The sequence below is a fragment of the Carassius auratus genome, chromosome 32, assembly GCF_003368295.1.
Source record: "Carassius auratus strain Wakin chromosome 32, ASM336829v1, whole genome shotgun sequence".
Lineage (NCBI taxonomy): Eukaryota > Metazoa > Chordata > Actinopteri > Cypriniformes > Cyprinidae > Carassius > Carassius auratus.
The window spans coordinates 22,457,528-22,529,616 of record NC_039274.1 but is presented as its reverse complement, the minus strand read 5'-3'; the positions used below and the strand labels follow the sequence as shown (position 1 = coordinate 22,529,616).

The following is a 72,089-nucleotide window of genomic DNA, read 5'->3' as shown; positions in this document are numbered from 1 at the left end:
TATTACAAAAAAAATTCATCAGCTCAATGAGCGCTTCAGTACTCCTGACCTGATATTTAGATTTCTTCAATAAATATATTTGTTTGACAGGGAAGCTGTGCGCAAACAGGAATATATATTATTTAAAAAAAAAAACACCCCAGAAAAAAGGGCACTTTCTCTCCAGGAATAAAAAGGGCAGGTGCTCAAGCCCCCTTTGATGTCTATGTGTGCACGTGCCTGGTACTTATAATAAAAAAAAAACTACATGTAATTACATCTGTATTTCATTTCTGTAATTACATTTATATTATAATTACACTGTTGACCCATACTTTACACCTTAACCCACCCTTAAACTTACCCATACCTCCAACCCTATCCCACCTCAATAGCAGCAAAAGTGTTTTACAATACAATATGAACACAATAAGTACATTGTACTTATTTTTTTATGTAAGTACATAGTAGTTAAGGCCACCTAATATAAAGTGGGACCCAACCAACTCTTTATTACCTTTGTTACAATATTCAGTGTATGGAAAATAACCATCATGACAGAAATTCACACATTTATTAACTGTAAGAAGTAAAAAGCTACAATTTGAGAGCAGAAAAGCAGTAACTGTTAGAGTAAATAATAATTAGACTTATGATGATAGGATAATAATAATGACTATGCACCCATTTGTAAAGAAACTTGTAAATTAATTTCTCTGTCCTATGCTGTCATGTGACAAAAGAACGAACGACAGGTTAAAGCCTTTTATACAGTCTTTTTAATTATTATTAAGGCAGTACACTTCAAATCATAAAGACACACAAACACACACAAAAATAATATACACATTGATTTTTTACCAGGGTAACTCCAGTCTATGGTCAAAGCTAATGGCTCTGTCACGTGATGAAGGAGCGACTCAAACCTGAAGAATCATGAGATGAACTAATCAATTCTCTTTCTGGCTCAGACTGCATAGGTTAACTCAACCCGAAGACTTGTCAGATAAGAGGTGAAGTGAGCTAGTCATAGACTGAAGACCAGGTAAACAATGAATTCATCTTTTTTGTTGATTATACTATTATAGTTTTGTATTGTTTGTAGTGTGATCAATGTTTGTGTAAGTACAGGTATCTCAATAAATTAGAATGTCATGGAAAAGTTCATTTCAACTCAAATTGTGAAACTTGTGTATTAAATACATTTAATGCACACAGACTGAAGTAGTTTAAGCCTTTGGTTCTTTTAATTGTGATGATTTTGGATAACTTTTAACAAAAACCCGCCAATTCACTATCTCAACAAATTAGAATACTTCATAAGACCAATAAAAAAATAAAAAAAACACTGAATTGTTGGCCTTCGGGAAAGTATGTTAATTTACTGTACATGTACTCAATACTTGGTAAGGGCTCCTTTTGCTTTAATTACTGCCTCAATTTGGCGTGGCATGGAGGTGATCAGTTTGTGGCTCTGCTGAGGTGGTATGGAAGCCCAGGTTTCTTTGACAGTGGCATTCAACTCGTATGCATTTTTTGGTTTCTGGTTTCTCATTTGCCTCTTCACAATACCCCATAGATTCTCTATGGGGTTCAGGTCTGGTGAGTTTGCTGGCCAGTCAAGCACACCAACACCATGATTCTTTTGGACCAACTTTTTGTGTTTTTGGCAGTGTGGGCAGGTGCCAAATCCTGCTAGAAAATGAAATCAGCAACTTCAAAAAGCTGGTCAGCAGAAGGAAGCATGAAGTGCTCCAAAATTTCTTGGTAAACGGGTGCAGTGACACTATGAACCAACACCAGCAGATGACATTGGACCCCAAATCATCACAGACGAACCGAGAGACCATTTTGAAGGCTCAGGAAACCTTTGCAAGTGTTTTGAGTTGATTAGCTGATTGGCATATCAGCATATTCTAAATGTGTAAGAGATGTTGAGATAGTGAATTGGTGGGGTTTTGTTAAATGAGAGCCAAATTCATCACAAATAAAAGAACCAAAGACTTAAACTACTTCAGTTTGTGTGCACTGAATTTATTTAATACACAAGTTTTACACTTTTTAAGCTGAATTACTGAAATAACTGAACTTTTCTACAACATTCAAATTTATTGAGATGCACCCATACTAGTAGACATGTTAGGGAAGTAACAGATAAGATTTTAATTATATTTGATAAAATGAACTAAATGACTCAAAAAAAAAATAAATAAATAAATAAAAAAAAATAAATAAATAAATAAATACATTTCTGAATGAGACTCAAAGGTCTGAGTCAGTAAAATTATCCGAACTTCCCATCACTATTAAGCACCTTTTTGAAAAAATATGTGGGTAGTATTGTCAAGACAGTTGATGTCTTGGTTGATGATTTAAAGTGCGTTACTATCTCTTCCAGAATTTTGCTATCAATTTGTAACAAACAAATCTCCATATTCATCGGGAAGAAGGAGGCGGGAACCGGCGCACAATCAAAAAGCACTTTAATATCCAAAATAAATACAAAACGGCGCACCAGCCCCTCACGGCCGACTGGTGCGCATAAATAAAAAGCACACACATTAAAATAATGTCCCAGGCCTGGTCCTCTCTCGTCCTTCACGGTCGTCACTCCAGTTTTATATCCTTCCATCTCCTACGTGGGACTCGATACTAGCGGTGGGGCTCAGGTGTAGCTCATCTCCAATCACTACACCTGGCCTCACTCCTCGTTCCCACGCCTCTCGGCCCCGCCCCACTCGCCACACAATTGCTTCAAAAACAGACATAGTAACTTCCTTTTAAAAAGGAAGTTTTTAAAATCTGTCTGACCTCTGCATAACTATAGAACAAGATATTATTGAAAAGGAAAAGAAGGAATCAAATGCAATGCATTTGCTATCAGAGAGCATTTAAGTGGGAATCTGACTTGGGGGATCTGTTAGTCTCTCAACAGTAGCAAAAAGCGTGCAAGAATCCACTTGGATGCGACGGCAGCCATAGTGTGCCAGAACACACACCAGCCTATTGGGGAAGAGGGGACAGAGTAATGAAGCCAGTCAGTAGATATGGGGATTGTTAGGAGGACATGATGGTAAGCGCCCAATGATCAAATTTGGCCAGGATGCCGAGGTCACACCTCTGCTATTTTGAACAATACAAAGTTACATGTAAATTCAACCCTTACTAAACACACCTGATCGAACTAATAACTACATGGTATGTGTGTTGAAACAGCGTTGGAACAAAACTCTACAGGGCTCCGGCCATCACAATACAATTAAATGTATTGTGATTAAATGCATTTCCTAAGCCAATCAATCTGTCCCCAGTTTCTCCATCGGCTGCTTATTACACACTATTGCATGCTTTGTTTGCAGTTTCAGTATTATTGCTGTGTGCCATTGAGACTCTCATTCATTTTTAATTAACAATGTTCTCAATAGAAGAGATTGGCAAGAACCGCAACTATGCTAGTTAATACCAGAGACAATCTATTAACGAGATGCAAATGGCTGTTATTATCTGATTAGTGACAAAATAATTTCACCAAATAAGCATACTAGTATGGCGTTTGAATTTCCGTTCATCCAAATGTTTAATTTTGATGAGTAAATTGTTTTATTTGTGGACAAAAGGTTGTAACATTAAGCAAATAGACAGGTTATTCCTTTTCCTGAGTCATTAGGTTATGTCTTCCAGCGACTGAATGAGGATAGCAGAGCTTGTAGAAAATAGCCAGAGATAGGTCTACAGTCTCTTAAATATGTTTTACAGTGAGCTAGAGGAGCCACAGTGATTCTTCACAGCCAGAAGCAGCTAACAGAGCGTCATTATAGATCCCCACAGCATGTTTGGATTCAGAGATAAGAGGATGTGGCTGTTTCTTTTTTAATGTTTTACTGCTTCACATTTCAATCTTTAAATAGAGAAAAAGCTCCTGGCTATGATATCTGGCATGGCAGGAGTGAAAGCAGGTGTGTGTGTGTGTGGATGTATGTTGGTGTGATTAAATGATTAGATGAATTGTGTCCAGTATAGTTGCACTAAATGCCAGTGATTTTCACAATTACATTATTGCAAATGTGATGAAAACGCAGATACAGTATTAAGTTCCAATCTCAGGGAATTACACGGTCAATCTGCCATATACAACATCTTTATTATTGACCCCTGAAAGCACAAAATGGCTCAGTTGAGCAAACTGGATGATGATTGAAATGGCAACATAATATTCAACTTATTTTGCAATGCAGAATTCATTAGCCACTAATGCAAAAGAAACTAGAAGAATATCAAGTGAGGTAAATGGTAAAACTGTTGCGCTACAAACTAGTGTATTTATGACATGCTAATAAATCACAATAATACAAAAAACAAATACCAGTTTGAAACATTAAGCAGCAACTGATTGTCAGCTAAAATAGATGACACTGGAAGCCTTATGTTACAAATGGCTGCACCCACTCTTAAGTAAAAAAAAAAAAGGTATACAATTTAAGTTATGTTTTGTTTTAATGTTAACTTCTTTATTTTCTATAGTACATACTTAGCCCATAGTATAAAATTGGTGCGTATCTTATTGAACATCATTTGTGTAAAATCATGCAGGCCAGTGTATAGAGATCTAATGACTTTTCTAGTTACCAAAATCAAGTTATTGATTAAAATGTTATGTAGTGGTGGGCACATTTGCAAACATGTATTGAGGATCCATTAAATTCGAACTTCATTTTCACTGTTATACTGAACTCTTCCTTCTGCTTCATTGATCAGATAAACATAAGCAGGCATCACAGCAGTTATACTGCTGCCACGTGCACACATAAAGCATTTAAATGGCTAAAGGTCCTTTAAGCTAGCTGTCTTTCAGATAACATCGAAATCGGTTTATGGAGAACTTGAGCTTCTGTGACAGCCTTAGGCAAAAAAAAAAAAAAAAAAATATATATATATATATATATATATATATATATATATATAAAAATCATAGAAAATGGATATGTCTTTGTGGGTGGGGTTTTGGATAGAGGTCATGTGGTTGAAATGAACAAAACAGCTAAACTTATCAAAGAAGCTACATTTTATTTACAGCAACTTTGATGTTAACAGAGCTGAATTGTTTAAACTTTTCAAATGTAGGGTTTTAGACCTCGAATCAGACAATTTAAGATTCAATCAAAAACATGTTTGAAACACGAGGAGCCGAATTCCAAAGGAGGCCCAAGACATTTGATATTCATAAATCAGATCCTGGCGCGAACCTAACAAACTAGCAGCTTTCAAAATTAAAGAGCCAGTAAGATAATAGAGCCAGTAAAATTCTAAGCTTCCTATCACTGTTTATAAGTCCTGTACATTAGGTTTAAATCCATCCAAGGTTAAAAAACATTGTCATTTTGTCAAAATATCATTTTAAAATTACCTCAATTCTCAGAGATCCCCAAACGGTTCGCGCGAAGCTGTTCAAAAGATTCGGTTTCCTAAAAACCCCACCTTTCGGTAGCATACTGTGTTCTGATTGGTCAACTAACACTGTCAGGTTTGATTGGTTGTTCCGCACACAACTTCATGGTAAACAATGCGTTAGCATCTTTTTGGGGTGAATTATGTCTTATTCCTCTCATCGCGAAGCAAACAGTAAAATAAAAAACTTGAATAGTCTGGCTGCTTTTTCTTCTGTGTGGTGTATTCAAGCTGCGCGCTTCAGTTTGAATCTGAATAGCGTGTTCAGCGCGGGGGCGTGGTCACATTAGATATAATGAAGGGAGACGTGAGACATCGCGTTGTTTTCATATAAATTACTTTATCACAGAATATCTGTTTTCGGCAGCACTTGTTTAGGCTTAAAGTAGACATGTCAAGCTTTCTATAGATATCTCTCTCATGTCTCTTCGTTGAGTATTCACGGAGTTACACTTCATTTTAATGACGTGTTTGTAAATGAAGATCAGCGCTGACAGGCTGCAGACAGCACACATACTGATAAGACGCTCGGGAGAAAACAAACACATAACTTCATAATCATACTTTGCGTTGTGATTCAGAGATGCTCGTTGGTCTAAATAAAGTTGGTAATGAACCCTCTTTTATGGCCAAATGCTTTGAAAATCCCGCCTTGTACTCACCGAGATTAGAAAAGCAGTCATCAGTGAAATGTTGTGGACACAACAAAAAGGATTTGTTGTACTGCTCTGGTATTGTGGTGAAAATGAATTTTAGCCATTGGTTCTTCTGATCTTCATTCTTTGGCAGTGAAAATAAAACAAACTTGCCTTTACAATTAAAAACACACTGTCTCCTCGACATGACCCCTGTTTCACACCGCAAGCGTGAGCGGCGCGTGAGCAGCCTGTATTTTTTTCGGCTTCCATGTTAATCAATGAGTGCATTCCCACCGGGACCAGGAGCAGCGCGTGAGCGTCAAGCAGGAGCGTCGCGTGAACAGCAGTGAATCGGGGGTTTCGGCGTCCGGTCTATTTTTGCTGTGCTGCTCACGCTCAATTAAAGTGGAAGCATACTTTTGATGGAAAAATAAATATGATTTTACACAAAACTTGTTCAAAATGCACAGAATAAGCATGTCAAGAGTTTTAACAACAACGACAATGTCTAGTGTTTTAACAATTATGCCAGAAAAGAAAATTAAGTATAACAAATATGTATTTACCCATTTAAACTTTCCAATTAATCGTTTTGGGTGAAAGTATGGTGTATTGTTATAAAAACAAATGTTGAAAGAATTATACCCATTGTTTGAAATGGTTATATTTTCTGCCGAACACGATTTGCAGCCGCTGCTGTGATGCTGTACTTATACGCTTCCAGTGTGAATATTGTAAGAGTCTGCTGCTGGAGTGACGGTGTAGTTGCGCGGATGCACTGCTCGCGCACCGCTCACGCTTGCGGTGTGAAACAGGGGTGACGCTATCACACCAACCAGAGCGTCTGTGTGGGGGGGTGGGGAATGTCAGAGTTCCGTTTCTCTCAAGACGGTAGGCTGAAATTATTATGCAAAGTGTTCCTAGTGACGTACATGGAGATGGGCAAAAGATTTGAAATCTATAATGACTCGTTTCAGATGACCTGAGCCTACCTGCAGTTTTTCGACACCTAGTGGTCAGGAGATATGAAAAATGCATATTTTTGCTTATAACTTCAGAATGGTTTGGCCAAAAATCACACAACTGGTCTCTTTAGATTCGGTGGGTCAAGTCGAGTCGAATGATATCCAATTATCCCGTGTCAGCCATTTTAGGCGTTGGGCATTTTGAATTATGTTTTAAAATGCTGTATTTTTTGAACGCATTACCGTATCATTATGAAAATAATTACAAAAATATTCAGCTCCATGCCCTGAAGGTACTCAAAAAGTTTGGTGGCAAGGCCACCTTGTGGTCAAGAGTTATAATGAAATATTTAAAAATGCTAATAACTTTTGAATAAATTAAACTATTGAAATGAAAATGATATCCCTATATTCTTTGTGTCCTGCCGAGAACATAGAATCTAATTATTCCAAAATTGGCCATACTTCCTGTCCACCATTTTGAATAATGTTGAATATATAATTTTTCGAACTCCTCCTAGACCGTTAGTCCGATTTTCACCAAATTTGACATGGATCATCTTCAGACCATGCTGGCAAAAAGTTATGGATTTCGTGTCGATATACGAAACGGTTCTCATTTAGCGCATCAACGAATTTGCTGTATGGGTGCCAAAATGCATTTGAGGCTGTATCTCTGCAAAAAATATTTGCACCAAACTTTTTATGTGGCATCGCCACCTCACACTGACCATGCCACATACATTTGGTAACAGCGCCACCTATTGGTCAAGAGTAATTAACCATTCAATAACCATGAATAATTACACTTTTTTTTTAAAATGCTAATAACTTTTTATTGCATAAGCCTATTTGAATGAAACTGGGCTCAAAATATTCCCTGGCTTATGCCGATAACATAGATACCAGAGTAAGAGTAATATGCCAGAGTAAGCTGAACTTCAGTAAGCCATTTTGATTTATGTTGAAAACCTATTTTTTCAAACTCCTCATCAACAGATCAGATTTTCACCAAATTCGAATCAGATGATCTTCAGATGCTGACACAAAGTTATGGATTTTGTGTCGATAGACAAAACCGTTTTCGCATACCACAGCGACGAATTTGAAGCACAATGACAAAATGACACTTGAGGCTGTATCTCTGGAATGCTTTGGCATATTAACACCAAACTTTGTGTGTGTTATTGAAAAGTCACACAGAGTACACCAAATTCATTTTTTAAACAGTGCCACTTATTGGTCAAACTTGATAGGCCAAGTAATCATGCTACTAGAGGTGGTATTTATGATTTTTTTAGCCATTTTAATTACAATAATCCTAAAATTGCTGTTATTGCTCATTAATGCATTTGGTGTGATGCTCCATGCCATGCTTAGCTCCTACATTTGCCGTTGGAGTTCTTGGCCCCGTAATTGCTGCTTGCAGCTATATTTTCCTTTCGTATCTCTCTTATTCAGTCCCTGGGCCTGGGCATGATTACTCATTCTTGTCTACATTGGTGCTAGAGCCAATGAAGTATTGCCATATTCTATAATTGTCTCAAAGGAAAGTTTGCAAATTATTCTGCTGCATCCACAGTAGCTCTGCCAGAGGCATAACATGATAACGCTATTTAATTTATCCACTCAAGTGAAGACAAGCAGAATAAATCAAAGCGAGGCGTCTCATAATCTGTTATCTTTCTGATGATCATCAAGTCTGCGTGAAAACATTCTTGATCATCCTAAATCTATACCCACCACTGGAGCACTGCCATGTCTGATGGGACTATCAAACTCTGAATATCTGATAATAGTAATGGCTGCAGGTTTGTGGCTCCGTATCTGATTCTCCCATTCTGTACTTGATGATTTTCTTTTGAGCAAACGGAAAACAATCAAAGGAACTTTGAAACTGAATGCATGGAAATTTACTGGCACAACTATCTCATATATTTGGAAAAGTTTACATGATGCATTATTAACTCTTTACATACTTTGTAGATTGTTTCCACTCTCTCTCTCATGGAAAGGAGGTGGTGAAATACAAAAGAGGACATTTTGAAGAATGCATCTGTATGAAAGTCGGTGGTGTCCAATGCAACATTGGATCACACTCACTTTCTTGTTGGAAACACTGAGACCTTTTCTGGGTAAATAATGACAGAACTATCCCTTTAACCCTGTTAAAAAATAATCTTGTCTTTTTTAACAGTATACTGAACCTTTAGACAAAATCTTTTATGGTAGTATGATGTAGGAGAATATAGCATGGAACCCCGGTTTTCACCACAGATTGAAAGAAAAAAGGTAATTGTGTTTTTTTAAATATTATTATTATTATTTTTATTTCACAATAATGATTTATTTTTTTTTATTTTATTTTTTATTTTTTTATCTCACAATTCTGACTTTTTCCCCAACAATTCAGAGTTTATATTTCACAATTCAGACTTTGTTTCTCACAACTCGCAATAAAAAAAATAAAAAAAAAATAAAATAAAAAAAATCTTAAAAATTGCATGACAAAGAACTGGAAGACATTTTTACAATTATACTATGAGGCCTTTTTACTTATGACTATCAATCAGACAACAGAAGACATGTAGTAGATTGTAATCAACAGGTTTAAAATTTTCTTGTAAAGTGCCTATTTATGACTTTTAAAAATATATTTTTGCTTCCAGAATGATCTAGTTCACCCTGACCCAGTGCCAGCATCACCCGCTGACTGCATATGCCAGCGGACAGCTTCCTTTTGTCTCTGGAAAGGTTAAGACATTGGAAGTCTGCCTAACCACCCTTCATCAGCCACCACACAGGGTCTTTCTGCAGTGTTTTCAGAATCAGTTTATGGAACCAGAGTAAAGTAAGGGTTAGGGGATCAAATCGATGCTTCAAAGCTGACAAACAAGAGTGAGAGAGCGTTTGATGAAAGTCAATAGCATCGACCCGTTTCTGCAGATGTTATAGACAAGCTGTGGTTACACAACACATAAGTGTTTTTTTTTTTTTTTTACTCACTGAGAAAAATATATTCTTTTATTTCTACGATTTAAGTGGTGGGAGGTTAAGAATCAGGGCATATTCACTATTTAAAATGCCTAGAGTTTTACTGTAACTAAATTCCATTGTGAATAAGCTTTTATTTTATTATTTCTCTATTTGTAAATATTCAGGCTTTTTGGTAATATCACTCCACCTCCTCTTACATTTTCTGGCTTTCATCCCTCTTCAGGTTAAAACTTATATTCGTTGTTGTCTCTTCATTTGTTTATTCATGCATCTGAGTTCTTTGGGACACAACCACCTACTGCTACAGCATTATTATATAATATGCATATATTATACAAGAGATATTTACATCATTATTGTTATTATTATGATTTTATATTGACATTATAACTGATTATGTAACAGAAAATGACAACAATTTATCATAAACAACAATTTAAAGTGGCTTCTGAGGCTTATCATAAACGTAGTTTAAAAATATCCAGTAGGTCACAGGTGTCTATTTGCAGAGAGCTGAAAATGGAGGAGCAGCTGGGATCAGATCATTCCCTCGGAGTTAAAACAAGCTATTTAAAGGATCTGCCTTAACCACAGCACAGACACAAACAGCATCACAAATATGAGCACATATGCGTTCAGATTCACTCATACACATGCATGGAATATTATGGAATGCATAGTTTCTTGTGGTTTTTTTTTTTATGATATAGAATATATTGTTTGCAAACATGGCTTTATTGACCAAACACTTTATTTACTTTACTATTCACTATACCTTTATGTTTGCATTTTCACAAATAGACATAAGCAGTGGCTTTTAATATTGAGTGAAAATAAAAACTAAAGAAACTGTCTGCAGCATATATAAATAGCACACAACAAAATTCTAATCATGGTATGCACTATTAACATAAAGTCTAAATATAGGCTATATGATATTTGAAAACGGCAAAAAACAAACAAACAAAAAAAAAAGTCAGTTGTTAAATTAATGTTTACTGCATTATTTTAGTGCCATGTGTTTTACTAGCATGGCTGCAGTCCCCTTTCTGTTAAGAGACTAAGTGTGTCTTTCTTGTGATAACACAGCTTTTCATTATCAACCCCCATCCCCCTCCACCACCCCTTTGCAAAAAATCTCTTTATAGCATCTTCCCTGTGTCACAAGTTACAGGTGAGACATACACAAAAAAGCAAGACGATACATTTTGGTCCCTATCTCACCAGCACAGCATGTGCACACAGACACAGTTATTTCCTTGTTGTGTTTTAAGCTTGTTTTGTTTTTGTCTTTTTATGATAATAATAACAATTATTATTATTATTATTATTATAAGTAGTAGTAGAAGTAGAAGTTGTATGTCTATTTACATTTTCTATAAAATATAATAACAATAATTCTTCTTATTACTACTATTGTTAGTAGTAGTAGTATAATAAGTAAATGTCTACATACATTTTCTATTTACATTTTTTATTTTGGTTTCAGTAATTGTTTTTAAATGTTTTTTGTTGTTTTTGTTGTTTGTTTGTTTTGTTTTTCAGTTGCACTGAAGTTTTTTTAATTGTATGTTTGTTTCTTTTAAATAATTTTCATTCAGAAATTGGTAGTACATTTTACAAAAAATTACAAGAAACGTCATGTACACATTTAAAACAGACAGGTAAAAAAAAAAAAAAAAACAGACATGTAAAAAAATATTTTAGGTAATTCTATCCAATAATTTTACAAACATTTCCATGAACCCTAACACATAACGCAATGCAGTGCAGAATTCAAAATACAGGTGAGACACCTTTAAAAAATCAACACAGAAATTGTATTCTTATTAATACACCACACTGTGTCACCTTCTTAATTAGGAATCTTCATCATAAACTGGCCTGATCTGCAAGTAGGCCAAAGCTGTAATGCATCTGGAGTTAAAGTGAGACATCAAACCGTCACCTTGATCAAGCACCAAACTGTTGTTCCAGCTTCATTTTCCCTTGTATCATCAATAGAATGTCAGATGAGCAAACGTCTGATGTGACGACTTTAATCTTGAATCAAATTCCCCTTTCACTTCCCACTCTCTCAATTTTCTTTAAGACAGCTTCAATGAAAGCTTCATGCTCACTTGTGTCAGTTGTCATCTGGTGGTACTAACTACTGCAGTCATGCTGCAAATGACAGCTGCGAGGTTTTGTGATGTTATTAAAGAGAATAAAAACAAGATGGTGAAGTCATAGACTTCTCTGACAAATCAAGAGCCTCTTTTCTGAATCAAAAGATGATTGAAATGTTCACAAGCGCCTCTTGCACATGTTTGGGTTGTATGCAACAAATCAAATTACCATGTATTAGTTCCTTCCTATTCACTCGTTGTTTGTCATTTGTTTGAGTAGATGTTTCCACAATGTTACACCTTATCGCCTGCTAGTGAATTAAACCTTGTTAGTATTTTTGAACCTGCCTTCATCTGTCTTCATCTTCATCATCTGGTGTCAGCTACATGATCATATCATGCTTCAGTTGAAAGTAATTGACATTAGCTGCATGATTTGGATACTTGAGTTTTTTTACAGTGACTGATATTTAAAGCAGAACAGTAGCTGCAGCACAACTAAACTCTAACTTAAATAACACTTCTTTACTTCAAATAATTAACTTGCTGAATGTTTTGCTGTCAAGTCACATAGTAATTCTGCTCATCAGTCTAAAATAAATGGAAACTGTATGCTATCTATGCATTTGTCCATGTTTAACATGTTTGCCTAGAGTGCGTTCCCTAACATTCACCAGAGTTGAACGGGGTATCAAGAGGTCTAAGAGAGGATGCTTGGGGATGGTTTAGCCGTAGCGAGATCTGGCCCGATCCTTCTCCTGTCTCGCAAATCAGGGGTACCGGGTGCTTAGGAAGAGGGTAGCATTTGGCTGAGCGAGAGCCCCAAATGCGCCCCGCGTCTGCTGCGTCTTTGTGGGCTGAACGGCAGGGGCAGCAGGTGCTGACATTTCTGGCTTCTGAGTTGACGCAGACTTTGGGCAAGCAGGAGAGTGCTTAGACAGGAAATGTCGCATAGCCTGGGACAATTTCTGAGTCTCCGTGAAGCGTTTGGTGAATCCTTCAACCACCAGACCAAAGAGACTTTTGGGAGAGACAAGCATCAAGAAAAGGGACATTGTCTGCGTCCTTGATCTCCGTTAATGTTATCCACAAATGGTGCTCCAGCACCACGAGGCTGGCCACAGATCTCCCAATCACCTGAGCGGTGGTCTTGGTGGTACAGAGCCAGGTCAGTTGCTCTCCTCAGCTCCCTAAGGGTTGCAGGGTCCAGGTCAGTTTCATCAGCAGAAGCGAGAATTTTGGCCTGGAAGACCTGGAGGACCACCATTGAGTGAAGTGCCGAAGCCGCCTGTCCAGTTAAGGTGTAAGCTTGTCCAGAGAAAGCTGAATTGGTCCCACACAGCTTAGACAGGTAAATGGCCTTTGTTCTCGAACCGATAGCTGTGGGCAGACAGAGGTGCACAGACATTGACTCATCCAGGGAGGAAGCTTATAGTACCCCTTCTCTTCACCAGGATCAATGGAAGAGAGGGCGGATGAGAAGAGGCATGAAGGCCGGTGGAGTAGGGAGCGTGCCATGATCTGGTCAGCTTGTCGTGGATCTCTGTGAAGAATGGAGAGGAATGCTGATGAGGGGCTTGGCGACACCCTGGCAGGAACTACAGAAGGGCTCCTTTGGTGGAGACCACTCTAAGTCCAGCTCTTCTACCACTTTTGAGAGGATACAGAGAAGCTCTGCATTCATCCTGTTTTTGGTGCTGCTGGGTGCAGACAATGGCGAGGGGGTGGGGTCAGTTACAGAGCCCAACAGCTCTTATGCATCCGATGCTGTTAATGGCAAGCTGTCATCAAGCAGCTCGTCCTAACTTCCCCAAATGAAATCAGGTCACTCTCCAGCAGAGGAACGCTGAATAGAATGAGATGGGAGAAGAAGATGGGAGATCACTCTCTCTGTGGTGAGGGTAAGGCATGCGGGATCTGAGCTCCCTGAGAATAAAGTGATCTGCGAGCGAAGAGAGGCGAGACGAAGTTCTCACAGTGAGAACAATAAGTTCCTGTGAGTGAAGCTTCTGCATGGGAGTTCCCCAAGTAGGAAACACACTGTGTGTGGCCGTCATCAGCAGGGGAGACCCGCACGAACCGCAGTAATGATATGGTATTTGCAAAAATGCCAAGCTCTTTTAGTAGCTCTTCTAGTATTCGCTGGATAGTGGCAGGAGAAACGAACCAGAACTGCTGCATTGCTGTAGCAATGTATTCTCAGAAATCTGAGAATCCTGTGGTGAAAACCTACTTATATTGCACGCTTGGTGGGCTTCGTCACCATAGGCTTGTGAAGCTCTGCTGCCTAGTTATTCCTTCATGTTAAATACACTTAAAAAGGCTTCAGTTCAAGAGAAAAGAGGCTTTTTCCCATATGCATCTAGCAAGACGCAGTACAAGTTTAGTATTGAAAGGGAACTGATATCTCCTAGTGACACACTAAAGCAAAAGATAAAATCAACTGACTTTTTCTTTTTCTTTTTTTTTCTTCTTTTTTTTGTGAAATAACTAGACTTCTACACAGTAGTGTAAAAATTTGCTAAAATATTTAAAAAATATTTACTTAAATATGTGTTCTACTAAAGTGTTTTTGTTGTTGATATTTTTTAAAATGTATTTTAAATAATATAACTATCCCATGTATCATCAAGTCAAGAAAATTAAAAAATTAGTTATTTCTTGTTCCTGAAATACAATTTGAAATATATTTTAGTATAAGAAGGTATAAAATGTATATTTTATATTTAAAAATATATATTTAATTGAGAAAAACATTTACATTGTATTTTGGACTTTGTTTGTCTGTGTGTGTGTGTGTGTTGAGGAACTTTCTGATTTCCATTATTTTAAAGTTTTGACGGCCCCAATATGTGTAGAGTATTGCTGTTGAATGTTTTAAATATTTATTCATTTTTATTTTTTTATTTATTCATTTATTTGTTAATAAAATGCAACTGTTTATTATATTTAATGTTAGCTCAGGTGCATTAAATAGCAAATACAGATCATTTAAATTAAATAACAGATATTATATAGAAAATATTAAAATTAACCCTTGTGTGCTCCTCATTTGGGAGTCACATTCATGGCCTTCACGGTCAAAAGACACCTGACATTTAACCTCACACCCCCCAGCCAAGCAAAATCAATGTAATATATTCTTATTCTGTAATATTTATTTTTTTAATTTGCACTTTTAATATAATTGAATGGTACTAGTTAATATTTTTTAAATTATGAAATTATAATTATATTTTTTCCCCCGTTGACAATAGTACAACATTTATTTATTTTTTTATTTTTTTTCAAATTTTTCAAATTATTTTTCAATTAATGCAGTAGTTCATATTAAACCAGAGAAAAGGCCTTTCAAATAGAATTTTGTAAATGCAGATTAGCGCCACCTGGTGAGAGCAAAGAAAGAAAAACTTGCAATTTCATTGTGGGACCACTAAATGCCTGTATGGCGTTCTATAGAAAGGCTTGTGTATTCCCTAGTTGTTCTTAGACATAATTGCTTGCTTATATTAAGTTGTGGACTTAAAAGTATGTATAGACATTTTCAAAGACTACTTTTTGTTAAGGTTGATATTTGTCAAGGTTGATTTGTTGATTGTGCACACAACAATTCTCTGAATTGTTGTGTTTTTGTCCATTTCTCATTCATTTACTATGGTCAGTCATTTTTGACCGAATACCAAGAGTGAGTTTTTTTTTTTACAACCACTTACCCTATTCAAATCATGGCCTCAATTTGTTTTTTCTGTGTTCACATTCCAAGTGTCATAAAATGCACAGTCCAGTACTGTTCTGATAAAAAATGTTTAAAATAACCAAAGACTGCAGAGGGTAATACATGCTTTAGATTTATTTTTCAGTGTTAGTTTACAATAACTATAGTTAACAAGGAAAACCTTATTGAAAAGTGTAACCATTTCTCTTTTATTACTTTGTTTGTAAATTCACTGGACTGTGTATGCTTCATGTGCATGTCTGTTAAACCTAAATGTATAGCAGTAGTCTGTGGCTATGGTGCCTATAGGCCTATATGGCCAATCTGTCACTGTCTAAAAAGGGAGGTATAAAACTTTAATGTTAAACTGAATGCAATGACCTCAGATAGCTTACTGCAGCTGCTGTTTTCAGCAAACATGAAGAGATAATCACAGATTTTTAGGGGAGCTGAGATGAAAGACAAGACAAGGAGACTGAAGCCCTCCTACATGGCGTTTAAATTGCCCACTTTTATTGCACTTGTTTGACAGTCGTTGTTTACATCTACTTTGGTTGTGTGGGAAAGAGCAGTTTGAGCATTTTTCGAAATAACTTCAGGAGTGTAAAACAGATGCATAGATATTGTATTGAGCAAGTATTGGAAAGTATTGGGAAGTCGTGGCCTAATGGTTAGAGGATTGGACTCCCAATCGAAGGGTTGTAGGTTCTAGTCTCGGGCCGGATGGAATTGTGGGTGGGGGGAGTGCACGAACAGTTCTCTCTCCACCTTCAATACCACGACTTAGGTGCCCTTGAGCAAGGCATCGAACCCCCAACTGCTCCCCGGGTGCCGCAGCATAAATGGCTGCCCACTGCTCTGTGTGTGTGCATTTCGGATGGGTTAAATGCAGAGCACAAATTCTGAGTATGGGTCACCATACTTGGCTGAATGTCACTTCACTTTCACTTTCAACATATTACTGTATGCAGAGTCAGTTTTACTGTTAAAAGTCAGTTTAGCCAAAAACATCCTAAACCTTCCATATTTTTTATTGGATTGAAGTATTTTAAAAATGCTCTGTGTTCTGACACAGCCTGAAAAGGTTAAACATTTAAATTCAGCAGCTGATTTTACAGTTGATTGACATTTGAATAATTTTTATGGATCTGCCATGTTTATACTTTTCATACGTTTTCATTTATTTATTTTTTGAGGATGTTTGTGAAGTTGTAATTTAACCTTTTAATAGAAATGTAATTAACTATATATATATATATACAGGTCAAGGGAACTAAAACTCTTTGGTTAACATAACTTTTTTTGTTGTTGTTGTTGAACTATCCCTTTAATGTTTCGAGAAGTATGGTGTATGTCACCATGCATGGATGAATTGTTCTCAATCATTAAGATGCAAAACCATTTAGAAAAAAAAACGGTTGAATTTCCATTTCGTGCCAACTTTACCTATAGTAAGGATGTACAATTACACCCCTGTAGGTTTGAAATGACATGGGATTGGGTAAATGATGAAACTGTCCACTTTAACCTTGAAGACAATTATTTTTGTACATGGGTTGTCTGGAATGAAGGGAAATGGAAAGGTAATGAGCAGTTCTCAAGCATGTCGTCCACATGCACTCTGCTGACGCTCATGCCACTTCAGACCAATATGCGTGAACCAGAGCCGATTTGAGATTCCTTTTATTCGCATGATCTGATGACGTTTTAAAGCTCTGGTGAAGCTGAGACGTCATGAGTGCTGCTGACATCACGTTATTAACCTGCTCGGACAGAGGTTATCCAGCTTAATGTCTTATTAATCGCAAATTAGCATTAAGGAACACTTATATTTCCTTCATACTCTTTTAGTTGCTATTTAATTTATATATAGATTATTAGCTATTTTTGCCTTTTTACTTCTTGATGTCCCCTTGTCATATTCACTAGACCTGGTTTCTTAGCGTAATTGAAGTCTGAAATGGTTTTGCATTGTTTATTGGCATTTCAAGTTAAACACACGAGAGCCTTAAAAAAAACATTTGCAAACATTTCCTTATCTATTCATAAACCCAATATCAAGCAGCTGTGGAAGTTTAACCTTTAAATCTCAGTAATGCGTTTTATGCAGAAGGGGAATTAATTAGCAAGGTACGTAATGTAAAGGTCAGATCAAATGTACCTTTTGGCTTTAACCTTTTCCGTTTCATGACATTTCCATTGCATCTTTGAAGCAACCATTAATTTTTATGTTCAACTAAGTAGGCTTTTTGGTCACTGTCGGACATGAACATTGTATGACCATCATTATCAAATTGTAAATAAACCATATGGTTGGGCTACGACGGACTGGTGCAAATGTTGGACTGATGTTGTCATGCTCCAAGGGTGAAGCTTTGAGCATCTTTTTGGCTGTGTTGTAAAAGCATTACTATAAATTTGTTAAGTTTTAGCTTACTCTGACATTACAAAACTTGTAAATTTCAGTAGGTTGAAAATAAATGCCCTGTGGTGGAGGGTGCATATAAGGCAAGCAAATAAAAAGCTGTTAGTGTTATACAGACATGCATTAAGATTGATTACGAAAGTTTCTGATGTGTAAATAATAACATTTTTGTATTTGGTTTATATTTGGTTTAAATGAAATGTTAAAAACTTCAATTTGTTGTAAAATTAAGCATCAAAGCCTATTTAAAGCATCACTGTTTGATTGGCTTAAAAAGATTCAAGACTTGCTGAAGTCGTAAATCATTGTTCGGCAGACATAGTTCATCTTTGGATGAACTATCCTTTTCATGTATATGATAGTGCTTTCAAATTTTTCATTCTTTCTAAATATGGAAAAAGTAAAATTGTAATTATTTTATTGACAGCAATGTTTTATTGTGTGTTTTATGTATATGCTTGTTCTCTTGTATCTAGAGATTCTTGAGTCATCTTTAGACGGCTAACTGTAATGGGTAGAATAATAATAATAATACAAATTATTGCGTGGCAATATAAAAACTGTTTATTTTTCCAAGTAACTTCACTTTATAAAATCGAAAATCTAAATAAATTCTCGAACATTATTAATGGACCTCATGCATGGAGAGACGAAGAGAGAGAGAGAGAGAGAGAGAGAGAGAGAGAGAGAGAGAGAGAGAATATTTTTAACGGTCCTTTGCATCATCATTTTGAAATGCCCTGGTCTTTATCATCTTTGACCATATAAGCTCCATCTCTCCTCCCATAAATTGCATACATGCCCCCAAGGGCTATGGTAAACAGCCCACATTAAGGCTGAGGTATTTACAATAAACTCTTATTTGTGATATGGGAACATCTGCTGTGAACCTCGGTGCTACCTCAGCAACTTCTTTAGAGCTGCAGGAGATCCAATAATTTCAGCTCGTTTCTTTCACTTTGTAATGGAGAAAAATGAAGAAGACAAAATCTCACCTAAATACTATCGTGGTGGTCATATCAAACCAGCTTCCAGCATCCTTGAAGGTTAAAATAGCTTTGCTAGGCTTGTTTAAGAGATAAATCTGTATAGGTCAATAAAGCCTGTTTTGCACCTTTCATCTTTTGATCTGTTCAGCTGCATATATGGGCAGTGACTCTGTAGCTGTTTGTTGTCATGGTGATGGAATTAGGATGAGTGTAAGAGAACATTTTAGATCACATGGAGGCCCTTATGTCATTTAGAGCTGCTGCAGAGCACCAAACAGACACTCGAAGGCTGTCACCTTCTAATCAGCAAGAACAATGAAGGAGATGCTTGCTCATTTAATGTTCGAACATATAAGATGGAACGACATGAAAGTGAATTTTCCGGTGTGGCTATTATTTATAAAAATGTGCCTTTGACAACATTTCTGCAAAATGATTGCTTCTTGCACAGTTTGCATCACTTTCAAAGTGAGATGTCCAGTAAGTGGTGCTTGGGCTGGGCGATATGGAGCAAAAAATATATCTCGATATATTTTGCTATATCTCGATATGCGATATATATCTCGATATCTTTACAGGAAAAATAACCCCCCTAAAACTACTGCAAAAACAAATATGCCAAATATTACATGTTTAGGGGCCTATGAAACGTCTTATTTTTTTCTTCACCATATGCTTTATTGTTAAAGATTAAAAAAAAATCTTAAAATAGCCTTATGTGAAATTTTTTCCCTTCAGAAATTCTGTGTATTTACATTTTTCTGGTTGTCAAATGAAGGCATAAAACATTTATTTAATTTATCTTTTAATTATTTAAAATTAAGCAAACTTTATTTTTTGGTAAACAAAGGGGATTTACTATTAAAAATAAAACATGGAAGAAATGTTGTGTGATTATTCCTTAAAAAAATATGTTCATTTCATTTTAATAATAGTAGTAGTGGGCTATGTACATTCTGCTGAACAATAGTAAAATATTTCTGCCAAATACTTTTATTTTGACGGGTTTACCTTTACAGTTCTGTGTATGTGATACTACAGTCTATGATGTGATATGAGCTAGTTTTACTCAAATCAAATGGTCAGATGCTCATGAAGTGACTCTCGGTGCAGTTCTGGAGATGTTCCTCATGTGTTCACATCTTTATCAGTGATAGGAAAGGCGCTGAAATCAGCGCGAGCATCACGCGCTTCCGTGTGTTTAATGAATGAAGACGCGCTTCTGCTCCATTCGTTAACACACGCAGAACATGCAGGATTCATATTTAAATAGACTTTTCCGGGTTAATATTTGCAGATATTAGTCTATATCGCGATTTGATTTAAGTGCATGACCTACTTTTGATAATTCATTCAAAATTTAACCAATTCCGTGACATTCCGCGTTAAACTGTAAATACCGTTTTTATGACTGGATTCCGTCCGCGAGCACAGCACAGAGAAGGCAAAGAAGCAAAGTGGCGGAATCAGAATTAAATATAAACAACATATCGATATATACGATATGTCAAAATCCATATCGTGTTTAAAAAATATCTCGATATATTTTAAATATCGAGATATCGCCACCCCTAAGTGGTGCTATAAGTGTGTTCAGTTTTCTCTGAAACAGATGAGCATTAATCTGGCAATGTTTTTTTTTTTTTTTTTATATATATATACTGGTTGTTGTTGTATGTATCTTCTGAGTTTGGAAATGAAAGGTTTGTTGAGGGCTGCTGAAAAGTTAATGCTCTATTGTGTTTTAAAGCAACATACCACCTACCCTAAAACTAACCAATAATATCAACAAAAGCAAACTTGAGATCTTTTACTGTCTATGGATAAAACACATTTTCTGACAGAACCATGTCATTTTAGCTTGCCTGTACAAGTCTTTGAGCTTTTATCACACTTTTTTTTTTTCTTACAGTACCTGAGTGCTTCATATTACAAGTACAATAAGGTGGGCTACCAAGCAAGTTTACTATTTCAGAAAAACTAAATGTGGAATTTTTTTTTTTTTTTTTTTTGAGGTCATAACATGGTATTGTGCAAGGAATTGAGTGAAAGTAAATCTATTAATTTAGAAACTGCCTTTGTGACCATAATTAATGTGAAAGGAATAAAAGTCATTGGTGATTTACTCTCACTAGTGTTCAGTTCACCCAGAAACTGCAGTGAACTGTAGGCCTATGTATAGTTATGTTTTTGGGGTTTTGCAAAAATGTAGGTCAGGGGCTTTGCAAAAATAGAGAGTCACTGAACAGTCAAATAACACTTCATAACATAATCGCCGTGAGAGCTCATCAAAAGTGAGGATTATTTGAGATTTAGCCATGTGTAGTGACATCTGATAGCTTCATCTGCGCCAGCTGGACCTGCCCAAGTAGGATTCTAATTATACTGATTGTAATGATAGTGATTCAGAGCCCCTTTTTACATTCTCACTATTACATATCTCTTTCAAACATGGCCATTGCGAGACCATATTTAGGGGGACTTCAGCTGACCCTCGTCTTTTTTCTCAGCTCTCCTAAAAATCTGTGATTCTATGAATATTATTTCTTATTACCAAATACAGTGGTTGCGGCAATCATGCTTTTAGAACATTTCACAATAAATACTCCCTTTTCCAGCCACAGACTAACTTTTTTTTTTTGGCAGATGCAACACACTGCTTAGAGCAGCAACTCTTTCCTGTCTCTCTAGTCTAGTGAGATCACAAAAAGTGCAACCAAATCCATACTTTTTTTTTTTTTTTTTTTTATAGATACGTAACATTCTCGCAACCACTTGAAATGTTAATATATTTATTTTATATAAAAAAGTATAATAATTGGACATAAATTGTACATAAAGCAACATCACATTGTATATATTAGAATCACCAATGCTTAAAAATGTGCAAAGCATAACCAACGTTTAAAGGTGTACTAATTTTAAATTAATATTAAATTAAATCTTTGTTTGATCATATGTGATACAAGAGTCATAGTGACATCTAGTGGTGTGAATGTAATATCACAAAACGATTTTGAGTTATTAATGCCATTGTAGCATTTCGCTGTTGACAAAGAGACAAGATTTATTTATTCCATGAATGAACCTGTCTTAAAACAGGAAGGTTATTGAGATAATGTGAGAAAATTTGCCTGGTCATAAGGGGACTTGCACCATGTAGAATAAATCAGATTTTATTATGTGACTGTAGTGTTAATGAGCATAAATAATTGTAAACATATTTTAAGTATAAGTGCCATACTATGGACATCAATGGGTACCAGCAGCTGTTTGGTAACCCACGTTCTTCAAACTATCTCTTTTTTATGTTCAACAGAAGAAAGAAATTAATGCAGGTTTGTAACAACTTCAGTAAATGATGACAGAATTTCTTTTTCTGCGTGAGTTATATCTTTAAAGAATGAAAAGATTTTAGGCTCTTAGCAACAACATTTAGTGTTGTTTTAACTTTTTGTGTCACCTATAGTTCGGCGTGTTTTTTTATTCTTGTAACTTCATCATTAAGCTATTCAGGTTTGTCAGATTCAATAGCACTATTTCATCACAGCAGAACTAACAAAACCTCGATAGTGTAGAAAAGCGATGCGTCTAACCACACGCAGCTCGCTGCTACTAAAGATGTTTTAAGCTCTGGTGTATTAAAGAGCGTGGGTGGATTTAATAATCAATGCTGTCACGCCTCTGCAGTGAGCTTCGACCTTGGGTGTTTTTGTCAGGCCTGTGTTCGTGTGATGTTCTCTGACCCGTCAGGCTGTGTGGACGGTGATCTGTTGCTGTAATGACTTATCGAGTCTCCTGAAGTGTCATGCCACATTTCAGGATGAGATTTCCCAGTTTGTACAGCGTTCAATAAAACCTATAAACCTCTCACATCTTATCTTTGCACACAAATTGACATTAAGGCACAGATGGCGGTATAAAGAGAGAGGACAAAGCAGGAAAGACCGGATCCGATCTGCAATGGATTGTTATGCATGAGTGTCACAATAAAATTCATAGAGGCATTGAATTGTGATTCATCCTCAGAATTATCATAATGCATCACTCCATATGGCACAGAGCGGACAGAAAGTGAAAATCACCATCTAATTTCCTGTGTTAACATCCCCATCTGTTTAGTTGTGCTAATCTGAGAACACAATTGCACATTTCCATGCCTGGATAGAAATAAACAGTCATTGATAGGTCCACCTTTTGTCTGCTCTCCAGCTTGTCTCCATCATAGCTGTTTTTGTCTAGATGACATGACGTACTTTTAGGTTTCACTGTCAATTAAGCACAAGGGAAATCTGTGTGTTGTGAAAAAGGATGAAATGACAAAGCACATCGAGGCAGACACATTTGTGCTCACAATGTGTTTTTATTCTTAAAAAAAACTCTAAAGTTTAGATAGCTGAATCAAACTTGGAAGAGAAAAGTGGGGTCTAAATGTCTGAAACTTCCATTAAAAATTAAACAGAAACAAACAAACAAAAAAAAATTGTATTTATGACAAAATGTTCTCTAATTCAGGAAGTCAGTGGTTCTCAATCAAGAAGCAGGGAAGGGGCCTCAGCACATTTCCAACAGGGCCACAAAATGAAACAAGATACAATAAGATTTAAAATATGTCTAAAAGTTGGCTAAAAATCAAGATGTAAGCTGAAATCATGTGCATTTCTTTAACAACTGCCATTTGAAATAATGGAAATGATTTAGAAGTTTAGAAGTTTGGGGTTTTATTGTTTTTGTATGAAGATCCGAAATACAGAAAAAAGTAATATTGCTAATTTTATTGTTGGAATATATGTTGGAAACAGTTGTGCTGCTTATTTCTTTGGAACCTTTGATTCTTTTTTTATTCTTTTTTATGAAAAATATAAATCTTCTGTAACAAACACTATACCGTTCAAATGTTAGCAAGGATGTGTTAAATTGATAAAAAAAAAGTAGTAAAGACATATATTGTTATAAAATATTACGATTTTGAATAAATCCTGTTCTTTGTAACGTTTATTCATGAAAGAATCCTGAGAAAAAGTATCACAGGTTCCAAAAAAAAATAAATAAAATAAATATATATATATATATAAGCAACAAAACTTTTTTCAATGTTGATAATAAATCTGAATATTTCTGAAGGGAATGTGATGCTAAAGACTGCAATAATAGTTTGACAAATTTGGCTTTGCATCACAGAAATACATTATTTTTTAAAGAATATTGAAATAGAAAGCCATTATTTTAAATTGTGATATTTTACAATCGGTAAATTCAGTCAATGTTTACACTCAAATTGTTATTCTGGTAATTAACAATGCATCATGTAAAAATGTATAATCTATCTGTAAATACCCCATCTAAATACATTTACTGCCACCTTGTGGCGAGATTTAAAACTTTCAAAAGTGTAGACGTTGAGCCAATAAGAACACCACAAGAAAGGCATCCTATACTACAAACCCCATTCCATCTGTTCTCCTTTTATTAATGTACAAATAGACAAAGCCTAAGGAGGTTCAATGTCAAGTCTGTTCACTAGTAAAAAAAAAAGTCACTGCCAGTCAGAATATATTTGATATTTAACATTTATCCATAGTGAGCAAGAACTAGCCAGTATTACAAAGCAACCAAAACATCCCGTCCTTATTAGTTATTTAGGAAATTAGAAACAGAATTTAATTTTTTTAAGCAAAATTTAACATCACAAAAAAAAACATATATATATATATATATATATATATATATATATATATATATATATATATATATATATATATATATATATATAATTTTAACTACTCACTGGAAAAGGTTACTTGGGAAATGCAAAATGGTTCTTTTATGGCATTGTGGAGGGAAAAGGAAAAACTGTATATTTTACTGTACTGTATGTTTTTATAAAACCTTGAACAGTAAAAAACACACCTGATTCAACTCATAAGCTCATTAGTAGAGACTGCAAGTGAGACAGGATTGAAGACCCCTGGTCTAACTGACAATTTATTATTTATTAACAGGAAGTAAGTTTACCTAAACTGAAAGATCAAAACATTTTCTCTTTCCAATATGGCACCAATTCTGTTATACATAAAAAAATTATAAAATGAACAACATGGTATAAGTCTTTGGAGAATACTTGGAAAAACAAACAAACAGAAAGAAAGTCTCTTAAATATACTTGTGTCTCTATTAAATGTTAAACAATATATTTCTGATAACAATGTTAGCTGACTTTTCTATTAATGTAGCATCCTCCTACAATCTGCAGCTTTCAGTTTGTAAAAACTGGAAAGTGCACAGGCTCAGTGTTAATGAGCCATTTCACAGGTGAGTCCCCTGTTTTCCCTAAACAGATATCAGTTGAGCATACATGGCACTCCTCACTAGCTGATTAGATATGCAAATGAAGAAGCGTTGCTAACACAAAATGAAAACTCTGCAAAGTCATTAGCAAATTCAATCAGGGAAGGTTTTTTTAGTTTTGGTTTCAGGGAAGAGACCAATGACACAGCTGCAAGTAATGCGACAGCTGAAATCCATGTCTTGCATATGTCTGTGTGAAGTGGTTCTTGAAGCACTGACTTCAGCTGCAGTCCACTCTTTGTGAATCTCCCCCACATTTTTGAATGGGTTTTGTTTCACAATTCTCTCCAGGGTGCGGTTATCCCTGTTGCTTGTACACTTTTTTTTTCTACCACATCTTTTCCTTCCCTTTGCTTCTCTATTAATGTACTTGGAGACAGAGCTCTGTGAACAGCCAGCCTCTTTCGCAATGACCTTTTGTGTCTTGCCCTCCTTGTGCAAGGTGTCAATGGTTGTCTTTTGGACAACTGATAAGTCAGCAGTCTTCCCCATGATTGTGTAGCCTACGGAACTAGACTGAGAGACCATTTAAAGGCTTTGCAGATGTTTTGAGTTAATTAGCTGATTAGAGTGTGGCACCAGGTCTTCAATATTGAATCTTTTCATAATATTCTAATTTTCTCAGGTACTGAATTTGGGATTTTCCTTAGTTGTCAGTTATAATCATCAGAATTAAAAAAAAAAATAAACATTTTAAATATATCAGTCTGTGTGTAGTGAATAAATATAATATACAAGTTTCACTTTTTGAATGGAATTAGTGAAATAAATCAACTTTTTGATGATACTCAATTATATGACCAGCACTCTATGTATGTATGTATATATATATATATATATATATATATATATATATATATATATATATATACACGTCTTAGTCAGCGGTTATATGGTTTTACCATTTTTTTTTTTTTTTACATATATCTATTGTTGTGTCCTGATATTTTATAATAAAGATAATGGATAATAAGACGGCTGCATGTTTTTTTTTAAACCTACTTAAAATTTTGCCTTAAAAAATTGTATGTATTTGAAAAGTTTATTTGATTTTTGATATAGTAGACGATTTCTTTGCTTTTACGCCTTTAAAATAAACAGTTCTAACGCATTTGATGATAACCATCTTAATCCAATCACAAAATAATACACACAGAGAAACAAAAAGGTATTTAGGACTTTTCGGTATTAAGGACATTTGGGGTTGTATACGTAGACAGTAAAAGAAAGGTTGTATAACGTGAAACCAATGTGCGTTTTTTTTTTTTTTTTTTATTTTTTTTTTTTTTTTTTTTTTTTTTTTTTTTTTTTTTTTTTTTTTTTTTTTATTGCAAGAATAACAATTACAGAAAATGAATACACATACAAAAAAAGAATAAAAATAGAAAATAAAAATAGAAAATAAAATAAAATGCCAGGGTTAAAGATACACAAATGTAAAATACAAAAATTGAATAGAAATAAAACTCAATAGACCAAACAAAAATTAAAGGCTTTGATATTTCACAAAATCTTAAAATTATTCAACAAATACATGGTTTTAACAGCTTTTTTGTTTGTACTGTCCTTAATGGAAACCATATAATTTTCTAAATCTTTCAATACCACAGAAAATAAAGGATTCTGATTAGTAAATTTGCACCTATGAATATGAAACTTAACTAAAATAATCAAAAGATTAATAATATACGCTTCCTTTTCCATACTCTTTTCATATTGTAAAAAACCAAATATTACATGTTCGTATAACAAAAGAAAATTACAATCTAATTTGTTATTTATAAATTTAGAAACTTCCCACCACAGCCTTTTGGTATACCGACAGTGCCAGAAAATATGAGGTACAGTTTCTGGCTGCAAAAAACAAAATGAGCAATTTACATCAATGTCTTTATTAAATTTGGATAAAAAATGTTTAGCAGGGTAAAATTTATGCAGTATCTTGAACGAAATTTCCTTGACCTTATTTGTAAGAATATATTTATTAGGTAACAACCAGACCTTATTCCAATTAATAGTTCCAATAAACTTTGACCAATAGAAAATAACATGTGGTTTACTTACAAGTTCTTTTTGAAAAAGGGAACGTATAGCCTTATTATTTTTGCTTGTCGAAAAACAAACTTTACCACAAATCGTATCAGTAAGATGCAATAAAGACACACGTTTAGAATATGAAATACCTCTACATAGAGAGACAACACCCAAAGAGATAGCACCAATTACAGAGGCAAATTCTTTAGGGGAAACAGGGAGGTTGAAGTATGAAAGAAACTCATCATAAGTCATTAAATACCCCTGATAATTCAACAACTGACCAACCACAAGAATGCCCTCATCAAACCAAGTTTTCAAAAATATACTCTTATGTTTGTATAAAATATTACAATTATTCCAGATGTAATAATGATGTGGAGAAAAATTATGCTTGTAAATTAACTTCCAAGCCAAAAGTGCTTGCCTGTGAAAAGCTGACAGTTTAACTGGAAGTTTCTCGATTTTATAATCACACATAAGCAAAAATGAAAGTCCACCAAGTTTGTCAAAAACCAATTTAGATATCATATTCCAAACAGAATCAGTGTTTTTTAGAAAATATTTCAACCAGTTAATTTTGAAAGTGTTATTTAAAATAGAAAAATCTAAATAATCAAGCCCTCCATTTTTATATGAATTAACAATAACAGATTTTCTAATATAGTGTATACGGTTTTTCCACAAAAAATTCAGCATAATTTGATCAATTATCTTATTTGTTTTATTATCTGAGTGTATTGAGGAAGCTATATAAGTAAGCCTTGAAATACCTTCCGCTTTAGCCAGCAGAACACGACCTTTGAGAGACAAGTCTCTCTGCAACCAAATATTAAATCTGTTCTTTACTTTTTTAATCACTGGGTCAAAATTTTGTGAGATTCTCTCCTGCTCATTTTTAGTAATAACCATACCCAAATAAGTAGGAGAATCCTTTACAGGGATATTACATATATTTCTGTAATGGCAACTTTTTAAAGCAAATAGTTCACATTTTTGTAAATTAAGACAAAGCCCTGAGGCACTGGAAAAAACTTCAATGATCTTGACCGCTGACTGAATTTGATCAACATTTTTCAGGAAAAGAGCCGTGTCATCAGCCAACTGACTTATCAGAACACTTCTCTCTTCAACTTGAATTCCTTTTAAATTGGATGATTTAATAAAGTGACAAAACACCTGAGCAACAATAAGAAAGAGGTAAACTGAGACTGGGCAGCCTTGCCTAACTCCTCTTTCCAAATTAAATCTTTGAGTAGTGCCATTCTTTAATTTCACAGAACTATTTCCCCCCGCATAAAGAGTTTTCATAGCATTACAGAAATAAGCCCCAAACCCAAAGTGTTCTAAACAGTAGAAAATAAAAGGATGCTCAACCGAATCAAAGGCTTTGAAAAAGTCTAAAAAAAGTATAAAGCTATCATCATTTATAAGGTCAGAATAATCAATAAGATCAAAAATAAGTCTAATGTTGTTACATATATGACGGTTTCTCATAAACCCAGATTGATTTTCATCAATAATGGAATCTAATACTAATTTGAATCTTTGGGCAAATACCTGAGCAAATATTTTATAATCATTATTTAACAAACTAATGGGTCTCCAATTATCAATAAGCAACAAATCTTTCTTGGGCTTAGGAATCAAACTAATTATACCTTGCGTCATAGTTGTAGGAAGCTGTGAGTACTGTAAGCTTTCAGAGTATACTTCAAAAAGAAACGGGGAAAGAATCTCAGAAAACTGCTTATAGAACTCTGAAGTAATTCCATCATTACCGGGTGATTTATTACATTTTAAATGTTCAATAGCTTGCTTAATTTCCGTAATAGTAATTGGTAAATCACATAACTTTTGGTCCGCCTCAGTAATTGTTTTAACATTTTTAAGCTGGTTACAAAAAGAAGTCATATTTTGCTCACTAAATTTAGAAGTATATAATTTAGAGTAATAGTCATAGCAAAAACTAGAAATTGCGTCAAAATTATCTGTAATAGATCCATTAATATTCATTTTAGAAACAGAGTTAAGTTTAGCTCTCGACTTTTCAAGATTAAAAAAATAAGCAGACATCTGTTCTCCATGCTCTAACCATTTTTGCCTTGATCGAATAAAAGCACCTTGTGCTCGCATTTTGTACATATTATCAAGCTCATTTTGCAGCTCTGTTAGACGCAATCTCTGTCCTTCTACCAGGTCCACCATAGAAATGTTAGAAATGGCTAAGATTTCACTAACAACCTTCTCTTCCATAAGACGTTGTGATTTAACTAATGTGCTACCAAACTTCCTCAAATATTTTCCAATTTCAAATTTTAATAATTCCCAATTATGACGAAACAATCCTTCCTTTTTAGCTTTAATCCAATAATAATTAATGAGTTTTCCCAATTCCTGTTTAACTGCACTTAATTTAAGCAAAGAACTATTCATTTTCCAGTATGAATTATACTTGTTACAATTCGTGTTTGGTGAAATATTAATTGTAATTAATATGGCCTTATGGTCAGTTAATGGTGTTGGCAAAACATTAACCAAAATATTGTTCCCATCAAAATGGTTAGAGACGAGCCAAAAATCAATCCTAGAACGTCTACTGCCATCCTTGTTACTCCAAGTATACACAACATCATCTACATTTTTCTCTCTCCATATATCAATCAGATGAAATTGGTCCATAAACAGTTTCAAATTAGTATTTAAATTTGAAGGTCGTCTTGGAGGCCACCTATCTACTGACTCGTTTAACACAACATTGAAATCCCCCCCTATAATTAAAAAAGAATCAGGAAATTTGGATAACCAAAGTGTAAGTCTTTCCTCCAACAAACATAATAACTGGTCATTTTCAGATTTGCTATTATATCCATAGATATTAACTACTATAAAAATTACACTAAAACATTTTAGAATTAAGCAAATAAAGTGGCCATTTTCATCACTATCCGCATGTAAAACCTCACCTCTATAATTATTTTTCAGGCAAGAAACCCCTGCTGAGTGTTCGGTTCCATGAGACAGCCAAATATCACTGCCCCATTGTGATCTCCAAAAATTAACATCAGAAGCAATAGAATGAGATTCTTGAAAAAATACAAAGTCATTATTAAACCTTTTAGTGAACAAAAACAAAGCCTTACGCTTAACGTTTTCTCTTAAACCCCTGGCATTCAAAGATATAATGGAAAATGACATAAACAACAAAAAGTTAACTGTGAACAACAAAAAACTTGTAACCTCTTATAACAATCAATATATTAAGATAAAGTTGGCAAAAAGGTCAACCACAAAATATAGCACCATAAAGACTTGAATTTTGTGCAAATAAGCAATCTCTTCAATAAGAAATAAAATAAAATCTTGCTTCATTTGAAACAATAACTGTCCCAAAGTGCAGATATGCATATAAGATCACGCAAACACGCATCTTATGTCTTCAACTCTTCATCAGAAATCAACATGACTTCAACAGCATTAGTTCCCAACTCAGTCGACCGTGAGGATAATTTCACCTTGACCTTGTACAAAGGCTCTGCCTCCAACAAAGTAAGCAGTTTTCCCAGCCGCTCGAGCTTTTTGAACTTCCGGCCACAACTTCATCCTTCTCTCGCGATCTCCCTTGGAAAAGTCCTCTCTGAACTGAAAACCTTTGTCCCGCAAATACGAGGAGCTTTTGGCAGCCTTCCAAACTGCATCTCTGTAGGAGCGCGTGGAAAACTGTATTATGGTTGCTCTAGGCCTACCGCTGCTCTGTTGAGTACTTCCGAGACGGTGAACAACATCAATGGCACCTGGAAGCTTATCATTTTCGCTGGGAAGAACAGCTCGACAGATCTTGATAACCTCTAGACGAATATTTTCATCAGCTGCCTCTGGGATACCTATGATCTTCAGATTGCGTCGTCTCATGTAGGTTTCTAGATCATCCATTCTTCTCTCCATTTTGTTGACCGGCTTTTCAATTTGATCCACGCGCCGCTCTAAGCACGCCACCTTTGCTGTGACAGTCTTTAAATCAGACGACACAGCATCCACTTTTTCTCTCAGGTCGGTGATCTTTCGCTCTATCGCGTCAGAGCGGCAGTTAATCAGCTGCGTTATGTTCGCCAGCTGAGAAGAAATATCAGCACTCGTATTATCACTAGCCTTTTTTTTAGCAGCTGGTGACTTGCTTGGAGTAGCAGGCAGAGCTGGGAACTCCTCTTCAGCCAGGCTAAATGAATCCTCTTCGTTCATGCTGACAACATAATCATGCCCGCTGCTAACCACTGAGAGTGTGCTTGTGCTAGCAGCACTAGCATTGCCCTTTTCCTTTTCAGAAAACGCTGAGAGCCCTCTTTTACGAACCATGGTGAAGCAAAAAGAATCGGCCAATATGCAACAGGCTGTTGAAAAACTAGAACATCTAATTACTGCTTATAAGCAATATTTATAGGACAACTTGGTGCAAGCACTCAAAAATGCGACCGTTCAGGCAGCCATCTTGGTCACGCCCCCAAACCAATGTGCGTGCTTGTAACATGCATGTAACGTTTGACGGTCTCGTGATGATCTGCTCCTGATTCTGATTGGCTGCCACCATATCCGTCACTGGCCGTGTGCCGAGTGAACTGAGCGCCAATTGGATGGTGATTTCTCATGACTAGTAGCATTGTTGCCACGTCCATCGTTTTCCCGCGGAATTGGGCTACTTTAAAACTGTTTTGATTTTCATGCTCGTTGGTTGAAGGGACCCCAATAACGTGATATTTAGCCACTGGAGTCAAAATTTTACCTGGTAAACACCTCCACAAAACGTGTATTTTACACCGCGCATACACCATATTTAACGGGGGATTCCTTAAAACGCGATTGTGCGGGTTTTATTGTGAAAACCTGGCAACCCTAACTGGTGATGAATGGTGTGCCGGCTGGGCGAGCCGAGAACTGAACTAGACAGGTTAGGTCTTCAAAAAAAACCGCTTCAAGCTAAAATATTACAGTTAAAACCTGCACTCTGGTTTCCGCCGAATCTGCGTGAAATATGGGGGAAGAAACTGAGATCTCGGTGAAAAGAGCGAATCAGGACGGGAAGGATGAAAACATGGACAGCGGTGTGAAATATTACACACGCGAGGAGGTTCAAGCCCATAACATGAGCAAAGACACATGGCTCATCATCCACGATAAAGTTTACGATATCACAAGCTTCATGGAGGAGGTAAGAGAGGGCTGGAGTCTCTCGTGTCCTCCACAGATCACACCTGACACAAACATACAGCACTAAATCCTGCACGACGTTACCCTTTCCGTTGTTTACATATCTTAAACACGGATTATTTTATTTTTATTTTTAGTTGGATAGTCTTTAGACTCGAAAAAAGAAGCTGCTGATAATATGTTTATCTAACATACTAAATTCAGTGCAGTAGTTAAACAACACTCTGTCTAGAGGATTAAACTGTCTCTCTGCGGAAATATTTAGTATCGAAACATGTAGGAAGGGCTGAATATTAAACCTTGCCCTTCAACTCCGGTCTCATGTTGTTACGTTTCATACAACCTAACGTTACATTTATGTGTTTTCATTTTTGTAACACGTAACTCCTGATTCGCGTGTGAAACCGAGCAAGTAGGGAATCGAATCTTTCTGGTGAATCGAGTTCCAGGATTCTGATTCAGTAAATAACAATATTTATTTTGGGGGCTGACATTTTTTTTTTTGTTGTTCAGCAGAAACTCTTTCGCCTTTATTTGATGACCCCCCCCCCCCCCCCCCCCAATTTACTGAAATGAATAATTTAGTAACACATTAGCATGTTCACATTTCTGTGACATTGATCACATGGCATGCAGGTAAACAAATAATAATAATAATTTTTTTTAGTCAGCATTTTATTTTGAAAAAAAATAAAAAAAATAATTTAATATTATAATGATTTAATTAATTATTAGCTTATCATTAAACTTACAAATTCCCTGCACTTCCTTTACAAATCACAGTTTAGGAAATCTTACCTAATGTGATGTTAAATGCACTTAATTATATTGTTAAAAACAAATGTAATATATTTTCTTTTTCTCTGCATTTTTCTATCAAAATGGTACAAGATTAGCCTATTTAAATCAATGTGAAAAATGAGTTAGGGCAAAAGTAATCAAAAAGGAGTTTGATTATATTACCTAAAGTGTAATGGATTACGTAATTTACCCAGCTCGGTTCATTGTATAACTAAACTATATTGTTATATGAACCACCAGTTACAAGCTTAAAGTACAATACAACAGTAACACATATTTCGAGTTGGACTAGGTAATAATTTGTGACTCGGTAAGTGAATCTGACATTTCAATAAGAAATTTTTAATTCAGGAAAAAGGAGTCACCAAAAGAGTATTTCCATACAATGTTCTGTTTGAACTGTTTATTGAACCAAAGATGGAATTGGTTAAAGTTAAATCCATTCATATTCCCCATCAGAAAACAATAGGTACAATCATTTATATCCCTTGTTTGTTAATTGATATAAAATCTTTTTCTGAAGCCATCGGATCTCTTTATTTCAACTTATGTTTTAAAATATTCATGTTTGACTGTGGAGTTCATGGGGCCTGTACCATGATGGTGGCTGAACCATTACAGGATTAGTTTTGAGTTGACAAAATCAAACAAATCCAGTCGCGCTTTGTTGGTGCCATGACCCTGATCATTAACTTTCTCTGCCAACAAATACTTTGCGTTTATGGAGCATGTGCACATGACATCTGTAAAGAAAAGCCAATCACATGCCTTGAAATTGTGATTCACTTCTCGCCAGAGAGCAATTCACTGCCAAAGATGAAAGGATTAAAACAAAAACTTTGGAGAATTTAAACACACAGCAAGTTGAAACGAGTTGTCCAGGAAAGAGTATGAGTTGAATATTTTTACAGAGACTAAATAAATCTATATTCATATATAGTCATGTTTAAAGCTTTATCTATTCTAAAGCTTATGTATATTGCTGTCTGTCTGTCTATCTATCTATCTATCTATCTATCTATCTATCTATCTATCTATCTATCTATTTTTATTTATTTATTTAAAATAAAGTTTAATAATAACTACTGCTATGGAGCAGGTTAGCCATGGAGCGTAAGTTTATATGGTGGTGATGAACGCCGCCAAAAACCAAACCACATTCATGGTGTTTAAAACCCAGTGTTGGTGGAAGCTAACCTGAAGCTTACCTGGCAGCATCATGGTAGGCCTCTGGTTTAAAACTACATTACCCATGATTCTGCAAACCAATCTCCACCATCAAAGAATCCCAACAAGCAAATTACACCACTTTGCCCGCTTCTGTGAAGCACTGGGAATGACACGAGAATCTGCTTTCATACACTATTTAAATATTTGTTAATATATTCTATGCATATTTTGCAGAAAACTAAAATATATTCTATCTATATGTATAATCAACTTCTTTAAATTACCATATTCCTCCATCACGGTTAAGGTCATTGTCATACACAATACTCTTAAGCTGTAAAGTACCTTATTTCAATTTTTTTATTGATTTTTCTTTTCTCTAATCAATGGCTGTGAAGTTCTGAAACACTTCCTAGCTTGTTGATCCATAATGTAAGTTTTTAACCTTGTTAGCATTCTACTGTACCAAAGGTACACAGCGGTACACAGTGTGTTTTTAAGGGTTAACCTTGTGACATACAAAATAAAAAAAAGATACAAGCAGCAAAGCAGGTACAATAAGTGTCTTTGTCAGACTGCCAATGATACTTCATGTTGTGATCCCATTGTGTATTTACAAGAACAACAAGAAAATGTAGGTGGAATGTTTTCAGTGTGTTCAAAGGTCTATTACTCAATACCAGTAAGACTTAGAGTGTCACCTTTCAAAAGAGACCAAAACCATGCTTATACTCCAAATTTGTTCAACAACAACTTTGGGTATGGCTTTTTTTAGGCATTGTAAATTTTACAGGAATCCTAAAGGGTAAATGAAGATATTTTAAAATCCCTATGGAAAAAAATTAATGGAAAAAAAACAAACCAAAAAAACCTCCAGGCACCAAAAGTGCATGGGCACTAATACACTATAAGAACCGGTTCTCAATGTTGTGCAACAGATGTCATCAGATGTATTATTAAAGAGTGCCGGTGACAAAAAAGGATATAAACATTTGTCATTTGTCTGGACAGCATCCAGGAGGTGAAGAGGTTCTGCTGGAGCAAGCGGGTGCAGATGCTACAGAAAGCTTCGAGGATGTGGGTCATTCCACAGATGCCAGAGAGATGCTCCAGCAGTATTACATCGGCGAATTACATATGGTAGTATAAGTTTATTCATTTACAGATGAGCCAAGAAAAGGCAGAGTGTTTTGTTCCAACTTGTACGTGACATTTCTGGGAAAATAATCATCTAATATAGGACTGCAACTGATGATTATTTTAATCGATTATATCTTATTAACATGATTTAAAAATCCACATTTTTATTTTTGGTATCTTATTAAAAGAAGTTATTTTACATCTTGCCCAGTGTTGTCTCCAGTCCAAAGAGTGTGCGACTTGAAAATGGTCATATTTAAAAATTTTGAGTTTGAGACTGGAAAAACTGGAATGAATTACTAATGTCGAATTTAAGTTATGTGCGGAGGAAAACATTTCTCAAATATATGAAATGCTTATGAGTATTTCTCAATGTTAATATGAAGCTTTCTCATGTTTAGGATTACTTGGACAATGTACTTTTCCCACAGTAGTTCACTCTGTGTCCTTTTTAAATGTGTATCGTCCATAGTTATTCTCTGAATTAAAAGAATGTAACCTGTGGATGTTTTCCATGCACGCAGATGTCATTGATTGTAAAATTAGTATTTTTATTATTATTGGTTATTAGTGATTTTATTGATTAGTTGTCCCTAATCTAGTCTGTGTCAAGCATGTGTAAAGTCATGAATTTTAATAATGCCTATTTATCCGTTTCAGGATGATCGAAAGAAAGAATCAAAGAAGGTAAAGAAAAAGAAAAAACACAGTTCCTTGACCTTTGTGACTGATGCGTGAACATATTTTCATGTAAAAGTTGTTGCAGTTTTGATAATGTTTGCTCACTTTATTACATTTCCATTCTAGGAAGTTTACATCACAACTTCCAAAGACTCCAGGTGAGAATTCAGACTATGTTCTGCATAAACTACAGTACTCATGCATTTTTATTTATTTTTTAACAACTGTTTGTTATTTGCTCAGGTCATGGAGCTCCTGGTTAATTCCCAGTGTAGCTGCTGTACTCGTTGGCGTCATGTATCGTTACTACATGCTGGATCACAAAGCCTCCTGAACTCCTGTAAACATTGCCACCGATATATATTTCTCTTGTCTGGATGCCTTGGCCTGTTTGAGTGAGTGAGTCTACAAGATCACTCTCTCAACTCCTGCTCATCTTCTCTTCTTTAGTTTCCACTCAACTAGCTATTTACAAAAGGTCCAAAACATTGGCTCATATCAACAGTTTTTATTTTTCTACCAGAATTCACAGTTCTGTCTAACCTGCAGGACTTAACCTGCAGCATTATCTTGGTCACGCTTTCTGTCATCGGATTGTCACGCTTTTTTAGAAATGTACTTGGAAATGACTTCATCTCCTTTAAATAAATCTAGACTGCAGCTGAAAAGATAAGGCCCTTCCGGACAGGTATAGTCTGACTTCTGCTAATGGATTCAAATTCTCTGATCATTTTGACAAATCACACGTCCACAGCTTTCACATAGCTGCTAGTCGATGTTTGTCAATGCATGTTAGTTATCACCTAAGGACTTTGACCAAAATTATTCAAGTGGAGTTGAAATATACATCTCCAAAGGAAGAGCATGGAGTCCTGCTTTTATAAAGAAGTTGCTGTTTTAAATACAACATGGGGTAAAGGGATAGTTCACCCAAAAATGAAAAATCTGTATGAAAAAATAAAATTCTCAAAATAAAAATGTGATTTTCCACTGAAGAATGAAAGTCAAACAGACATGAGGGTAAGTAAATGATGGCAAGATTGTCATTTTTGGGTGAACTATCCCTGTAAGTTAAACTCGAAAATATTGTCTTTGTTTCAAATTTTTGTCATTTCACTTTTGCATGAATGCAATGGCTGAAATGTCACCGAGTTACAGTCATACAGTGCTTTAATGTTACATGTACGCTTTTATTCTTACAATGAAGATTTCTATAGTGTGGTACCTGTATCTGCAAATTTGAAATCTACTCCATTATTCAGCGTTTTTGTAATGCATTTGAGAGATGTTTAAAGTTTTTTTATATATATATATATATATATATATATATATATATATACATATACATATATATATATATATATATATATATATATATATATATATATATATATATATATATATATATATATATATAACATTTTTGGCAATGGCGGTAAGAACATTAGTTTTGGGAAATGTTTGATGCATGATCTATGGCACTGCTTGTAGAGTACCTGTTAATTACTCATATGCATATGCTTCTCTAATGAATTGTTCTTAGCGTTTCAAGCACTTGCATGTATGTAGGTCAGGTCATGGAAAAACTATTATATGCAAGTGTTGCCCTTAATGTTCAAAAAACCGAAATGTCTACCTTTGTTTGCTTCTTTTCTGTACTCTATTAAATCTTGCATTTCTTTTCAAAGCAATATTGCATTTAAATTGTTTTTAATGGAACACATTGAGCGAGTAATTATTATGCATTTATGTAGTCATATATTTTTTAATAGTCTTCATGTATCATTACTATTGGAGGATACAAGCCGTTTCTCTCAGTAGTTGTTTTTTTTTTTTTTTGAGTTTTGTTCCGAGTGTCATATTTGTCTTTTAAAATCATTTGACATTCCTGCCCCAAGAAATGTGCAAATTAATTATTTTCCTGCCAGACTGAGTCAATGTGTTCAGCTTTGTTTAACAACTAATATTCAGATGTTCATGTATTTGTGCATTTTGTTTGTCTAGACACTGATGACATTGTCAAGTTTTCATTGGCTGACATATTAATGTCATTATAATTTAATTATAGTGGGAAAAGAACTAGCGTGTTAGTCTATAGATCAGCTCTTTTTGTTCAATAACAGGAAAAATTGAAAGTTCAAGACCTTTATTATTGCTAAATGTCATATATTTAATTCAACATTATAATTTATCTGTCAGATTAGGTTTATCTGTGATATGTCATCGTAAATACGAGCGACTTGCTGAATCAGTGTGTGTTTGTTAAAGGTTTAATAAATGTTTAAAAAAAAAGCTAATTTATTTGTGCAGGTTGTAATCATTCTTTGAATATTGTATTTTAGACTTTGGATACAATTTGGGAGATGCATTTGAACTTAAAATGGGTAGGTATTAGTGCTAACATGTTTTTGGATGGTTAAAAGTACAGACAATATTTGACAGAGCATGTGTTTTTGGTTATTTCTTTATATGAATAACAAATTATTAAATTTTACTTAATGAAAAATAATTTTGTGCTGTTAAAATGAAGTACACCTTTGGACAGCATGAGTTATGGCACTACATGATTAAAATAATTTAGGTTTGTCTTCACACTGTTGTTGTTGCAAGGAGCTTCACAAAAAATAAAAATAAAATAAAAATTAGCAAATACATATGATTCAATTTAAGTATGCCAGTAACTGAATCTGTAATAATAATAAAATAATTTGTGTACTTCTGTGCTTTCACACTCTTGCAAGAAAATAAGATAAAATAAAAGTTAAATAAATAATGAAATACGCTGGGAAACTATTCATGTGAGGAAGAATTTTTTTTCAAGTTGTTAAGTCTGACTCATTGTAGTGAGTCGGTTCTTTCGGACAAGTCGTTTCAATTGAATCGGTTAAAAGGACCAATTCGCTAGTCATCACACACACACACACACAAAAATGTTTCCAGTCGTCCACGAGCAGAATTTGTTTAACATGCTGTTATCAACACTTTCTCAATTCTCTTCATAAATCTAAAACGGAATGAAGTGCAACATTTCGCCGGTTCGTATAATAATCTACTAACTCTAACGCTTGACCGAATCGTTTGAAACAACCGGTTCACAATAGTGATTCATCCAGGAATCGGATGGGACGTCACACCAGGCTGCGAATGCTGGGATAGTAATGGCGTCCTACTGCTACGCTACTTCATTAAGTATTGTTATTATATCCCACATTACATAGGTTTTATTATACTGTGTTGAACAGGTTTGAGGAACTTTTATGACTGGCTTCTGAGGATACCGTTTAAAAGGTAAACCCGTTTTGTTTTCTCTAATGTTATGAACAAGGAGTGCCACAGTACTGCCGTACGTTAAATTAGCAAACATAAAGAGCTTCATCAGTCAGACTTTTAACCTTTAACAACAACAACTATCAGTATTAGAAATCACCATTTGTAGTGGCAAAACATGCCCCTTGAATTGTTTAGGGGTGTTTTAGACAAATCTATATGACAAGTTAACGTTCTCTAGCTTTACTTATCATAAATCGCATGTAAACATATTGACATTTCTTATCAGAATGCGTCTGTGACTGTGTTTTTGGCCCAAGTTAGTAACTTCTGTCCACCTCTTTTAGATACTTTAGCAGAAATCCATCATCTGAGAGCAGTGGGTATGACCTCGACAGAGATGGAGGATGATTTGTCCCTGCATCGGCTGGACGGCAGTGACCCAGGGGTCCAGGTCGGGGGGCTGATGGTGAAGAAGAGGAGTGCTTCATCAGAGCCGCATGTGTTCAGAGCTCCTGCTCCTCGAGCCTCGATCTGCTGGCCGCACAGAAACGCAAGGAGCGCGAGGGCAAGGAGAGGCTGGAGGATCAACCCAAGAGATCCAAGGTGTCGTCCTACACGGACTGGGAGGAGGGGAAGAGTGATTCAGGGTCTGATGAAGAAGATCAAGAAGAGGGCGATAGCAGGAATGGGAAAAAGGAAAGGTGGGGCATTCTTCAAGAAATTAATTTACATTACAGAGACATTCAATGTTTTTTTTTTCATCTCATTCACTAAAGTGAGTTTTATGCACAAACTTGTGTGTGAAATCTGTGTAAAAACAATCATGATTCATCAATAACTTTCATATTTAAATATATTTTATATTTATGAAAAATTGTAGGAACAACTGAAGCGAAACAATTTTCATTTTTATTTCAGTTAGTAGCCAAAGCAACATTTCTCATATTTGTTTAGTTAAAGTACTAAAATAAACAACTGAATAAACTAAAACAAAAACTATGTAGATATTAAAAAACAAAAAGTAAGAAAAATTTAAATGGAAAATATGAAAATAATATGTCAATATTAATCCAAAATTGTAACAAAAGCTATAAAGGTCCTCACACAACGAGTCCAAAATTGTTGCACGTTAAAAAATAAACACAACCTCATGTTGTATCAGTGCTACGGATGTGAAAAACACAGAAAATGAAACCCGATCAAACAAAAGTTTCGGAGGCAGTGTGCAAACATGATTGACCCAATGTGATGTTATATTTATTTTTTAACCTGCAAACATTTCGGATGAGAATTTTAGACTCTGTGTGCGAGGATCTTAAAAGTGTATCAATGTTACTGAATTTTGAGGATGTGACCGAAGGCTGAAAAGGTTTGTGCTGAAAGCCCTTACATGGAGATTTAGAAATCTCCAAGTTCATTGACATTAGAACAGAATTAAAAACAAATCCATTTAATTATTAGAGAATGACACCCAGTGTGTTTATTCCCAAATTATATATACATGTTATTGTTTTAATTACATATGCTTTTGTATTTTATACTATTATTTATTTTTAATGTTTTCTCGTCATTTTTATTATCCAGAAAATTCCTAATACCTCTCATCTTAATCCTATGCTGTAAATAAATGCTATGCAGTAATGAGTTTGTGTTCCATGCTTCTTCAGGAAGTACCGTGTCACAGGCTCAGAAACCCCCTCAAACCCAGGAGGGGTTAGTGAGGAGTTCAAGCTGAAGCATCAGCAGAGGGAGAAGGACAGACGTGAGCATGGGGTGTGTGCGTCCTCCAAAGAAGACAAGAGCAGAGACAAAGAGCGATCCAGAGACAGAGACTACGATCGCTCTCGTGACAGAGACAGAAGGAGAGACAGAGGTAAGTCAGGTGCTCTCGGCCGGAGAGATCCCTCCACAGAATTCTTGACGCTGTTCTTTGTTTTATGGGCTTTGTGCAGATGACCGTGAAAGTCATGGATCCAGCAGCAGTCGCTCCGAGCGTGGTGATGGCAGTGCGAGGGGTGAGCGCTCCCAGAGGGACGGCACGTCCGAGCGAATGAGTCGAGGTACTCGGCGCGATGAGCCCGAATCACCCCGCGACAGATCCAAAGGTCAGCCACACGTTCCCAGATGTGTTCAGAACACACTACCCTTAATTATGACCTAGTGTGGGAACTAGAGGGAAATAATAAGTTGAGAATAATGTTGTTGAAGCCCCCAATCTGACTCTTACTAGGGCTGTGCGATTAATCGTAATCGAATCGAAATTGCAAAAGCCTGCGATGTGGACGAGATATTACTCCGTTCCAGAGCATATGCACGACTGTCAGCCTTGAGAGACAGCCTCACTAACCAATAAAGTGAGCGCACCTCCGTTCTCCCCAATCAGCTCTGCTCTAGCGAACTGTGTAAATGCCCACCATAAAAAAGAAAAGAAAAAAAAAGCAGGAGAGAGACAGAGTGGGATTATGGCATCTACAAGGGCAGGTCAATAGTTAGGCAAATTAAAACTAAAGGAAAACGTTATGTAACTTAAGCTTTGAAAAGACAGACAACGAACCAAAAAAAGGTATTTTGCAAGAGCTGCGTCACAATGCATATCAAGAGCATCTCTTATTGCATGGTCGCTATTCTCAAGACCGCACACAGCGCCTGTGTTTCTGAATGCCCCTCATACTCGCTCCTCTCTTGCCCACGCTGCGCAAATCCCGTTTCACGGACGAGCCGTTCACACTTGCCGCACCAGAGACAGTTTCACGCAGCCTGTTCGTAACGCTCGGTTATATTCTCACGCGGCCCTGCACCGCGAATCTCCTCGAGCGCATCTGGCGATATGGACGAGGCTCGACGCATTTGTGCAACCTGCGTCGACTCGCGCTTGGCTCTGCGTTTAAAACGAATGTAAATTCAGTCTAACTGCTTGCTAGTTTCACTTGAATGAAATGAAATATTCAGCACATTTTACAGTTGTTCTTAAAATCCCAAATACAGTGTAACATATGTAATACTTTAATAATTGACTAAAGAAATACAGTTCTTTATTTATATAAATAAATAAATAAAAAGTTAATTCTATAAAATTAGTTATACCATTATAATCTTGTCTGCTGAAAAAAAATAATATATATATATTTCTATTTTTTTTTTAAATAATTTTTCTTACGTGCTGTGCAGCTGAATGTTCCAATATTATTATCAATATTATTTTGTTATTATTTAATTAAATGTAAATAATTCTTATGTTTATTTTGTAACAATAATAATAATTGTTAATATTAATATTGTGTATTTAATTATTTCTCTCTTTATTATTATTATTTAGTCAGATTAATAAAAAATATTCTTGCAACCCTACACACTAAAGATCTTATCTGGATTTTAAAATAGCATTCTTCATAAAATGTGCAACCCTAACTATAAAACAAAACCTAAATTCTGATTGGTGTTCCAAATTTATCAGTGTTGTTCCGCGATCTACAAGTGTGTTAGTCAGCTCGTCCTGTTTGGATAAATAATGGGTCATGCGTGTTTCATATGTCCACACAGATGTGGCCACTCCATCACGCTCCAACTGGGATGAAGATGACAGTGGATATTCCAGCTCACAGCACTCTCACTGGGAGAGTCCGTCCCCTGCCCCGTCCCACCGGGAGTGCGACCGCTCCGAGCGCAGCCAACGCTCTGTCCGTGACAGTGAGAGGAGAGACAGGTATGAATCACTTCATTAGAGCCTCAGGGATTGAGGTTTAGTTGTAGGTTATTTGTGCTGATGTGCTTTGTTGTTCAGGTCAAGTAAACCTCAGTATCCAGCAGAATCTCCTCTACCAACCCCATCATATAAGTACAACGAGTGGGCCAATGACAGGAAGCACCTTGGCTCCACCCCACGCCTGTCCCGCGGAAAAGGTAAAGACACCACTTACAAGTTATTTTGGTAGAGAATGTTGTCTTTTTTTTATGTGCAATTTTATATATACAGGGCATCTCAATGAATTAGAATGTCGCGGAAAAGGTTATTTCAGTAATTCAACTTAAATGTGTATTAAATAAATTCAGTGCACACAGACTGAAGTAGTTTTAAGTCTTTGGTTCTTTTAATTGTGATGATTTTGGTTCACATTCTATCTCAACTAATTAGAATGCTTCATAAAACCAATAATAAATAAATAAATAAATATATATATATATATATATATATATATATATATATATATATATATATATATATATATATATATATATATATATATATAGTGACGAGTCAGCTGCCTCCTCCCTGTTTGTCACCGGCACCCCGTCCTAAATCGCCGCCCTTCACCAGGCTCCTGACTGGAGTGGGTGTGTGAGAGGAGGGGTGCTGGACGAGTCAGAGCTGGCGGCGTGTGATGGGGCACACCTGATGTTAATGGAGCCTCATCCCCGCCGCTGTTTAAAAGCCCAACGTGCCTCTCCTCGGGAGACCGGTCTCTTCCCCGTGCATGCACGCTGGTGTCCTCGTGGGTCCAGGAAGGGTGCGTTGAGGGACTCCCGCGCCACCAAGACGTGAGCTGCGGGACCCGCGATCCGGAGGAGAACCGCACCCGTTTACACGGCCGACGGGCCAGGATGCCGGGCCGTCCATCCCCTACCAGCGCCACGGCCAACGAGAGAGACGCGGCCGCTAGGAGAAGCCGCCGCCCCTCGCGCCCCGGACCTAGGAGGGGAGCGCGTGCGGCCGCCGGACTCCGCCCCTTACCTGGACCCTTCCTCGATGAACACTGCCCGACCTACACAAACCCCGCAGCACGACGAGGACACCAGATTCCCTGTTATTTTGGACACTTTCCCCCTTTGGCCACTTTTATTCCCTGTTATTTTATGATTTCTGTTAATAAAAGCCTCTCCGAGGCCTGACGCCACGCCCACTGTGTCAGTCTTGTGCTCCTCCCGTGACTATATATATATATATATATATATATATATATATATATATATATATATATATATATATATATATATATATATATATAATTTTTTTTTTTTTTTTGTGAATTGTTGGCCTTCTGGAAAGTATGTTAATTTACTGTACATGTAGTCAGTACTTGGTAGGGTCTCCTTTTGCTTTAATTACTTCCTCAATTTGGAGTCAGTAAATTATTATTATTATTATTTTTAAGTAATTGAAACCTCTTTTCAACAATAAGGTACAGTAAATTGCTAAAATGATATGACAACAACTGATAAATTGTGAAAAGTGACAGTAAATACAATTAAATGTTAAAAAATACAATGTTAAAAAAACTTTTTTTTTTATTTATTCATCTAAGAAAAATAATACACTTTCCACACATCAGGCAAAATATTTTCAACTAATAAGAACAACAAATGTTCATAAAGCATCAGATCAGCATATTAGAATGATTTCTGAATCACGTGACACTGAAGACTGGAGTAATGATGCTGATCATTTTAAAATGTAATACAATAGAAACCTTAAAAGTTAATTTAACTGTAGTGACTATCACGGTTTTAGATCAAATAAACACAGCCTTGGTGAACAGACTCTTCTTTCAAAAACAACTGACCTTACTGAATCTTTTTGAACGATAGTATATGTCTGGCATCTTCAGTGTTTTATTTATATTGACTCTTGTTTTGTAGGCGATAAGAAGGAAGAGAGAGAGGACGGGATCCTGTTTACTAATGAAGAAGAGAAAGAACAGTGGGAGGAAGATCAGCGGGTGAGTGCCTCTTCAACTTCTCTATATAAAGCTGGATATATAACTATGTGCATATGTTTTATCCGCATGCATACTATGTTCCATATCTCAGCTGCTTGATTGCTTGTATAGTTGCAACTATATAAGCTCCCAGCTTTAATCCGCTAAATGCATGAAGATATTATAAACATTCATGTAAATCTGCTTTGAAACAGTGTTTTGGGAAATGGAATAAATGCATTGCCAATATCCCGTTTCATTCATAAACCCATCAAATAATTAACACCATAACAAGTTGTTATTTAAGTGAATGCTAACTGTGTTCTGTCCAAACAGCAAGCTGATCGAGACTGGTACATGATGGACGAAGGTTACAATGAGTTCCACAACCCCTTGACATCCAGTTCAGAGGAATATGTGAAGAAGAGGGAGCAGATCGTACAGAAGCAGACCCAGAAACGCATCTCGGCGCAGAAACGGCAAATCAACGAGGTACCGATGCACATCCTCACCCATCTGCATCTTAAAGACCTCAACCCGTGTAACGCTTACTCACATGTGTGTTTCTCGTCAGGATAACGAGCGCTGGGAGACCAACCGCATGCTCACCAGTGGAGTGGTCCAGCGTTTGGAGGTGGATGAGGACTTTGAGGAAGACAATGCAGCCAGAGTGCATCTGCTTGTCCATAACCTCGTGCCACCCTTCCTGGACGGGAGGATCGTCTTCACGAAGCAGGTACAGATGTCTCTAAGCATCTGTGTGTTTATTTGTGAGTCTTCTATTGATGATTTAGCATTTGTCCTGTGATTCCAGCCTGAGCCGGTCATTCCAGTGAAAGATGCGACCTCTGACATGGCCATCATCTCCCGCAAGGGCAGTCAGCTGGTCCGACGTCACCGAGAGCAGAAAGAAAGGAAGAAGGTGCACAGCTGGTTTTCATGTTTCATTTACACTCTGCTTACTTCAGGGCAGTAGTGTAGAGGTAACTGTTTCTGCATTTGATGCTTTCACCTGACAGGCGCAACACAAACACTGGGAGCTCGCTGGCACCAAACTGGGAGACATCATGGGAATCAAGAAAACAGAGGATGGATCAGATGGAAAAGCTGTTGGAGAAGATGGAAATGTGGATTACAGGTTATATTTTTTTATTCTTAAATATTACTGAATTATTTCACGGTTTGTCTCTTATTGGACAAACACTTGGTCTTGAGCTACATGGTGCATGGCAAAGTGTCCTCACTACTATTCAAAGGTTTGGGGTCAGTAAGATAATTCTGTGAAAGAAATTGATGCTTTTATTTAGCAAGGATGCAGTAAATCGATCAAAAAGGACAGTAATGTATAATGTTGCAAAACATTTTTATTTCAAATAAATGCTGTTCCTTTGAATGTTCAATTCATCAAAGAATCCTGAAAAATAAAATGTATCATGATTCCCGCAAAAAATATTAAGCAGCACAACTGTTTTCAACATTGACAATAATCAGAGATGTTTCTTGAACAGCAAATCAGTATAATAAATTGATTTCTGAAGGATCATGTGACACTGAAGACTGGGGTAATGATGCTGAAAATTTAAAAGAATAAATTACTTTTTAAACTATATTACAGGAATACAATCAAGCATGTAGTTGTGCATATTTTAGCATGTTTACATTCATTCCACAGAACGCTGCAGTTCTTTGCTACAAAATCAGCTCTTAAATCTAAAATGTTTTCTGTAGATCTTCATGGGCCTCTTTCTTATCTTTCGTGTTTTCAGAGCGGAGCAGAAGTTTGCTGACCACATGAAGGAGAAGAATCAAGCGAGCAGTGAGTTTGCTAAGAAGAAGACCCTGTTAGAGCAGAGGCAGTATCTGCCCATCTTTGCTGTTCGCCAGCAGCTACTCAACATCATCAGGTCCTGATGACACTTACATGTGCTTCATTAAATACAAACTCTGACACTATATTCGTGAGCTCACGTGTCTGCTCACCTGGTGTGCTGATGTTCTTTGTGTTTTCTCTGGCAGGGATAACAATATTGTGATTGTGGTGGGGGAAACGGGCAGTGGAAAGACCACTCAGCTCACACAGTATCTTCATGAGGATGGTTACACCAGCTATGGCATGGTGGGCTGCACACAGCCCCGCAGAGTGGCCGCTATGAGCGTGGCCAAGAGAGTCAGCGAAGAAATGAACAGCAACCTGGGAGAAGAGGTTGGTGCCCAATTTTCTGTACATTTATTTGACAAAATATATTGATGTTGTGGAGAAATACTACCGCCTGGTGGATTTGAGATGAATGTGCATGTTATTTTACCCAGAAGGCAATACTGAGGCCATGATACAGTGGAATAACGTTAATCAGAGTTAATATCATGAACTAAAAGTAAACTATAACCATAAAAATCTGTTATTTATCTGTTATGTGTTATTTAAACAATAATTGTCAAGGCAATATTTTTATTAAGTACTAAAGTAACTAAAATAAAACTAACATTTATAGAAACGATGTAAACCTATTTAACACACACACAAAATAAATAAATAGCACTGATAACTGTATAAAAAGGATAAGTTGCTATTAGGGGTACACAATAAATATTGTGCGATGATTAATCTTGAGACCGGTGTATTGATAATGAAAATTAGGGGGGTGTTGGCGCAGTTGATAAGACACATGCCTTTGGTGTGAGAGACCCATGTTCGAATCCACTGTAAGACCCCAATGTGTCCCTGAGCAAGACACTTAACCCCTAGTTACTCCTGAGGTGTGTGTGACCTCTGAGATGTATAGCAATTGTAAGTCACTTTGGATAAAAGCGTCAGCTAAATGAATAAATGTAAATGTAATGCGCATCTCGTCAGTAAAGCCAGTTCTCTTATCAGCAGTTAGTTAACAACGGCTCTATGTAGTAACAGCTGCTCTATGTGAAATCACACTCCTGATGGAATTTACCGCTGATTAGATAAACGGCTTTACTGACGAGATGCGCTTTAATTATCGGACGATATTTATCGTGCACCCCTAGTTGCTATTATATATCAATATATTAATGACATTGTTGATTTGTAGATTGATTGACTTGTTGATTGGCATCCATGAATGACCTGTTATCCAAAAAAGTGTGTGTGTGTGTGTATATATATAGATGGTAATTTCTACTGTAAAAATATGCGCGCTTTTGTGGCCATAACTTAAATTCCAGTAGACTAGAATCAATAACAACAACCAAGTCCTTCTACAGTAGATTTTTTTTTTTGATAACAAACAAAATATGTTTGCTGTGTAAATCTGGCGGACTTAATGAAAATGCAAATTCATTCTTTGCCAGAAGGAGATGCTTTAAACCGTGAGAAATAGGTTTCCCCAGTAACCGCTGTAAACAAAGCAGAGCTACGCTCACAAACGCTGCTTTATCAGGCATATAACATGCAAGTCTTCCTTCAGATATAGTGATATAAAAACACCCGTGCCTCGTTTTGATATTTAAGCATATAAATGTAAGGAATTATTATTATTAAACGTGCAGTATGTGCTCATGTTTATTCAACGAAGCCTTTTGGAAAATTGTTTAGTTTTAAAATCGTCTACACGAATAAAGAAATGTATGGGAAACACATCTCACATCACAACCACCTGACACCATGACAGAAATAAATTCCTTTTTGAAATATATATTCAAATATAAAACAACATTTTATTTAACCATGATTTTCCCATGGCTAAGTGGTTTTACTGCTTTAATGTTTACACCAGGTTGGTTATGCCATCCGTTTTGAAGACTGTACGTCAGAGAAGACTGTAATAAAATACATGACGGATGGGATTCTTCTGAGGGAATCTCTGCGGGAGTCAGATTTGGACCACTATAGCGCTGTAATCATGGACGAGGCCCATGAGCGCTCCCTCAACACTGACGTGCTCTTCGGGCTGCTCCGAGAGGTGAATGAAATCTCTAGCTCCACACGACTTCATAGGATTGAATCGACTTAATGTTTTCATCATAGTAAATTTAATTGATTTTCATACACTTATTTGATTGTTGCTTATATGGAGAATTAAAGGGATACTCCACCCCAAAATGAAAATGTTGTCACTTACCCCCTTGTTCCAAATCACTAAAAACTTCATCTTCGGAAAACAATTTAATATATTTTGGATGAAAACCGTGAGGCTTGTGACTGTCCCATAGACTGCAAAAATAGTAAATTACACTGTCAAGGTCCAGAAAAGTATGAAAAGCATCTTTTCTATTTGTATTTATATTTTTTTTATTTCAAATAAAACGGCGCATCCAGCACAGTTTTAAGTGATGTGGAGAGACAGAGGAGACTGTTAACAAAGGTACTGTCAGTGTAATTTACTTGGTATTCTATGGGACAGTCATGAGCCTTCCCGGTTTTCATCCAAAATATCTTCAATTGTGCTCCGAAGCCGAACTAAGTTTTTACCGGTTTAGAACGACATGGGGCTAAGTGATCAATGACAAAATTAGTATCCCTTTAAAGAGTACTGTTGAATTTAGTTTTTTGTTACTGATGAGTCACCTTCTCCCTTTTTATCATCCTGTCTTTCTGATTACTTACATGTAGGTGGTGTCTAGACGCTCGGACTTGAAGCTCATTGTCACATCCGCCACCATGGACTCGGACAAATTTGCAGCATTCTTCGGCAATGTACCTATTTTCCACATTCCCGGCAGGACGTTCCCAGTGGATATCTTGTTCAGCAAGGTGGGGTGTTAATAGCGTCTTTAGTTAACGCTGACGCTGGTTGGGGAGCTGTGCTGACGCTGAGTGTTGGTGTGATTCAGGTTCCTCAGGAGGACTATGTGGAGGCGGCTGTGAAACAGGCTTTACAGATTCATCTCAGCGGGATGGTGGGTGACATCCTCATCTTCATGCCCGGTCAGGAGGACATCGAGGTGAGGAGATTCTTTAGTCATGCAAATTATGTTATGAGTGGAATCACAATTTGAATGCACTATTAATAATACACTACCAATCAGGGGTGCTAACTATGGTTGCAGATTCCATTGAATTCTTTTGGTTAGATTTAGGGTTGGCAATTTGGTTTGATGCTAAAGAAACATTTCTTATTATTAGTGTTTTGTTTTGGCTGCTTTGTTTCCACAAGTTTTTCTTTTTTTGATGAATAGAAAGTTCAAAAGAAAAGCATTTATTTGAAATAGAAATTCACTTTATAAATGCATTTACTGTCACCTTTTATCAGTTTAATGCATTTTTGCTGAATTAAAGTATTAATTTTCACATATATGTGTGTGTGTGTGTGTGTGTAGATAGACAGATAGATAAGTTTGTGATCACAAGTGATGTTTGTGCTTGCTGCAGGTGACGTCAGATCAGATTGTGGAGCGACTGGAGGATCTGGATAACGCTCCGGCTCTGGCAGTGCTGCCCATCTACTCCCAGCTGCCCTCGGACCTGCAGGCCAAGATCTTCCAGAAGGTCAACCTCTCTTACTGTTAGATCCTGGTCATGAGACCAAATGCATTAGAGGTTTGTGAACTGAACTTGTGTGTTTATTGTCAGGCTCCTGATGGTGTGAGGAAGTGTATCGTCGCTACAAACATCGCTGAGACGTCTCTGACTGTGGACGGCATCATGTTTGTGGTGGATGCTGGTTACTGCAAGCTGAAGGTGAAACCAAATGAAGCTGCTTTCTTTAATAGGGGAATGGCACTGATACTAACAGTATTGTTACGTTGTGTTATTTAGGTGTTCAATCCCCGTATTGGCATGGATGCGCTGCAGGTTTACCCCATCAGTCAAGCCAATGCAAACCAGCGGGCCGGCAGAGCAGGAAGAACGGGCCCGGGACAGTGTTACAGGTCAGAACAGATCAGGAAAACCCGCTGATTGTTCTTGAGCAATGCGGAAAAACAAAGTTTACATGTGATTTAGCTCATATAGGCAGATGAACAGTGTGTTCATGAGCTTTTCGTCAGATCTCCAGTCCCTCTTTTCTGAAATATCTATCAGAGAGGCAGGGCAACAGCAGGAGGGGGACGGGACGATAATCTTGAGAGGATTTCACGCAGTTTAATTTTTGTTTACTCCTCTGAGACTGTGAGACAAAGGCTCCTGTGGGCTTTTTGACTGTGACCTTTTCAAATCTGCACAGACTCAGAGATGTGGCGACATGCTGTCTCGCTGTTTTGCGGTCACACAAAGCAATCTCACACAGGGGGTTGTTGAGCCTCCATGTGAGTGTCTCTGGCTGCTTGTGAAAGTGTTTGGGCCATGACAGATTAGTTACATATATCCTTTACCAAACATCTGTGCATCAAGAATCAATTCCCTTCAGCCAGATTCTTTGTAATACCAAGAACCGTATGTATTTGTGTGGCATGCGTGTTGAACCAATAACTCAAAGACTGATATGCATAGATGCATATGCAGAGCTTTCTTCTGCGCCATCTTCTAAGGCTTTATATATTTAGGTGAATAGCTGCAGAAATCCGCTGAGGAGAGCTGTGATTACCGTAAGATGCTCAGAGGTGAAATGGTTCATTGTTATGGGCTTTCATCTAGCTCATGTAAAGGTGGGAGGCAGAAAACTTTTTAGTGGTGTGCTACATTCATCTGTTTGATTAAATTCATCTGTCAAGTCTCCATTTGGACCTTTTGCATTAAATATGCTTAATTGGATTCCTGCCTAGACATCTCGCCCACTTGTTTTTATTTTATTCCATTACTTTTTTAAATGTAATAATTTGAGAACCATTCCTGACCTGTTTGTGAATATGCTATTGTAGTATTTATTAATATTTTAAATTAGGGCTGTCACATCCAAAATAAAAGTTTGTATACATTAATGTGTGTATACTGTGTATATTTGTATGTATATATAAATGCACACACACATATATTTAAGAAATATTTACATTTGTGTGTGTATATATATATATATATATATATATATATATATATATATATACTACTTAAATATATACATGTATGTGTTTGCATTTATTTATACATATAAATATACACAGTATACACACAATATGTAAACATTCTTTTTAAAAATGTGATTAATCATGATACATTTATTTGATAGCCCTATTTTGAATTAGCTTTTTTTTTTTTAGATTTTCTGTTTTTTTTTATTTAAATAGTCTTTTTTGTCATATTTAGTCATATAAGTTTTTCATGTCTGTGTAGCTTTTATTTATTTTTATATTCACTTTAGTAGTTCAACTTATTTTATTTGTTAGTTGCTACACATGAAATAAAAATGTATTTGTTTTTGTTTTTTTGGAATAATAAATTATTATTACAGCTCACCACTGTATCACATCGTGTCTGGCTTGGACATGTAATGTATGTAGGAGAATGACCTGACCTCTTGTACCTTTGTGTTGGTTCTCTTCAGGTTATACACTCAGAGTGCCTACAAGAATGAAATGCTCACCACCACTATCCCAGAGATCCAGCGCACTAACCTGGCCAATGTTGTGCTTCTGCTCAAGTCTCTGGGAGTTCAAGATCTCCTGCTCTTCCACTTCATGGACCCGCCGCCTGAAGACAACATGCTGAACTCCATGTACCAGCTGTGGATCCTGGGAGCGCTCGACAACACAGGTGAGAGCAGCAGCTTCAGACACTGCCCTGAGAAAGAGAGTGTAAGATTTTTAGATTTCTTTTCTTTATTTTGGGTGTTATTTAAAGTGAAATGGAATATCTGAAGTCAACGAGAAAATCTAAATGGTTAATTCTAAGTTTTTATGCAACATAAGAGTTTTTATTATAAATAATTTATCCATGCATGCCTATCTGTCACTCACGGGAGTTTTGTAATGCTCACTTTCTATGATCCATTCAGTTCCCAAAGGACAGTAACTAGCACTGATTCTGATATTCATATCCGTGTTTAAAGATAACTGATGGTATTGTTATTATTTTTATTTTGGCGAGTTCTTTGAGTTACACTCAAGTGTATCTTTTAGTTGAGTAGATTGAAGCTTGTAAAGCGCTGCAATGAAGTATTAAGGTCTTACTCAAAGTTCAGCTTTTAGCAACTGAAGTAAAACCATCTGTGTGACCAGAGAGGGATCTCAATCTCATTTCCTGCGTATCTCTCAGGGTTTGTGGGGATTTGACTATGTGGAGCACTTTTCCCTCCAGCTCTCGTCTCGTGTTAACAGCAGATTATTTCTGATTAAGGTTTACCTGCCCAAATATCTTGTCTGCTTTTCACGGCGCTCTCTCGCTAATCTTCTGAGTCTGCCATGTAATCTTTGAAATCGGAGCTTCTGATTTCACAATATCAAAGTGGAGACATTTTCCCGCCATCAGCGCTTTTGTAAAGGAGCTTTCTAATCCCTTTTGGTTTCTTCTCACTCGTCTCGGTCTCAGGCTCTCTGACGCCCACCGGGCGGCTCATGGTGGAGTTTCCTCTGGATCCGGCTCTGTCTAAAATGCTGATCGTGTCATGTGACATGGGCTGCAGTGCCGACATCCTCATCATCGTCTCCATGTTGTCTGTGCCGTCCATCTTCTACAGACCAAAGGTACCAAGTATACATTGGTGAAGTATGTTTCCCTTGTACCTCACGCACCAGGCAGCATTAACGGTCTCATTACTAGAACCCGTTGACCTGTAGAAGTGCTGTACATGTGGGTATTGCTGTTTTCTAACCGTGCTGTTACTCTAGGGTCGAGAGGAGGAGAGTGACCAGGTGAGAGAGAAGTTCTCGGTGCCTGAGAGTGATCACCTGACCTACCTCAACGTTTACCTGCAGTGGAAGAACAACAATTACTCCAGCATCTGGTGCAACGATCACTTCATCCACACCAAAGCCATGCGAAAGGTACGGTAACTTCAAGTGTCACTCTTCATTTCAAATTCAAATCAAATTCATTTTTTTCAGGGGCAATATCATTGTTTTTATTTATTTTCTTCCCTGAAGTCCAGATAGAAATGATTGCCAAAATAGTTTAGCATTAAAAAATTGACATCTCTGACCATTACAGCTAAATGTGCATTATTATTATTATTATTTATTTTTTGCTGTTGCATTTACGACTTCTGTGTAAATATCCTCTTCACATGGGGAAGTGAGTAGGATGGGATAGCTTTGGATTTCCACTGCATAGACAGACAAGTTTTATTAAAAGACCAGCTTGTCAGTGAAGAATTACTCCTAAACAAGCTGCTCGATGTTGGGATCCTGTTATTTTATTATTATTTATAAACTATTAAAGTTTCAGTGACCTTTTATTTATCTTTTAATTTTCATTGTATAATATATATTCAGCTTATTATGTCATTAATTTCTTTCCTGTTAGTTGTTGATGCAACATTTTCATTTGCTTTTTTTTTTTCATCTAATATGTATATTGTATTTTAATTTAGCTTTATTTTAGTTAGCAAAAATGTTTTAAGAGTATTTTAGTTAATGATACTATCCCTGCTTAGGACATATATTGAGACGTCTGATGTTAACTATTATCTTTTTAAATACTTCAGTCCATCTAAATACAGGGTTTCTGCTGGTCTTAAAAAGGCCTTAAAAGTCTTAATTTGCCCTTTTCACAAATTAATACAAAACCAATGAAAACCAATGAATCAGAGCAGGAAGTCTTGAATTCATGAAGCAGTGGCATTAAATGTTGCATGCGTTGCTAATAATGATCTTCTTCAGGATTTTTGTCTTGTTTTCCAATACAAATTTCTAAACATCCTTAAATCAAGTTTCTGAGAAGTGAACAGAATTAAGAGAGTTTGTTTAAAATAAGAACAAATATCAGTCATTGGGAATTGAGAACGTTTTCTCTTTTTAAATCATAAACTCACTTCATTTTGATCAATTTCACATGAACAAGATTTCTAATCTTATGTCATTTTACCTCTTAAGGTGAGTTTTTTTTTTTTTTTTTTTTTTGCCGTGTGGTCATAAGGTACTATTAAAGATATTTCCATGTTCTAGTGGTTGGGATCATTGTGTTTCTTACATTTTCTTTACTTGGTCTTAAAGCTGCGGTAGGGAACTTTTGACGCTCTAGCGGTTAATAAACAGAACTGCTTGCGTCTTGCGGAAGAACATCGTAGCCAGAACTACTTCTCTCTGTTTATGTCTATGAAGAATCACAAAGGTACTGGGTTACTCCGCCGCGGTACCCTCGAAGCAATCTAAAATAGTCTGAATATAAACACTTATTATAGGTGCACCCTAGTGATTCAGGACAAGCCCAAAACATTCTGACGGATTCATGGTGTACTCGCTTATTATATACATTTTTCTACATTTTGAACACAAACAAGTTACGGACCGCAGCTCTGATTGGTTGATTTCTTACCGGGAGCGGTCCATAACTGCAAATGGCAATAGGACACTGGGAGGAGCCAGAGGAGCTTGATTTTTTTTCACAGATTATCTGTCTCATATTCTACTGTCAGGAAATATTGACAGGTTTAACAAATATGTAAAAAATATATTTTTACGAAAGTTACCTACTGCAGCTTTAATTCAAATGTATTAAATGTAACTTCATAAAACCTGCGGAAACCCTTTATATGCATAGTGTAACTACACATATTCTCTGAAAGATGAGGTGTGTCATTTAAGTGCAAGTGTCCTTCCTCTTGTATTTGATTGAGTTTATCCTGAACTAGCGTGTGTGGTGTGTCACAGGTGCGTGAGGTGCGATCTCAGCTCAAAGACATCATGGTGCAGCAGAAAATGAACCTGGTCTCCTGCGGCTCAGACTGGGATGTGATCAGGAAGTGCATCTGTGCTGCGTACTTCCATCAGGCTGCTAAATTAAAGGTACACAGCAACTTCACATATTTGGCCGTGTAATGATGGGTTCAGTTTCATCAAGCAGCATGTGAAGCATCTTCATGACCTGTATGTGTTTGTTTAGGGAATAGGGGAGTATGTGAACGTGAGAACTGGGATGCCCTGCCATCTGCACCCCACCAGCGCTTTGTTCGGGATGGGCTACACCCCCGACTACATCATCTACCACGAGCTGGTCATGACCACAAAGGTACGTCTTCCTCCTCTGCCTTTGAGCGGGAAGTAAGACACGTTAGAATGAATCACGGTTTGCTATAACGGCACATATATGTGTGTGTGTGTGTGTGTTTCAGGAGTACATGCAGTGTGTGACGGCTGTGGACGGCGAGTGGCTGGCTGAGCTGGGACCCATGTTCTACAGCATCAAACACGCAGGAAAGAGCAGACAGGTGAGCAGTGTCCTTCCTGAATATCAGACCCAACACTTATGATGCATATCTCGTCTCACACACTTTTGGTCCCTCTTTCAGGAGAACCGAAGGAGAGCCAAGGAGGAGATCACCAACATGGAGGAGGAGATGTCTCTTGCACAAGAACAGATCCTTGCACGGAAAGAGGAGCAGGAGAGGAAAAACAATCTGGGCAGCGTCAGGTAGTTCAGCGTCTTCTACACAAATACTGCCGTCTCTCCGGGTTTAGAGTCACTTTCTCGCACTCTCGCCAAATCTGTATCATCCTATTTAGAAGGAAGCCATCAAACGACCGCCGTGCTGAAATACTAATGTCGCAATTTTTGGGAAGACTATTATCCCCTTCACACCCTCCCCTGCCTTCATCTTCCTCATCTCTTTCCTTGTCTTCCCCATGATGAGCTTTTCTCACCTCCCGTCTCCACAGGAGAGAAAAAGAAATGATACTGACTCCTGGCTGACCCTCATTACTGTAGCAATTTAAATCGTGCCGCCCCAGACCGGGAGGAGAGGGACAGACGCTAATTTTCAGACTAATCCGGGAAATTAATTTTACACACTCCTGTCTGCGCCACAAAAGCGAGAAACGTGTGCTGTAAAATAACACTTCATTAATTAATCAGGACTTTTATCTGTGAATCAAAGCCTTCGGCTGACTGTCTGCAATGATGGACGTCCTGACAATAATCACATTAAAAGTGGAGATGAGACGTTTGATTTGCATGATGGGGAGATGGATAATTAAGGTGCCGGCCTCCCTCTTGGGCTCTGATGCCTTTATGGGGTTTTAAATAAGCTGATAGGAAGACGCTGGCTGATCTAAGATGAGATCGCAGCTCATCTCACCTGACCTGAATCCTGCAGGACCCACGGGTCACTTAGAGGACGTTTGACATTTCTTCTGAAGAAATTGCTTTGAAAATCACTGCCACAAAGCACTAGGAAGTCAGCTTGGTCGCCAGGGCGTTGATATGCGTTTGCTAAACAGTTCTGCTGGTGTTAAGATATGAAACGTGTAGATTTTTTAGAAATCTTTTAGTTCGTTCATTCACACAAAACACGTTTTAGGATTCTGCTGAGCTGCTTTCCATGGTTTGACATGACCGTTGTTTTTTTTTATGTAGAATTGTGTGCATAGTATGGCATTCTAAAAAAACACGGTACTCAACTTAAAGGAAGTTTAGCTTTTAAAAATGTGTCTCCAGAGCTTTTGTTTTGTTTTTTTTTATTCCACTGCTGTGAGTTTAGCATTTTAACACAGAGAAGTTGCATTCTCTTCTTCTTTTTTTGTGACCCGTTTTGTTTGTCTACCAGTCAGAAATTTAAGTTCACACTATGCCTCAAGCCACACAATTTGAGGAATCATTTATGTCTGTAGCACAGACAAACAATGAAGGACAAGACATTTGTCAAAGTTTAAAGGAATAGTTCACCCAAAAATTTACATTTGCTCAAAATTTACTCTCCCCCCAGTCCTTCCTAAATGTTGCTAATCTTTACAAGAAATGTAGCTTTACATCACTTGCTCACCAGTGAATGGGTGCCATGTGTGTAATAAACAAGTCCATCAAGACTTCAAACCTATTGAAGTCATGTATTCAGCTGTGTGCGCTCAAATACGATGAGCTGCCATTAGGAGGAAACATGATGATCTTGTGCTAACATGTGATGAAGCGAGACCTCTTTGTGTTTAGACTCTCATTCTGACGGCACCCATTCATTGCATTGGTGAGCAAGTGACGTAATGCTCAATTTCTCCAAAACTGCGAAGATAAGGAAACAATACCATCTACATTTAATGGCCAATGCTTACTGTTCAGAAAATTGTGGGCGAACTATTCCTTTAAAACTGCAAACGCATAGCAACATGCTTAAAAAACACACAATATAAAAGTGAGCCTCTGCAAAGACATAACACACCATATCACCATGCCAGAGAGTTCTGCAACTCTTCATAAAATACAATAATCCAGATAAATGGAATGTTCGTTATTGGAAAAAAAAAGTATTAAACTAGTTAAAAGTTCAAATGTTGGGATAACAGGCAGCAGAAAGTGAAGTGACGGAGGTGTGAGCTGAGTCTGTGGTGGAGGAGCAGGAGGGTCAGGGCCTGATGATGTAATTGCTGGCGGTGTGAGGAGGGGAGCGCTGTGCACCGCTGTAATTAAAGATGATAGATCGCCCTGTCAGCTGCATCAAACCCGCGTCCCGCAGGTCCCCACAAAGACAAACTCTCCTTTTCTCTCTACTCTTAGTTCCTGTCATTTAACCTGGGAGCAAATCTCAGAACTTCTTATGCGTGGCACATTACATCTGCTTTCTATTTAAAATTAACATTCTGACAACATGTCTTTTCATCATTTCCAAACAGGTCGATAAAGATCCTCACCCCAGGAAGGAGAGAGGAAACGCCCATGACACCGAAACGAACACCAGCCCGATTTGGCTTATAGTGCTTGTATCTGCAGTTTCAGGCAGATAGCAAAGCAAATGTGATGTTATTTGGCACAGTTGCTTCAGTCAGTGCAGATTTAATAAATGTGATCATCACATTGCTTGGCACATGCAGCTTTCAGGTTTGTCCAGCAGTAGGAGCAATTGTATAAGGAGAACATTTCAAGTCATCATCTCTTCCCCTCAAACAAAGTGTTATTTGTGATCGTTTTAGAAAATAAAAAGGGATGCTAGTACTGCATTCAATCAATGTTTGGCCAAATTAAAAACCTAACTCATTTGTCGTTCTTTTATTTGAATGCACTTTAACTAAAGAAAACTTATTTGACATTATAAACGCACTTTTTTTTTTTAATGCTTGAATGTTTGTGTAAGCTAGAACAATATAATTTATTCATGTCCTTCTGTAATATTCACTTTTCCACTGAATTATAATTCACATTCTCTCGTATTTCAGCTTGTGAGATGTAGCTGTTGTATCATTCTTTCAGAGAACACAGAGCATCCATGAATATTAACTTCCTGTACTTTGATAGGTTAATCCCCTGTGGATGAAGCTTGTCTTTGTTATTCTGACAAAAACATTGCTAGAATATTTCATCATTCCGCTGGAATCAACACTGACCAGGCAGCGGTCAAATCCTGCGTCGTCTTTGATGCAATTGGGCTGCAAGTCATTGAACAGAACAGATGTGCTGTGTACTGGTAGAGATGACAGGCCTCTGCCGCACGGTCACACAATCCACAATCAACCGTTAGCCACCGAGGGTCATTTCTCTTTCTTTCTGATTTTAAGAGCTCTGTTGCTGTTTGTATTTTTGGGAACTTTGGGAAAAGAAGCGGACTGTTGAACTTTATTCTTCTTCATTACTGATGTGTACAGCATGTCTGTATATTGTGCTTCTTTCTTTTGTTGTATGATTTAGATATGCAGAATTCAAAACATGTCTAGACGCAAAACATTGTTTTTAGAAAGGCTGGAGAATGGGAATAACTATTTTTGAAAGTGTAAAAAGTTCATTCTGTGTCTCCTTTGTTTTTCAGTTTGACTGTTTTATATTAGATATTAAAGAAATGAATACAGCAATGCTTTATTTGTAGGTAGTGATTGGATCACTGCACTTTATGGGTAAAATATAGTAATTTGTACATTTTCACAATCAGGTTCAGACAGAATTCATTTTTGCCATCCACTGTGCTTTTTTCCATTGTAAACATAAACTAAAGGGACATCTTTGACTGTTGTCTCGATGACACTGTTCCATATACATATATATATATATATATATATATATATATATATATATATGTAATTATGCTGTCAAATAAACACAAAATCATGTTTTCTGTAAATGCACCCTCGATGTGTTGTCTTTTTATCTATTTAGCTTTGTTTTTAGGGCTTCCATTTGCCATAGAAGTCATTTCAGGGAAAACACATTCCTGGAAAAACCATGTAGTTTAAAACGTGTGATTTCCAGGTCTGTAAAAGTCTTGGATGATGGTGATGGTCATTTTTATAATCAAAAGTTTCTAGTTATTCTGAGTTATGAAGTATTTCTTCAGTTAGAAATAACAATTTGTCTCAGTCAAATTTTACAATATAGTGTTATCTGTTAACCTCTTTAATGTAATACATGGCATGAATAAGTAAAAACTTTTATGTATATATATATATATATATATATATATAGGAGTACATTAAAATCAGTTTTTTAATAGTGACTGACAACAAACTGATGTGTGTGTGTGTGTGTGTGTGTGTGTATACATATGTAATGCTCAGTGTTAGTTTTTCACTAATGGATCCTCTGCAGTGAATGGGTGCCATTAGATTGAGAGTCCAAACAGTTGATAAAAACAACACAATCCACACCACTCCAGTCCCTCAGTTAACATCTTGTAAAATAAGAAGCTGTGTGTTTGTAAGAAACAAATCCATCAAGGTGATTTAAACCAACAATTCTGGCCAAAAAATGTGGCTGTATTCCATAACGCTTCCTGCATTGAAAACTCTTTCCTGTCCTCTCAGATCCACCAACATATTTGTCTAGAACTGTTGTGGACTGTTTTCACTTATAAAAAGTGCTTGATCCATGCATATTTCTCTCCTGATTCAGATTACTTTTTTCACTGGAGAAAGCAATATTATTGATAGAGAACTAATATTTTAGCTGAAAGCAACAGTTTAAAATAAAAATAAAAATGATTGATGAATTTGTTTCTTACAACTTTTCACTTCACAAGACAATTGTTAGAATGGAGTGGTGTGGATTACTTGTGAATGTTTTTATCAGCTGTTTGGACTCTCATTCTTGCGGCACCCGTTCACTGTGGGCAGAGGATTCATTGCTGAGCAAATTATGAAATGCTTAATTTGCTTAAATCTGTTCTGACGAGGAAACAATTCATCTACATGCCCTTATGGTGAGTACAGTTTCAGCTATTCCTATTCAACTATTGCTTTAACTAATTGGACCTTATTTAAAAGCGTTTCAGTGTATATATGATATATGCATAAGTAAAAAAAAAAAAAAAAAAAAAAAAAAAATATAACATTATCTAGTCATCATAAACAACTGGTAGTCATGGGACAAAATAATAAAAAAATAATAGGTGTGTTGGAGTTAAGCTCCAGATGTGGCCCTACAGGGGCAGGATTTGGCACTGAAGGGCCTTAACCAGGTGTAACATAATTATTACATTTTATAGCCTATCTGAAAATTAATGTTAGATGATACTGACTGACTAGCTATCTAGCTACTTGATGCCAACTTGAGATAAGTTTTAAACAAAGTCTAAATTTTTTTATTCAACCAACTAGTTAGTATACAGTACATTCATACAGAACCTCCAGATTACATTTTGCAAAGATAACCAATCAGCTGTTGATTTGCTATATCTGTTAGGTTGGATATGCCTATAGGACATGTATTCGTAATTGTTCATTCGTATGTTACATTTTCACTACTGAAATCAAAAACATTGTCTTTACAAGGATGTTAATCTTGATAGACCACTCAAAAAAAAAAAAAAAAAGAAAAGAAAAAATGGTTAGAGACTGATGAACACCTCAGGAGATAATTTTAGGATGTACTGTACGTTAAGTGATTAACAGCAACAATCACCGAAATATTATTCTAAGCTCATTGTTCAGATTCCCTTTAATTTCCTGCAAATGGTCTCTGTTGCAAAGTAAACTGAGTATGGACAGCTCATAACTCTCCCAGTTCAGTCAAGCTGTCTTTACATTTACTGTGGCCAGCAAAAACACTGATCCCTGGAGGGATGACCTGGGTACAGCAGCGGACTGGACTGCAACATGGTTTCATAAGATTTGCTGCTACCCTTTGATCTAAAATTTATTTCAGGTGTCATAACGAGTTATTTTACCATTAATTTGTGTTTTTTTTTTCTTTCCAATTACTGCTGAAATTCCAGAGTTCAGTAAATTACCCGGTGAGCTGAAAGAGAAGCTGAAAGATCAACTCTGTATCACTATTAGCGTGAGCTCACCAGACAGACATCACAGAAGTCAATTATTCACCACAGCCAGGGGACATTTAATCAGACGTCCATCAGCCAGGGGTGAGGTAATACACTTTGATTATTATTATGATTGATGACCGTGCATGATAAAATGTCCTTCACTGAGTGTTTGTTTTCTTCATTTTAAAAGGCATTACATCAAACAGGGGTGTAGTGGGTCACATATTACATGATGTTAACTGATTACCTGTGGTCTGATGATGAAGTTTGTTTTATAGAAAGACATTACTAGCAAAAAAAAAAAAAAACGTCAATTTTAAATTTTGGTTTATTTTGCTTTCATAACTTGACTTTTTTTCTAACTAGTGCTAAGAAAACAACAAAAATACTCATTTAGAGTTTATTACAATAACTATTTGTGTCTATAATATAAACACATATTGTTAGAAATTCATTTTTCTCAAAACTAATCTTTTTCTCCTGCACTGTGCTGGAAATGGATGTAAGCTTGTTTCCACCATGGTATAAAAATTAAAAAGGTAAATACTACTTTTTTTTCTCACAGTTTGTTTCTTGCAATTTCTAATTCTGAATATATATATATATATTAATGGTGGGCTGTTATCAGCGTTAACGTGCTGCGTTAACTTGAGACTCTTATCGGCCGTTAAAAAAAAATAATCGCCGTCAATCTATTCTCAAAGTTGGGTTGGGAGCTGGGTCTATACTACGCGAACTATGGTGACTTTCACCTTGATATTTTAACGCGGATGTATACCTAGTCGAATCTGTAGGGGGCGAGAACGAGTCTTCAAACCTGTGTGTATGCCTACTGTGAAATTACCACATCAAACGTGACATGCTAACATTGGATGCAGCTGAAGCTGCCAGGTTTGCTTCAGGGAAATTTTATTTATAGATTTTTTTTAAGAAGCTTCCCATTGGAAACCTCAACAAAATGCACGCCTGTTTCACACATATTCCGTCTGCAGTCCGTGTACGTTAAGTATGTGGTGCAGAAGCAGCACGGATTCATACTAATTTTGCTTTCACACAGGACGCATTTGCAGTCCGCTACTCGGTACGTGAACGATCGCTGCACTGCTGCAGACGCAACGCTCCTGGAACACACCGACGGACCGCAACCGCATGAACGCTGGGATCCGTTAACATTGGTGCGTAAAAAAAATACGAAACACATACGCACTGCAGATGGATTATGTGTGAATTTGTTTACAGTTTTCTCAAGCACTTTGTGATGCATTTTGGAAACAGGAAATGCACCACCTGTCTTGAGAAACCAGTTCAATATATATATATATATATATATATATATATGTTGTAAGGATTGTGAGATGTAAAGTTTGAACTGTGAGAAAGTAAGTCAGGATTATGAGCCTCTCATATCTCTGAGTTAATATCTATTTCTAATCTATGTGGTGGTAAAGAGAGGTCAACAATATGAGACAAGAATTTTGAACAAGGCTTTATCTATTTTTCACATTTCAAATAAACCAAGTTTTTAGACCTTTTAGCCATAATAAATTATAGACAGACCACCATACACAATATTCCCCCTGAACTCTTTGTGAGAAGCCCCCCTCAACACACTTTAAAGAGGCAAATCTCTGATATTGGCTGACATTTTAAAATCCTCTTCCTGAATGGCAGTGCCAGCAGTCATCTTTACAAGAGATTTCAGCTGAAGGTCTTTGTGATGATGGAGGGAATTATAATGGCCTTGGTGTCAGTGTGAATAGGAGCCGGTGGCTTAAGAGTAAAACCTCACCTCACAGATGAGCTCAGGGATCCCAAGATGCTTTGGGTCTTGAAGCCCTTTCATTTTACACGCACGTTTAGAGAAGATGCCCTAAGCGGCACTCTGAGATTTAAGGTGATTAAAGAGGGAGGAATCATGTCCTGTATTTGTCATTGTCAAAAAAGAGAAATGCAATAAAGAGCGAGTCTCCATTTCACTCAAAATTTCCAATTTCAATTGGGTCACTGTCATTATAAATCCTAACATCTAAAAACATTCAGTTTGCTTTTTTTGTTGTTTTTTTTTTTTTAAATGGCAACAGAATCCACAACATTAGGCCACTCATTTCTAAGGATCAATCCCACAGTTATGTTTTTCCTGTCATGTGTTTAAGACTATAAAGCCTCCTGTGTCATATTTGATACATCAATGACTTTCTTATTTAATTATAAATATGATAAAAACTTGTATAGTATATTTAGTAGCTATAGTAAAATATATTGTCTAAATGTTCAAAACAACGGTCCCATTTTTAAGAAAAAAATATATACTGTTACGGCGGCCAAGAGAGCTCAACGTGTTGCAAGTGAAAAAACACATGCAAAAAAAAAAAAAAAAAAATTAAGACAACATCTTCATCAGTTTGACAACACACTTGCTGCAACTTCTCACAACACAAACAAACATGTTTCCCTTAAACATTTCCGGTGTCGTCTGTGCATATTTGTAACGTTTCTGTTTTTGCTCGTTTTTGTATTTGCAGCCCATTTCTTTGTTGTGAGAATATGCAGCATGGGTGTTTTGTATTTGCAGGCGGTTTTTTCTATTTGCATGTGTTTTTTTAGATTTAAACCACATTGGTCCTCCAGCAACGCTGGAATACATGAATACATTTAATGAGTCAGATAGGAGTGAATGATTCAATGACTCAATCACTTGTCACCACCTACTGGCAAAACAATGTAACTTGCAGAAAATCTTTACCACTAATGCCGACTGACAGGCTGTTTCCGAAATCACATACCAAGTACTTACCTCATGATTGATAAAAAGTCTAATATTAGTTATATAGTTGCTGTTGCTATACGGTATGAATCTTAATGTGTGTAGCATGAATATAATCTACACATACTACAATACAATTTTTCATGTTGTCATTTTCATTTGACCTACCTTCACTGGCATTCACAAATCCATTCCGATGGCCTCAAGGAAGAAATAAAAAAGGTAACTGTGACTTTTTTTCCCCCCTCTCAAGTGCAAAATTACATATTGCAAATTTATAATCTTACAAGTGTGAATTTATATCTTGCAATTTATATATATATATATATATATATATATATATATATATATATATATATACATACATACATACATACAGGTGCTGGTCATTTTAGAATATCATCAAAACATTGATTTATTTCACTAATTCCATTCAAAAAGTAAAACTTGTATATTATATTCATTCATTAGACACAGACTGATATATTTTAAATATTTATTTCTTTTAATTTTGATGTTTATAACTGACAACTAAGGAAAATCCCAAATTCAGTATCTCAGAAAATTAGAATATTGTGAAAAGGTTAAATATTGAAGACCTGGTGCCACACTCTAATCAGCTAATTAACTCAAAACATCTGCAAAGCCTTTAAAGGGTCTCCCAGTCTAGTTCTGTAGGCTACACAAACGTGGGGAAGACTGCTGACTTATCAGTTGTCCAAAAGACGACCACTGATACCTTGAACTAGGAGGGTAGGACACAAAAGGTCATTGCATAAGAGGCTGGCTGTTCACAGAGCTCTGTGTCCAAGAATATTAATAGAGAGGCGAAGGGGGTTGTAGAAAAAAAGTGTACAAGCAATAGGTATAACCGCATCCTGGGGAGGATTGTGAAACAAAACCCATTCAAAAATGTGGGGGAGATTCACAAAGAGTGGACTGCAGCTGGAGTCAGTGCTTCAAGAACCACTACACAAAGACAGATTTCATTTTCCAACAGGACTTGGCACCTGCACACAGTGCCAATGCTACCAGTACCTGGTTTAAGGACCATGGTATCCCTGTTCTTAATTGGCCAGCAGACTCACCTGACCTTAACCCCATAGAAAATCTATGGGGTAGTGTGAAGAGGAAGATGCGAAATGCCAGACCCAACAATGCAGAAGAGCTGAAGGACACTACCAGAGCAACCTGGGCTCTCATAACATCTGAGCAGTGCCACAGACTGATCGACTCCATGCCACGCCGCATTGCTGCAGTAATTCAGGCAAAAGGAGCCCCAACTAAGTGTTGAGTGCTGTACATGCTCATACTTTTCATGTTCATACTTTACAGTTGGTCAAGATTTCTAAAAAACATATTTTTTTATTTGTCTTAAGTTATATTCTAATTTTCTGAGATACTGATTTTGAGATTTTCCTTAGTTGTCAGTTATAATCATCAAAATTAAAGAAATAAACATCTGAAATATATCAGTCTGTGTGTAATGAATAAATATAATATACAAGTTTCACCTTTTGAATGGAATTAGTGAAATCAACTTTTTGATGATATTCTAATTATATGACTAGCACACACACACACACACACACACACACATATATATATATATATATACGGTACAGACCAAAAGTTTGTATACACATTCTCATTCAAAGAGTTTTCTTTATTTTCATAACTATGAAAATTGTAGATTCACACTGAAGTCATTGAGGGCTATTTGACCAAGAAGGAGACTGATAGGGTGCTGCGCCAGATGACCTGGCCTCCACAGTCACCGGACCTGAACTCAATCGAGATGGTTTAGGGGTGAGCTGGACCGCAGACAGAAGGCAAAAGGGTCAACAAGTGCTAAGCATCTCTCGGGGAACTACTTCAAGACTGTTGGAAGACCATTTCAGGTGACTACCTCTTGAAGCTCATCAAGAGAATGCCAAGAGTGTGCAAAGCAGTAATCAAAGCAAAAGGTGGCTACTTTGAAGAACCTAGAATATGACAGATTTTCAGTTGTTTCACACTTTTTTGTTATGTATATAATTCCATATATAATTCTACATGTGTTAATTCATAGTTTTGATGCCTTCAGTGTGAATCTACAATTTTTCTACTAATAAAGTGTCCATGGGATGCATACTTCATCTCAACGGAAGTAGTAGATCATGCTACTTTTCACCTACTAGTTTATAAATACTGTGAATTTGGACAGACTACACCTTTCATTTTAATAAAATATGGCTGATACAGATTTGGATGCATTCATAGTCTGTCTGAACAAACACACTAGAAAATAAAAAATGGTGTAGCATTTACCATGAAACAATTTTCACTCCAAAAGTAAAATGGCTAGTAAATTTCACAAATATGTGAATTAAAGTGAAAGTAGAAAGACTTTTTTGTACACCAATAATCTCTTTTATTTACAACTTTGAAAAATATGTATTATTATTTTACAGTGTACATACAAGTGTAGTGATGCAAACATATCAGTGCTGTTGGTAAACCAAATCCGATTTATATAGACAGATGACTTGTCTACAATGTGGCATGAATAAAGTTGCTTTATTGCCTTTCTTTGAACACAACCCATTTATAGATGAGCTTGAAAATGAGATGTGCGAAGATCAACAGCACTACACAAATGCATATGACCCACTTATTATTTACGCCACTGTTCATTGCTGTTCACAGTCCTTCTTCATTATTTGCGACATAATCTCAAACTTGTTTTGAATGCGATTATGGTTGCGTAGCTTCAGGGCACCACTGTGTTTGTGAAGTCTTTTTCACTAGAATTGGCCTTAAACAGTGCTCTGGGAAAATTGGAGTATTATTAACAATTATTGCCATCCTTTAGTTTCTACAGGCACCTTAAGAGTTTGGTATTGTGACTGTTGTTTATTGATTCAACAACTTGTCATTTGAGGTTCAACTCCCATTGACTCAGACACTTCAAACAAGCCCTCAATCACCGACACACGATCTCCACATGCATACTGTATGTGCAGGAGGATATTATTTGAAATAGCATCTTGATCTGAAATAGAAAAATTAAAGCATGCGCTTGACATCTAAGGACTTTTTTTTCTGCTTTTGCTGCTGTCTTCATATTCATCTATTGAAATGGTTTCATTTAATCCTTACTAGTTATAAAAGCTGCCAAATACAAACATGTATCAGTTTCATTGACTGATTTGTGTTTATAGGAAATGCATGATGACTGTAAATAAGGCACGGCATTATTTAATAATTTAAAAGTGCTATTAATGTTGCAGATATGACACGTCACTTTCATTGCCTTCAACGTAAAATCCATTAAAATGTTTTATATTAGGCTACCAATCATATGAGGCATTATTATATGATTGATCCATGTACAAATACAAGCATTACCTTTAACTTCTAAACCACAATCTACGACAAGCAGCATTGAAACTCTACCTGAATTCAGTCTCATTCATCTCTGTAAACTAGAAATGTAACTAGGCACACAATTCACAGTAGAATGTTCATTAAATATGAAGTATTGCATGTCAGCAAATGTAATATTTGAAAGACACAAATAAATCAGCAGCCAATGTCTGTATGTAAATGAACACAAGGGGCACTGGATATTTAGTGCAGAGCTATACAGAAAATAATCAGGTCTCATCAACAGATCTCATCCGTTCTATGACGAGTATCTGGAAAAACAGTCCAGTTTAGTCATGAATTCTCATGCTGGTTCAGGTTTGTTTACGCTCTTTGTTGCTCAAGTGCCGGGGAAGCTGGTTGACCAAGAAAGTCTTAACTGGTCTCCTAGTTTGATTTTAATAATTTTTGGCTGGTCGGACTGAAAGAGACCAGTTGAAGACTAGCTTGATCAGGCTGAGAGGTAATCTTAAATCAGCTTAGACCAGCAACCCATCTTAGACTGGTTTAAGCTGTCTCAGGAAGAAATAATGACCCAACTGACCTTATGACAGCAATAACCACTGCAGCTGCCTTTCAAGGGTCGGTATACTCTAAACCCGTCAAACAAAATGACATTACGAGTCGGAGATGTACATGAGAATGATGTACGTGTCTTTGGAATAAATTATTCTGCTCAAATCATTGTGCAGACAAACAGACAGCACAGGCATTTGTTTCAGGTTACTATGCTGAAATACTAAACATCATGGTAGAAGATGAGAAAATAGTAAAATTACCATGGAAAATCTAGCCAAGGGTGAAGAAGTCATATACATACTGACATTATTAAACAGAATAATTATGTAATGGATGCTTTCCGCAGATGCAAACAAGACAAATGCATTTTGTGTGTGTGTGTGTGCTTTTCAATAAATGTCAATGTCCTTAAGAACAACAAGTGCTATTTATCACTTGTATTATGTTAAAATTCTAGATGTTTTGGGTCAACTGATCCTAAAAGAATTACGATTAACCCAAAACCACACTCTGAGAAAAAATCATGGATAAACAGTAAACCTTCAACATTAATACTTTTCACACATTACAAAATGTTAACATAAGAACATGATTTTTAAAACTAGATGTAAACAAGATGTTTTTTTAAACATCTGCTTTTCACAAAATGTGAACATTAATGTGTTAATATATATATATATATATATATATATATATATATATATATATATATATATATATATATATATATATATAAAATATATATATATATATATATATATATATATATTCAAAATGTTAAAGTTAAATTTCTTATGTGTGCTATTCTGAAGCTCAGACAGTAGATCAAGGCATTAACAACAAAAATATCTAAATTCATATGCATGAACTAATTGGGGTCTGTGCACCTGCTTTTAACCTTGAAAATCTGTATTCTACTATTCCTTTCCTTTAAGCAAACAGAGATGCTTTGCTTTTGGATGATCATTCAGAATTTTAGTTGTTAATTTAATCTACAATTGAGTTGTATTGATTTGATTGGTTATTTGGGCTGTCTGTCATTTATCTGTCATAAAGTCAAATTATCATTTGATAATTGTGTTTTTCTAGAACTCATTGTGTCAGTGATTAAGAAGGGATCCAAGAGATAGTTCTGTAGTCATTGACGTCGATCCAGACACAGGCACTGACTGGCACAGACTTACACTGCTGGTGGTCAGGAAGAGCTTTCTTCTTCCTCTGCTTCTTTCTTCACTCTAGAACAAACATGCAGTTTTATTTACAGCCACCTTATAAACAAGGTCATTACTGCTTTAATGGGCTTGTCAAATTAACTAAACAACTGTTATTTTCAGACATGTCTATCATAATTACACTCGTGTACATGACATTGGGCGATAAATATTCTATTATAGCTGGATGCCTCTCTTTTTCTTTCTTGACTGGCTTTGGCTTTTTTCTACCTCTGCTTTTGATTTTTGAGAGCACTGAAGGTCTGACCACTGTTGCGTGAAAGGGTCAAAGGCTGCAGACAAATTCTATTGCACTTTCCCCAGATATAACGAGCACTCTCATTCTTGAACAGTTCATCAAGGTTTTTAGTCGAGACTTATGCTCTCTGTGGAAAACAAATCCAGCTTATTAGCCCAATATGTATGTCTTTTTTTGCTCCATGTCTCTGTGGCTGCATGCAAATTTCACCCTTTATTTAAGGAGGAAATCACTGTTCCTCATATTCCCCGAACTCTTCATTGTCTGCGTCAGGCAGCTTAGCATATACAATGGGCTCATCGGCGACTTCAGCGGCATGCCTAATGCGAGACCTTTTGCGCTGCTTATTCCAGAAGGATAAACAGGCTTGCACATGCAAAATTATTCAAACTCAGATAATTAACCAGGGAAACAATCAGCTGTATGAATAATAATCCACAGTGGTAGAGACATTATAACTTCAGAGCATGAGAATAAGATGGATGTGGGTACCTTGGGCATGAGCTTATCAAATAAGGCTCGGTATGAAATGAGTCAATCATTTTAATGTGCGAGAGAAGCCCTGAGGAGAACAAATAAGCAATCACTACATCACGCAGAGCGAGCAAATGAACCTGCTGCACAATTAGACAGGGTCACATTCGGCGAGGGCTGCAAGCACTCCATGTGCTAATGAGCTCTGTGCGTGTCAGGGAGAGGGGGATGGAGGGAGAGAGAGAGAGATAGAGATAGTTACTGCCTGAATAAAGAGCCTACAAACACAACACTTACAGTGGAATAGATAGCACTTCATTAAGGACACTTTCACACCAAAACTTTTGGTGCAATTTGACGTCAGAGTTCGGTTCATTTTCTTATAAACAGCATTCAGGTTCTCTACAAAAGGGGGTCTGGGGTGTAAATTATTTGTACTTGGGTATAGTTCGCAGTTGGTAGGAGCCCAATCAATTCACGGAATTCAATGCCACAGATGTGGCAAGTTTTGACGGAGCAGGCAATTGGCATGCTGACTGCAGGAATGTCCACCAGAGCTGTTGCCCGTGAATCGAAAGATTTCTTTACCATAAGCCATCTCCAAAGGCGTTTCAGAGAATTTGGAAGTACATCCAACTGGCCTCACAACCCCAGACCACGTATAACCACACCAGCCCAGGACC

The 72,089-nt window shown here is 36.5% G+C and overlaps 2 protein-coding genes across 2 annotated transcripts; both read left to right on the top strand.

Annotated features, from left to right (window-relative positions):
• Positions 1 to 32,506: 32,506 nt before the first annotated feature.
• On the top strand, positions 32,507 to 37,237 carry cyb5b (cytochrome b5 type B). The gene is made up of 5 exons (XM_026215977.1): positions 32,507 to 32,846; positions 35,828 to 35,956; positions 36,617 to 36,643; positions 36,764 to 36,795; positions 36,881 to 37,237. The coding sequence occupies exons 1-5, from the start codon at positions 32,670 to 32,672 to the stop codon at positions 36,969 to 36,971; spliced, it is 456 nt and encodes a 151-aa protein (XP_026071762.1). The 5' UTR covers positions 32,507 to 32,669; the 3' UTR covers positions 36,972 to 37,237.
• Positions 37,238 to 40,255: 3,018 nt separating this feature from the next.
• On the top strand, positions 40,256 to 59,506 carry LOC113051842 (pre-mRNA-splicing factor ATP-dependent RNA helicase PRP16-like). Its single transcript, XM_026215976.1, is given in 27 exon segments — positions 40,256 to 40,428; positions 40,431 to 40,608; positions 41,575 to 41,780; positions 41,860 to 42,012; positions 43,448 to 43,610; positions 43,689 to 43,807; positions 45,542 to 45,621; positions 45,937 to 46,092; positions 46,175 to 46,336; positions 46,415 to 46,522; positions 46,620 to 46,738; positions 47,367 to 47,504; positions 47,617 to 47,803; positions 49,347 to 49,532; positions 50,183 to 50,323; positions 50,404 to 50,514; positions 50,942 to 51,058; positions 51,143 to 51,250; positions 51,329 to 51,441; positions 52,989 to 53,197; positions 53,972 to 54,126; positions 54,271 to 54,426; positions 56,251 to 56,385; positions 56,483 to 56,608; positions 56,712 to 56,807; positions 56,889 to 57,010; positions 59,200 to 59,506. Coding segments are annotated over 27 exon segments (3,765 nt in total). The 5' UTR covers positions 40,256 to 40,289; the 3' UTR covers positions 59,282 to 59,506.
• The last annotated feature ends 12,583 nt before the right edge of the window (positions 59,507 to 72,089 follow it).

Coding starts and splice junctions, on each gene's coding strand:
- cyb5b (XM_026215977.1), top strand. CDS start 32,670: ATGGGGGAAGAAACTGAGATCTCGGTGAAAAGAGCGAATCAGGACGGG. Junction 36,644..36,763: donor GAAAGAAAGAATCAAAGAAG/GTAAAGAAAAAG, acceptor TTTCCATTCTAG/GAAGTTTACATCACAACTTC. Junction 36,796..36,880: donor ACAACTTCCAAAGACTCCAG/GTGAGAATTCAG, acceptor TTATTTGCTCAG/GTCATGGAGCTCCTGGTTAA.